Consider the following 72,089-nt stretch of genomic DNA (forward strand, 5'->3'; position numbering starts at 1 on the left):
CTAGCATTGCCTCTAACTCCCCTTGAACCACCTTTTTTTTATGTTCAGGTAATCTATACGGCCGGCTATATTTGATGTGCCCCACCCCTATCCGTTCGAGCTACCTCATAGTTAAGATCCCCAACCCGCCGTGTGACCTCAAAGGGTCCTTGCCACTTCGCGAGTAACTTTGAACTAGAGGTAGGGAGTAATACAAGCACTTTATCTCCCGGTGCAAATTGACGTAGCCTAGCCCCCCTGTTGTACAACCGACTCTGTTTGTCATGAGCCTGCAACAAATTCTCCATGGATAGCCGCCCCAACGTGTGGAGTTTTGTTCTCAAGTCCATGACATATTGATTTTCGTTTTTACTAGCAGAAGGTCCGTCCTCCCAAGTTTCTTTAAGGACGTCAAGGACCCCGCGGGGCTGGCGCCCATAAAGAAGCTCGAAGGGGGAAAACCCCGTGGAGGCTTGCGGGACCTCCCGTACAGCGAACAAAAGGGGTTCTAGCCACCTATCCCAATTTTTGGCGTCTTCCTGAACGAACTTACGAATCATGGATTTTAATGTGCGATTAAATCGCTCGACCAGCCCGTCTGTTTGTGGGTGATAGACGCTTGTTCGAATCGATCTAATGCCCAATAATTCATAAAGCTCACGAATAGTACTTGACATAAACGCCGTGCCCTGATCGGTGAGGATCTCCTTTGGGATCCCCACCCGGGAGATTAATTGAAACAGTGCACTCGCCACACTCTTCGCGGAAATAGAGCGGAGAGGCACTGCCTCAGGATATCGCGTTGCATAGTCCACCAGAACTAATGCAAAGCGGTGTCCTCGTGCTGACCGCTCTAATGGCCCGATGAGGTCCATGCCAATTCGTTCGAAGGGGACCTGCATTAATGGAAGGGGGCACAATGGTGCTTTTGGGGTGGCCGGTGGATTCACCAGCTGGCATTCACGACAAGCCGCGCACCACCTGCGCACATTCTCGTGAATGCCTGGCCAGAAGAAGCGGGCCATGAGACGGTTTAGTGTAGCCGCTTGCCCTAAATGCCCGGCCATTGGATTACAATGAGCTGCCTGGAAAAGCATTTCCCGACGGCTTCTAGGTATCAACAACTGGGTTGTATCTTGCTTTGTCTGGGCGTCTTGGGTCACCCGATACAACCTATCTTTTAAAATTGAAAAGTAAGGATAAGAGAGCGGTTGGTCAGGGAGGAGAAGCTGTCCGTCGATCGAGCGAACCTGGTCAAAAGCATTTTTCAGCGTCTCATCGCAGGACTGTTCCAGGGGAAAATCATCGCGCTCCGGGAGGATGTTCCGCTCGGGAGCACTCGGTTCCCCTGCAACAGGTTCCGGTGGTTCCGGTTCAGCCTCTCCCACCTGCGCAACCGCTACTCCATCCCTCCCTTGTTTCCCCCAAGAGCCATCCGAACATAAATACCCCAATAATTCATTAAACGCGGGCCAATTCGTACCCAAAATTATCGGATGCCTGAGGTGCGGATTAACGGCCACCTCTACTCTATGTTTTCCTCCCCTAAATTTAATATCCACAGGCAAAATAGGGTAATTCACCACTTCCCCGTGTACACACCGAACCCTAAACATGCGGCTACTATCCAATGCCTTCGGATGAATCAGGCTTTGATGGATGGAGGATTGGTTACATCCCGAATCCACCAAAGCCTGATATGTACCCCCCCTGATACTCACTGGTATTTGGTATAAGCCAGCCTGATCGAGGGCAGCCTTTGGCGCGTCGGGGACCCGGATCAACGTCCCCACTTCCATCAACGGACACCTATCGATAAAATGCCCTGGGTCCCCGCAACGCCAACAGGCCGGCCCAGACTTTACCGCCACCCTGGCGGCAGGAAGTAGGTCAAGCGATTGGCGAGGAGAGAGCGGAGAGGCCGGGGCCTGGGGAACGGATCCCATGGGCGAAGTCCCACCCCTGGGAGGAGCCCTGGGACCTGCTGGTGGTTCAGCCCCGTAACTCGTCCTCCACCTCGGGGCTAGCTTCGACGGAAGCCCCCCACGGGACCTGGGGAGAGGGACAGATTAAGGGAGAGAGAGGGGAGGGGAGGAGAGAGAAGGAGAGAGAGAAGCAGATGGTAAGGGGTCGCCGACCCCTGGACACGCCACCATTTGGTCTTCCGCCAGCTGGATGGCCTGGTTCAGCGACGTCGGGCGGTGGCACTGGACCCACTGCGCTGTCTTCCTTGGCAGCTTGGCCACGAACTGCTCCAGTACCACACGATCGATCACGTCCTCGACGTCGCTACTGTCGGCCATCAACCACTTGCGGCAGGAATCCCGGACCTGCTGTGCCATCACGAAGGGCCGGCCGGACTCTTCCAGGGTTAGAGTCCTGAACCTCTGGCGATGTTGCTCCGGAGTCCGACCGACCCGCTGGAGGATGGCACGCTTGAGGTCCTGGTAGGCCAGGAGGTTTTGGACTGGCAATTGGTGAGCGGCCACCTGCGCTTCCCCGGACAGCAGGGGAATGAGCCGCAGGGGCCAGTCCGCAGGGGGCCACCCTCGAGCCTCTGCCGATTTTTCGAACAGGTCCAGGAAGGCCTCCGGATCATCCTGAGGCCCCATCTTGTTGAGCGGCAGAGGAGATGTCTGGTCTTTAAACGAAGGGGTGGCCCGGGCCTCCTGGTCTACCCAGCTCCGGAATAGCTCGCGGTCTTCATGCTGGGCCCGGAGGAGCGCCTCAAAGCGTTTGTCCTGCTCCTCCTTGATCGCCAGCATGTGTTGATGTTGTTCCTGGTGAAGACCGGCGAGCGACTGGATGATGTCCGCAAATGGCGTACCTGACGGAGATTGCATGGCGGCGATGCTCTTCTTCCTTCCCGGGTTTTCGGCACCACTGTAACACGGTTCAACACAGTCTCAATAGGAAGGAAGAAGGCAGGGGTCGGCTTGTTGCTGGGACACTCGTTTATTCAACAAAACAAAATAAAACACGATGCCCTCTGGGCGTAGACAGCAAACGATTGCTTAAACACGGTCAATAACTTCAATAACTTCAAAGCACTGTTGTAGCTTTCCCTAGTGCAGAACGAGGTCCCAGCGTGTCTCTCTCTCCTTCTCTCTGCGGTGACTCGGCTTATATCCGGTCTCTCCACGCCAATTACTGCAATCAAACACACGTGTTCGTTAATTGCATTTGACCTACTTATGCCTCGCTCTGCTCCCTCCGTCTCTCTCCCGTTGCGGATTCCGCTAAACCACGCCCCCCTCGCCACACTTTTCTATTTACAGCATAGTAAGTTAACCGACGATGCATAATATGATGGCATTATAATATAACAATGTAACTTGTAACAATAAAGTTGGCAGTGGCTTCATAAATTAATTTAAAACATTAAAAAACGAAATATACCTAATGCACATTTCTTTGTTCTTCATTCTTTGTACTCCGCCATCTTGCTCCAACGAAAGTGACTTGAACGCACATGCCGTCGTAACAACAACTTCCCACCTTGTGCGTTCGTACTTCCCAGGAGGACTTGAACGCACCATATGTCTAGTCCTCCCACCCCCCAAATACAAAAATCTTTACCAACTGTATTTAAGAGTTCTACAAACTATTTTAGGCATTAAACATACCACTACATATATATATTTTTTTCAATCATAGAACAATAGACAGAAACTTAGACATCATATAAGTGATTTATTTGAGCACTACAAAGATACAACAAGAATAATTTGAGTAAGAAAAATAAATAAGAAAAATAAAAAAGATTTAACTTGGCATACCAATTACAGAACATCCTGAGATTGCTAGAAATACAGCATTTACAATGAATTACAATTAAAATATATATTGATGGCCAGTTTTAGAGATGGTAACCATATAAATGTGCCATAGAGTCAATAAATCACACTCATATAGATAGCATTCACATTGATAGCCGTGATTACACATTAATAGCGAGCTGATTTGAACTCAAACAGATGGTAATCATGCAGATACAGGCACATTCATCATTAAACACACTCACACATATATAAAATCTGTTGAAAAATAAAAAAAAAATTAATAATAAAGAAAAAGGCGATCACTAAGTTTTGCCTCCATCAGATGAAAGGTGCATCACGAGCCATCACGAGAGAGAGCCAGAATTCAAATAAACAATCTTCCACCTATCTTTCACTTTTTGGTGGATCATCTTATTCTGTTTGTGACACTGTATGCTACAAAACAACCCTGCCTGGCAGAAAATTATAATTTTTTTATGTTTGCTTGTCTCTACCCTTATTTTTTATTTATTTATTTATTTTGAAGAGATATGAGTGCTTTATATGATGAACAGCTTGAATTAAGGATTTTATTGACATATGAAAACACATTTCACATGGATTCATTTTATGACACATTTATTGCTTTCTTGGATCCTCTTTTTGGTTTTGGTTTCATGGACTGTCACTGAGGGGAAGAAAGTTACCAGTTTCAGTACACATATTTTAATTTGTGTATCAAAGATAAAGTATGATGGATTTGAACTAAAACACAGTGATCAAATTATGAGTATGATGATGATTTTTCTGAGAAAATAAATTAAGCTACAGATTATATATTTTCAATAGATTGATGTTTTAAAAAAGCTATAAATATCAGGAGAATTGTTGTAAAATATATTGAAGGAGTTGACCTTGACAATGTTGACCTTGCATTATTATGTATTTTTAAAATTTGTCCACATGTGAAGGACTGCCATTTTTCTTTTCTTTTTTCTTTTCTTTTCTTTTCTTTCTTTTCTTTTTTTTCTTTTTTTAAGTTAATGCATGTTTATCTGAACTGTTTTTTCAATGGAACATGGACATTAAATTCCTTGGAATTAGAATATTATGATTGTATTAAGTGATGCAGTTTTAAAGCAGTTCCTCTTCAGGAACTCGAGCTGTGTTGAGCACTTTGGGGAAACGCCTTTGGCAAGATCAACTTTGAATATAGTGTGCAATCTGTCCAATGGAAGAGCTGTGTGAGGATGTAGCGACCAGGAAGCTATAAAGGCACGTGCCACGCAGCTGGCTTCAGCTTCACGTTTTTCAGCAAGCGCTCTGTGTGTGCATGTCAAAAAGTCTGTCTTGTGAATCTTATTTATTGTTCTTTGTCCCAATAAAGCAACATAATGCCTAAGAGCAAAGCTAAGACCAGACATATGAAGGGCAAATCCAGATCGCGCTATAGATTGTGTGTCCTCCTTGCCTACGCTACATCACGGGTGGGGATACAAACAATTCATGCATGGTTTGCCAGGTCTCTCTTCGAGGAGGGAGCCTTCGCCAGCGTTCCCCGCGGTGCTGGCCCCGCTTCTGCCGAGGCAGAGCAGCTGCTGCACTCGTGGGGTTCCTAGGATCTGGCGGAGGTTATGGAGACGGGCCAGTCCTTATCTTCTTCCTCATCTGCCAGATCCGGCGCCCAAACCCTGGGTTTGGAAGCACGCTCGTAGTTTTCTTCACCCCACGGCGAGGGGTCGACACTCCACCCCTCTTCATTTGATGAGGTGGATGTGGAGACTATTAGTAGGGATTCACCACCCCTATTGCCCCAGTATGAGGAGCTGTTGGAGATGGTTACTCGTGCAGTTGATAAATTAAAAATCGGGTGGCCTGCAGAGAAAAAAAACTGAACTGCAGAAAAGTAAATTAGATGAGCGGTTTCTGCGGCCGAGACAGCCAACTCCATCCCGGAGTCTTCCCTTTTTTCCCGATCTCCATGAAGAAATAGTGAGATCATGGAACCACCTTTATTCGGGCCGTCTCTTCGGCCCCGACTCTCAATATTACGGCAATGTCGCGGGGCTCGATGAGCGAGGGTACAGAGCGATGCCCCGTGTTGAGCAGACACTTGCGAGCTATCTGTCACCCTGTTCGGCGTTGTCTCTGAAGGCTCTGGCCTTGCCCACAAAACCGTTAAAAATGACATCTATGTTAATGGGCAAGGGCTATGTGGCAGGGAGAGAAGATCAAGTCTGATGATATTGCAGAGCTTAGACGGACCGCTGATCTCTCCCTCAGCACCACCAAAGAGACCGCGCGCGCGATTGGGTGGTCTATGGCTGGTCTATGGCAGCCTTGTTGGCCGCGGAGAGGCATTTATGGCTGACTTTATGGCTGACCCTGTCACAGATAAGAGAGGGTGACAGGGCACGCAAACAGGCGGCAGCGTTCCAGAGTTTTCTCCCTTGTCTATCTGGGCGGGAGATACCCATGCCACAGGCAAGCTCCTCATACCGTGAGATTCAAAAGCAGAGCGACGACACTTGTGCTCTCCCACGTTCTGAGTTGGGGACTTCCAAAATGAAATCAGATCTTCGTGCAATTATCGAAGCTAGGAAGTCCTCGACAAAGAGGTCTTGATGCCAGAGGCGCAGTGACCCTGAGGGTAGCCCCTACTGGATACTGGAGTGGTGTCCACCTCATTATACGGTGCCCGTCTCACCCCAGTGCCCTCTGGAGGCCGGTCTGCCAACCCTGCCAGTGTTTCAGGGTGCAGCAGTCTCCCGCAAAAGTCCCTCCCAGTTATGTCTACCCGCGAGCGTAGCGTCGCTGGGAAGCTTGCCACCCCTTCGGGGGCCTCTTACACCAGAGATCAGTCTCGAGAGACTGATTTCCTTAGTACATTATTTAGCCGGATGTAAACTACTTCCAAATGTATCTCAATGGGTCCTGCACACAATAGAAAGAGCCTATTGTATTCAGTTCGGCCGTCCACCGCCGATGTTCAAATGGGGTTACACCGACTGTCGTCGGCCCCCAGCAGGCTCTGGTGATGGAACAAGAAGTGAATAGCCTATTAAGGAAGGCGGCTATTGAGTTGGTCCCTCCTCTAGACAGGGAGTCCGGGTTTTACAGCCTGTATTTCATAGTTACAAAGAAGGAAGGGCTAGCGTCCGATCTTAGACTTACGTCAATTAAACCTCTCAGTAATGTCACTGGAGTTCAAAATGCTCACTGTCAAACAGGTTGTAGCTCAAATCAGATCCGAGGACTGGTTTGTCACAATAGATCTCAAAGATGCATACTTCCACATATCCATCCTTCCACAACACAGGAAGTTTCTGAGGTTCACTTTCGGGGGCAAAGCCTACCAATATCGAGTACTTCCCTTCGGCCTTGCACTCTCACCCCGCACATTCACAAAATGTTTAAATGCGGCTTTGGTACCCCTCCGTATGCAGGGCATCCGCATTCTGAACTATATCAATGATTGGTTGATTTTAGCTCAATCAGAGCAGATGGCGGTTCGACATTGAGGTGTCGTACTCGCCCATATGGGGGAGCTGGGTTTGAACACCAAGAAGAGTGTACTTTCTCCAGTTCAGAGGACCACCTATCTAGGCATAGTGTGGGATTCGACCACGATGCAGGCACGTATGTCTCCTGCTCAGATCGAGTCAATCCTTTCCTTAGTCACGAGAGTCAGAGAAGGCCAGTCACTCACTGTCAAGCAGTTTCAGAGACTGTTAGGGCTCATGGCAGCTGCGTCCAATGTGATACCTTTTGGTCTCCTGCACATGAGGCCTCTGCAGTGGTGGCTCAAGACCAAGGGGTTTTCCCCGGGGGGAAATCCATTACGAACTATCAAGGTTACGCTGCGATGCCTTCGTGCCTTAGACATTTGGAAGAAACCTTGGTTCTTGAATCAGGTCCCGGTGTTGGGAGCTCTTGATTGCCGTGTAACGCTAGCAACAGACGCGTCCCTCACCTACCTACAAAACATCGGTGGTCTCTTATATCAATCACCAGGGAGGTCTGCGTTCATGCCCCTTATACAAGCTGGTATACCAGATCCTCCTTTGGTCCCAGGACAAACTCCTCTCATTAAGAGCAGAATATATTCCTGGGAGATTGAATGTGGGAGCAGACATGCTGTCGAGACAGGGGCCGAGACCCTGGGAATGGATGCTTCACCCCGAGATGGTGGAGCAGATATGGCATCTATTTGGCAAAGCTCAGGTGGACCTATTCGCGACTCAAGAGACATCGCAATGTCCACTCTGGTTCTCTCTAGTTCACCCAGCTCCACTGGGACTAGGTGTCATGACACAGACCTAGCCGAGGCTTCGTCTGTATGCCTTTCCCCCCATCGCTCTGCTCCCGGGAGTTCTGGTGAGAGTATGCCAGGACGGGGTCCTTCTGTTGCTAGTAGCTCCGTTCTCGCCGGGCCGAGTATGGTTCGTAGATCTGGTCTCTCTCCTCGACGGCTCTCCAAGGGAGAATCCAATCAGGACAGAACTACTCTCTCAAGCGCAGGGCAAAATAATCCACCCTCGCCCAGAGCTGTGGAAGTTGTGGGTGTGGCCCCTGAGGGGGCACAGTTCATAGCTTCCGGTCTCTCGACTGAGGTTGTTGAGACCCTCCTCCAATCCAGAGTTCCCTCTACGAGGAAACTGTATGCCCTAAGGTGGAAACAAGGTGGAAGCTTGTTGAGTAACATGGCACAGACATTCATGTGCTTGTTGTTTCCTAATTAGGGCCTGCAGTAGAAAAAACTGCAGTCAAGAGAAAACTTGAGACAGTGTCACAGCTGTTGCTTTTGATTCACAGTTCAAGGGTGTGTTCCCAAAAACCACTGTTAGCTTATTATGGTGACAAGTTTCTTCATTATTCTCATAGATCAGCAAAACCATAGTAAAAATTTGCAAATATTGTCAGAAAATCATGTGTTTGTAAAACAACTCTCTATCTGTGGTTGGAAGCACAGTTGCTTGTTAGAATGCAAGATAAGAAAATAAGCAAGATAACATGCTGCATAATCTGTTTCTTTAATTTCGTTTATACAGATTTCATTCTACAACTTTTATTGTGTAAAGGGAATTAAATGTTAATCTTCTGTGAAGTGTCAGGCCTTTGCCATCAAAAGGCCAGTTCTGGAGTTGAGGTATCTCCTTGGCTGCAGTTTAAGAATGCTGACAGACCATAGTCTACTACAGTGGATGGCCTGAGCCAAGGAGCCCACTGCCCAGGTCACCTCATGATATCTCTCAGTTTGGGACTTCCACTCTGCCATGAAACATTAAGCCAGGCATGTGGTGGCGTACAGGAGTCTTACAGTAAGCACTCATCCTTTACATTAATATGTGTATGAGTGCTCTTGATTGGCTTCATCACTCCATCTCCTCTCCACCAATAAGCCAGTGTGTTGGGTGTTTTGGTGCAATATGGCTGCCGTAGCATCATCCAGATGGATGTTGCTCACTGGTGGTGGTTGAGGAGATTCCCCCTTCTGTGTAAAGCATGTGGGGTGCCCAGAAAAGCACTATATAAATGTAAGTAATTATTAGACTGCGATCAAGATTAAGGTGTTTGTGGTGGCGTACAGGAGTCAGTAAGCACGCGCGAGTCCATTGTATTAATATGTGCTCTTGCGCACTGATCACACATTGTATTTATGCATGCACACAGACATTTCCATATATACCATGCTTTTTTTGGAAAGACATCTACATTTATCTCTACATTTATCTTGAAAAAAGCTTGCAAAAAATACAGATTTTTGAGAATCACCATTCAATCTATTAGTTTACTTTGCTGAATATAGCAAATGATGACAAAATAAACATTTGAAACAATATGGTCTATGATTAATTTCATGAAGTGTGCAATTAATCACAATTAATCACAGAAAAATGGTTTGATTAATCTGATTAAAATTTTTATCCATTGATCTATCTGACCTAATGACATCATCACATAGCACCGCTGAGTGGTTCTCTCCTGTATTGGTAGCCGATGAGCTCAACATTCAAATATATGACTAGAGCTTTCCGTAGCAGTGCAGCTTGCTTCAGAATGCCTCCACCTTCCCCAGCTTCACCTGTATAGATCTGTTACAAAGTGATTTGTGTATGCTTATTTCATGTATGTTATATTTGCAGCAGCAATATTTCTTACATGCTCATAGTAGGGTCTTGTGAATGTAATGGCAGTAGCAAGTCTATGTACTTGCTCTGCCACAGCAGCAGCAGCATAGCAGTTCTATTCCGCCAAGACCAAATACATTAACATTGGCATGTACATTACCATGACAATCTCTCAGAGTTGTCAGGACAGAAATATATATATATATATGTCAATTAGCACTGCATTGTACTTTATTTATCACATGCTGGAGATTTTTTTGGACTTGAAAAAAAAAAAATGTTTTCATACAGCAATAGCTGAACGCTGTTGTCCATATTAGGAGTTTCCAGGTATGACTTTCTGCGCGAGAGCGCCCTCCGGCTTCGAGTATTAATGAAACACACACACACACACACACACACACACACACACACACACACACTGCAGGAGAGTTTAGCGCTCCGTGATGTTCATTTCGCCTTCTGAGTCCGAAAAAAAAAATCAGGTCATCCGCAGACTATCCTGTCTCTTTGAGTTTAAATCTTTATTTATTCACACCAGTTCTTGAAAATCTCTATACGAACATACCTGTCCGAAAAAGTGTGGGGGACGAATTTCCGTGATGATAAAAGTGTGGAGGGGGGGGGGGATCCCCCCACGTAATCTACGCCCCTGGGGGATTCCCCCACGTAATCTACGCCCCTGGATGTCATAGAGAAGTAGTTAGGTTAAAGGTAAGGGTGGGGTAATTGCTCAAAAACATAAATAGAATATACTTTTCTCCTAAGAATTTTATATGCAATTATTATTAATATATTATGGATCTTTCTTTATAAATAAACAGATGTGTGGAAACATTTTAGCTAGCAGGATAAACTTCTGGGTATTTTATCTTTACTAAGCAACTATTAAGCAACTATTCAAGATGTCCATAATCAACTACACAAACAAATTATCTCTTGGTGAATTTAAACATAAATAATTTGGGGTAACATGAGTCAGGATCCGGATCGTTGATCAGGTTTCAGTGTGTTCAAGACCAAGAGCCCCACTTATGCATAGTGACTAATAATACAATTGTATTTAGATTAATTCCTCTATATTTATATTGACATACAGATTTTAAACACTTTTTTAAATTAGTCTCTTTAGGTAAAGAAAAATTACTTTTAGTGAACTACTGAATATCAGTTGAGAGTTACATCTCAAAAGAGCTGACATTTCAGTGAAAGATCAGGGCTTTTCAGTGAAACTTGAAGGGGATATTTCCACCAGTCACATGTAAAATATGTTCATCATTTAAAAACATGTAAAGGTTTCAGTAACACTTTATTTCGATTGTCAACTTTACACATTTTACTTTACACATTTTTAGGTAACTTTGCAAATACATGTCAACTAGCAGTTGGTAGAGTATTAGCAGACTGTCTACTTTATATCTTCTAACACTTTCTTTGTCAACTTACTGTCAACTTATACTAACCCTAAACCTACCCCTAACACTAACACTAACCCTAAACCTACCCTAACAGTCTACTCTGAGAGTTAGTAGACATGTAGTTGCAAATGAATGATAATTTGTTGATATGTAGTTGACATGTAGTTACAAAGTTACTCATAGTTAGTAGAATGTCTAAAGTGGACTATCAAAATAAAGTGTAACCAAGGTTTCACTTCTGTCTCTTCAAATTCACAGTTCAGGGTTGCATTTCCTATGAGCATTAGCTGACATAGTTTCTATGTTACCCAGATACATTTCAGCAATTTTATGTTTCCTAAAATCATCACAAAGTTACTGTAACTACTACTGCAAGTTTGGGTTTGGTGGATGACAGGAAACTATTACCTGCCTGACTGTACTGTACTGTGCCAACTGTAAAGTTTAGTGGAGAAGGGATAATGATATGGGGCTTTTTTCAGGGGTTGTGCTAGATTAGAAGGGGAATCTTTCACACCAAAAAAGGCAAAAAAATTAACTGGGTTCTAAAAGAGACTTAATATTCAAGTTTATTTGTATAGCGCTTTTTACAAAAAAGCGCTATACAAAATATTCACTTATAGCGTTTTGTCAGCACTGACATCATCTGTTGAGAACAAACTTGACTTTAATAATGACACAATTAAAATTCATTTGCTCAAAGCTGATGAATTGTGCAACATTAACACTATTACTGAACTGTCTCCTCTCATTCCAACTGGAACCTCTCATTCCATCCTGATGATCCGACGGTAGCTATTCGCATCTCAGCTTGTCTAACTGACATTTCTTCCTGGATGATGGACCATCACCTTCAACTCAACCTTGCCAAGACAGAACTGCCTGTGATTCCAGCAAACCCATCGTTCCATCACAATTTCACCATCAAGTTAGGCACATCAACCATAACTCCTTCAAAAACAGCTAGAAACCTTGGAGTTATGATTGATGATCAGCTGACTTTCTCAGACCACATTGCTAAAACTGTCCGATCCTGCAGATTTGCTTTATTCAACATCAAGAAGATCAAGCCCTTTCTTTCGGATCATGCTGCACAACTCCTTGTTCAAGCTCTTGTTCTGTCCAGGCTGGACTATTGCAATGCCCTCTTGGCAGGTCTTCCAGCCAATTCTATCAAAACTTTACAATTAATTCAGAATGCGGCAGCAAGATTAATTTTCAATGAGCCGAAAAGAATACACGTCACACCTCTGTTTATCAATTTGCACTGGCTTCCAATAGCTGCTCGCATCAAATTCAAGGCATTGATGTTTGCCTACAAAACTACCACTGGCTCTGCACCCATTTACCTAAATTCGTTACTTCAGACTTATGTGCCCTCTAGAAGCTTGCGTTCTGCAAGTGAACGTCGCTTGATTGTGCCATCCCAAAGAAGCACAAAGTCACTTTTACGGACTATTAAATTAAATGTTCCCTTCTGGTGGAATGAACTCCCCAACTCAATCCGAGCTTCAAGAATCGGCTTAAAACACATCTCTTCCATCTTTATTTGACCCTCTAACTTTAACACTCACTATTCTAATTCTATTCTTTAAAAAATCTAACTACCTTTCTAATTTTTTTGTATTCTGTTTTCTTTTCATTTATTATGCAATTGTATATGTATGTGTGTGTGTATGTGTAAAGACCTCTAACTAGCTTGCTCTATTCTTTTATTTTTTTATTCTATCTGTTTTCTTTTTATTTATTATATTAGTTAAAATACCATGCTACGTGTACTGTATTAACCTAACTGAGACTTGTTATAGCACTTCTATATCACTGCTCTTTTTGTTGTTTTTGATTGCTTCCACTGTCTTCATCTGTGAGTCGCTTTGGATAAAAGCGTCTGCTAAATGAATAAATGTAAATGTAATGTAAATGTCTCCAGCAGAATAATGGCAGTACTGTCTTCTGTAGAGCTGCTTATCATCACTGAATATACAGAGGACTCCTGTGGTCTTGTTCAGTTGTCCTGGTCTCCGCTGTCTTTCTGGGCTGTAGAGGTAATTTCTAGGCGCTGAGGTCCAGTTCTAGGTCCAGTCCAATATAAAAGTTGGTAAAATTCTCACTATTTACTTGTTGCTTATTATCGTTCATATTACTAGCATATTAGCTCTTTATTAGTTATTAAAAAGCATGAATTAATGTATTATTCTGCATGATCATATATATATATATATATATATATATATATATATATATATATATATATATATATATATATATATATATATATATTTAGTCATTTAGCAGACGTCTTACAAATGCGACTTACAAATGATGACAATAGGAACAATCAAAAACAACAAAAGACCAATGCTATATAACATTATATATATTTCACCCAAAAATAGCAATTCTGTAATTATTTACTCGCCTTTATTTATAAAACGTATAGTTCTGGTCCTTGATTCTGATTGGCTGAGCTACGTTCAAAGCTGTTGTAAATTAGTCTACAAACACACACCTTATATTCAAGTTCTGTTCATTTGACCACATACCTAAACTTAACAGCTACCTTACTAATTATTAGTAAACATCAAATTAGAAGTTCATTGTTTGTTTTCTTTTTTTGTTTGACCAAACGTCTCATAACCACTAATCAAAATAAATAAATAAATAAAATTCTGGTTTAAATTTGATTCCAACTGTAATGTGTGATTTAATGCTTTTCTAATCTGTTTGGTAAGACATGTAAACACTGTAGTACTGTAGGACAATACTATTCCAACAGTACTTGCTTCTGACTCTTATCCACCAGTGCAGGAAGAGGCATTTGTACTGCTCGTTAAGTAGCATGGCACCCATGTGCTTGTTGTTTCCTAATTAGAGCCAGCAATAGAAAAAAAAATCACTGTAGCATTTCAGCATGTAAAACCTGTTTGGTATTAACAGTTTGAATAAGCTGTCCAAGTAAACATAGCTACTGTCAATAGGTGAATCTCAGAGCACATTTAAAAACACACAATAAAGCAACTATATTCCATAATTCATTGGAACAAGATCACTTTCTCAAGAAAAAACTTGAGACAGTGTCACAGCTGTTTCTTTTGGTTCACAGGTCAGGGGGGTGTTCTCAAAAACCACTGTTAGCTGACAATGGTGATAAATTTCTTCATTATTCTCACAGATCAGCAAAACCATAGTAAATATTTGTAAATATTTTCAAAAAATCATGTGGTTACAAAACAGCTCTCTATCTGTTGTTAGAAGCGTAGTTGGTTGTTAGAATGCAAGATAATAAAAAAATAAGATGACATGCTGTATAATCTGTTTCATTTTGTATATACAGATTTCATTCTACAATTTTTCTTGTGTAATGGGAATTAAATGTTATGCTTCTGTGAAGTGTGAGGCCTTTGCCATCAAGAGGGCAGTTCTAGAGTTGAGGTATCTCCTTGGCTGAAGTTTAAAACTGTTGACAGGTCTACTACAGTGGATGGTCTGAGCCAAGGAGCCAATTTCCCAGGTCACCTATGTGATATCTCTTAGTGTAGGACTTCCACTCTGCCATGAAACATTGAGCAAGGGCAGCCATGGGAATATGCCGAGCTTGGAGCGCTCACTCAAGACAGCATGCCAAATATGCTTATGCAGGGTGCGATTTCTGAAAAAAAAACAGAGGGGTGGGGGGGTGTTTTTGTAATGATGAGACAGAGAGGTTCGGATCCATGTGCAGAACTTTTAATGAGAATGGTCAGACAGGCAATGATCAGCAACAGCGTCAGGTATATATGGATAACCAGAATCGAAAACAGGAACAAGCAGATGTCGGGGGCAGGCAGCAGAGAATCAGAGTCGGTATAAACAATCCAAAGGTCAGGTACAGAGAGATCAAACACAAGGAAAACGCTCGGAAATGACAGACACAGCAAATCAAGACTTCGCAGAGAGTGGGAGTCAGTGTGCTGCTTTTATGTGTTTGTAAATGAGGTGCAGGTGTAGCAAGGAAATTGGCTGATGAATGAGGTGCAGGTGTGGCAGGGTGATTGTGATGCAGTGACTCATGGGGAATGTAGTAGGGTGTGGTGCAACAGATAAGAGGTGCTAGAGTCCGAGTGACATCTGGTGGTGAGTGTGGAATTGTCCTGATTGGAGTGCCCTCTACAAAAGTTCCTGGGCACTCCATGTAATGATCGTGACAGTTTTGAGCTGTCGGATAAAGCAGTTCTGCCATGGATGCTGGGACAATGGGTTAATTTCCAGCTTACAGCTAGAGAAGAAAAAGATCTACCCACCTTTTATTTCCTATTAGTGCAAATTCGCACAGAAGAAGACCGGCAAGCCTCAAAAGAAGACAGACTGAGATATAATTTTGGATTGAACAAATGCTCCCAAAATGAGAACTGCTATTCATCAAATGTCAACATACTCCCATGAGGCTGTTGGTAGAGCAGATGAAGAACTGGATACTATGAGGGCTCAAATATCTGAAATTAATGCTCAGGTTGCTGCTATGCAAACTTCAACTTACAAGAAGTGCCAGACTGATTCTAACAAAAATTCTGATTTGATCCAGCTAAAGAAAGAGCTGATAGATCTACAAATAGAAGTAGAGGCCATGAGAAAATCCGTTTCTGGTAAAATGGCAAAAGGAAACACAGTAGATAAGGAAATAACTGGACTGAAGAAGCAAGTGGCAGAGTTAAAGGCTCAATTGTCAGCCCCAGAAATACCACAACATCGGTCAAGCAAGATGGCAAAATTTCAGCTTAGGCAAACTGAGAAGGATGAGATCAATCATCTCAGAAGTGGTTCAGTGACGTTCACTCGTCCTCATTCTGGATACTATTTTAGATGTGGTTAGGATGGACACCTTGCCATCAACTGCGAAAATGAACCAAACCTTTCGAAGGTGGATGAGAAGACACATCAGTTGAGAGAAAAACAAGCTCAGTGGGACCTAAAGAACCAAGCCACTACTACTTAGTCAACTGTAAGGTTATTGATGCCGTTTTGACTGGATCAGATAAAAGATCACAGCAAGGAACTTTTATGAGAACCAACACCTAGATCCTGTCTCGCAAGTATAAAGCAACACACCCAACTGAGAGGGACAGACAAATGGCCCACACCATATGCATAAACATTTCACTCCTTTTGCTCTCTCCCTCCTAACAGGAAACACTGAAACTACCTTTCTTATTCAGAGTTTATAACAATGCAATAATTCTTGTCTCATGTTTTACAAAAGGTCTCTGTGTGTCTGGTAAAAGGGGTCTCATTCTCTTAACAATAGAACAGGTAACCACAAACATTATAAACAGACTACTCCCAGGTTTTTCACACAAATTACCTCCAGTATGTAAATACAGCCTCCCATAGAAACCAAAGAAACTAATCTTCAAAGGGTAATATGTTAAACCCCTGCAATAAATGCCATTTGGCAATTCTGGGGTCCTGCTGGATATATAAGGGAAGGTGACAGAGCTCAGGGAATCTGTAAACAGATATCCCGCATAATTGCTGTGCGTAGCTCTGAATTATCAGGTAACTTTTACATTCTCTCATCTCAATATTATTGAATGTTTATTTGTGATTGATTAGTGTTTTTTATATTGTTTGAATTGGATTTTGAATTATTACTTTGATTACCTGATTAATAAATTGTTATGTTTGATTTTATTCTGGTTGTCCTGAAATTATTTTCTCAAGTAGATTAAGTGAAGGCTATGTTTCCGCAAATCTGCGTCCAGGGTTAAGTGCATACTAGAACTCAGGCTAGATGGAGCATAAGGCACATCAGGTGAGGTTTTAGATTTCTGGCTAGACCGCTTGGCTTTAGTTAAGTTGTACTCAGTTGCATTAACTATGGGGGGCTAGTAAAAGTACTGATCATAACCGCTGGTTATTGTCTCAGCTTTAATTAAGTTGTACGGAGTTATATAATTGTCGGGGGCCAGACAGGTAGTGCTAGCATAAACCGCTGATTATTGTTGGAGCTTTGATCAAGTTGTACGAGTTATATGACTGTCGGGGGGGACTAGACAGACAGTGCTAGCAGAACCGCTGATTATTGTTTTGAGCTTTAACTAAGTTGTACATGGGTAGCTGAGGGGGACTAAACGGAAATACTATTTAAAGTATGGTAAGTATGGGTAACCTATTAAATAGTATTAGTCATAACCTCTGACTACTGTTGAGACTGGCGAGTTTGTGATTGTGGGGCACACGCAAGAACGGCCGTCGTGGGGCACCCTGAGCGACATAGATTCCTAATGAATGAGTAAAATAAATGTGAAAGTAAAACAGGATTATCAAACATACACCTAAATTTAATATATATCAAACATCTCTTCTAACCCTTTTCATTTTTGGAGTCAGATGAATAAAAGAGGTAAACATGTAAGAAAAGTTTATTTAATCTGATATCATTGCGTTATATGAAAGGAAAGACAGCAACGCGCAAGAATCCTTCTACCGGATCATTGGCTACCGTCATTGGACCAGTGGGCGGACCTTACACAACCCTCTGGAGTCGATTAATGCATATACGCGTTATGAGTCATTTTCTCCTGATAACCCTGAAAAGAACTTAAATTACACTATCAGTTTTAATCGTACAGATAAGATCAATCCATCAATCGAATCTGTAAAGGTCTACTTTTTTTTTGGATACAGCCAAAATAACAACAAAACTTTGTGAACTTATAAAATACATGTAAAGAACAAGGTGTGCTGTCTGAAGCCTTTGTCTGCGTTGATCTTCATTTACAAACACGTCATTAAAATTAACTGTAACTCCGTGAATACTCAATGAAATGAGTATGAAAGAGATATCTATAGAAAGCTTGACATGTCTACTTTTAAACTAAACAAGCCGCCGAAAACAAATATTCTGTGATAAAGTAATCCATATGATAACAACGTGATGTCCGTTTTTCACGTCTCCCTTCATTATATCTAATGTGACAATGCCACCACACTGAACGCGCTATTCAGATTCAAACTGAAGAGCGCGGCTTGAATATGCCCACAAAGAAGAAAAAGCAGCAAGACTGTTCTTCAGGTTTTTTTATTTTACTGTTTGCTTCGCGACGAGAGGAATAAGACATAATTCACCCCAAAAAGATGGGATGTGGTTGAGGATTTGAGAAATGGATTTCCTCAGAAAAAAAGAATGAAGCACTTTATTCAGCAGAGATTGTAAACATGATTAAGGGGCCGTTCACATATCGCATCTTTTGTGCGCTCAAGTTTGTAATTTCCAATGTAGGTGCCCGGTATGCACGCTCATAATGGAAGCAACGTGCATGTGGTGCGACGCGCCCATTTTTTCCAGGCGCGTCCGCACCGCATCGAGTTAAAAACATTGCAACTTTTCAGAATGCCGCAAGCGCACCGCGGGTCATGTGACAAGAACTAACCAATCAGCTTCATCCAAAAACGTTGAATGCTCAGCCAAGATGAAGGAACAGCTGTATATGGATTGCCATTTTGAAATACATTTAGTAGCAGAGCTACTGCGAGCGATTTTTAGTGCTGCAAATCCATTTATCCTTTGCTGGAATTTCAGCGTCTTCATGGACACAGCGCATCATTGTTGCTTAGGAATGGCAGACGCCTCAGGAGCGCTTCTGCCAGAGCGCTTTGGAAAGAAGGAGAAAGCAGCGCGCCTAGCGTTTTCCACGCGTTTTTAGCCGCGATATGTGAATGACCCCTAAGTCTCTTTTTATTTATTTAGATACTTGAACTAGTTTTCACATAACCTGTACACATTTTACTAGTTGGACTTTTTCCAAAGACTTTTTCCAAACTATAATTCCTGACTAAATGTATAATCAAGTGAAATATTATGAAGTTTCAATAACAATAAACAATACTATACCATTCAAAAGCTTGATGTAAATAATATAAATTTAACAAATAAGGATTACTAACAAATGTAAAAACAATCGTCTCAGGTTACGAATGTAACCATGGTTCCCTGAGAGGGAACGAGACACTGCGTCCTCTGAAGGGACACTATGGGGAACACCTCGTCGTGACCCGTGTCTGAAGCATACTTTGAAAAACGCCAACATGTTGGCCAGCGACAGCCTCTGCTCTGACGTCGCTACCGGCGCGACTATAAATACGCGCCCGTAGGACCCGTCACTTATCTTCTTCGTGAAGTTTGCGTCCGAAGCATGGCAGGGAGCTAGAGGACGCAGTGTCTCGTTCCCTCTCAGGGAACCATGGTTACATTCGTAACCTGAGACGTTCCCTGTCAAGGGAACTTCGAACTGCGTCCTCTGAACACTATGGGGAACAGTATACCCACGCCGCCATGCTGAGGGGAGTGCAGGCCAGAAACATGGCAAACACTAAGTACCAACTCTACCATTTCACCGGGAGTCGCCCCTGGGACGGTTCGACGGCTGTCCGTGACATTATCCCTTATGGCCAAAGGCCTAAGCTACATACCCAACTTACCGGTGGGGCCTCAGCCCGGGGTAGAGCTGAAGGCTTGGAATCACAAAAGATTCCTTTAAAGGGATACGGCTAAGAACCTAGCACTGTCTATTCCCAAGTCTTGCCTGTCACAAAGGAGGGGCTCTCGTGGCACTCTGATAGAGCAGCTCGTAAATGGAATGGCCCGGGAGCAGAGCAATTGGAGGACGGAATGTACAGATGAAGCCTCGGCCACACCTGTACCATGGCGTCCAGCCCTAATGGAGCTGGATGAGTCAGAGGAAGCCAGAGGGGATAGTGCGATGCTCTCGAGCCACAAAAAACGATCCACCCAAATCTGGCCAACCTTCCCAACTCTGCTTCAACACCTTGGTGCGAAGGCGCCATTCCCCTGCCTCAGCAGAATGTCTGCTCTCACAGTGCGTCTCAAAACAGTATGTAGTACTGGAGCGCTCTGAAGAAAAAAACGAAAATTCAGTCTCCCATGAGAGGAGGAGTCCGAGCTCCGAGCAGCATGCTCATACGCGACCCTTTCAGAAAAGGGGAGCGCTGCTAACTACCACGAGAATAGCCCACACATCCCCCCCATGTTGAGGGGCTGTGCTTGAGGTGTATACTTACAAATACACACTGGTTGAATGAAGCCCAAGGAACCTCGGGGCTAATCATCTTAAGAAAGGGAACGAAGCGGAGCGCGTAACCCTTACTGTACAGGATTTCAGAAAGTGCGCAGAGTCTTGCGTGCACACTTACCACTTACGTGGATTTCAGACAGTGCGCAAAGCGTAAACGTGCACACTGACCACCATGTGGTTTTGAGAAAGTACACAGGCTTAGCATGTGTACTGAAAGGTTACCTGACAACCACAGTATGTGGGAGCTCACCTTCAGAGAGACCTGTGAAGCCTACTATCTGATAACCACAAAATGTGGGAGTTCACCTACAGAGAGGCCTAGAGAGGTCTACTACCTGTTACCAGATAACCACCTCAGTAAAAACTGAAGTAATATGGAACTCGACTCCAGGGAGGCCTGGTGAGGCATACTACCTGACAACCACAAACCGTGGGAGCTCGTTTTCTTTTTTTTTGAGGAAACGCACAGTATGTGGGAGCTAAATCTCCAGGGAGGCCTGGTGAGGCCTACTACCTGACAACCACAGTATGTGGGAGCTCGCCTTCAGAGAGACCTGATGAAGCCTACTATCTGAAAACCACAATATGCTATTTAGTGGAAACGCACAGTATGTGGGAGCTAAATCTCCAGGGAGGCCTGGTGAGGCCTACTACCTGACAACCACAGTATGTGGGAGCTCACCATCAGAGAGGCCTGATGAAGCCTACTACCTGATAACCACAATATGTGGAAGTCCACACAGCCCCTCATGTTGAGGGAAGCGATGCTTGAGGTGTATAACAAATTCACACTGGTTGGATGAAGCCCAAGGAACCCCAGGTCTAATCATCTTAAGAAAGAGAACGAAGCGGAGCGCGTAACCCTTATCGTTCAGGATTTTAGAAAGTGCGCAGAGTCTTGCGTGCACACTTACCACTTACATGGATTTGAGACAGTACGCAAAGTGTTCACGTGCACACTGACCACCATGTGGTTTTGAAAAAGTACACAAGCTTAGCGTGTGTACAGAAAAGCATTGCAGAGGCGCTGGATCGTACGGGAGAGGCGAGCTCCAACCCTCAAGCGAGGGGAGCATCACCTGAGGCAGCACATACAGAAGGACTCCGTAACTACCTCCCTGGATGCGCCAAGCGGCCAGGCGGCCCCTCAGGGTGACCTGGCCGGACATCCATGAAATTTCCTGCAGTGCTGTGCCAATTCTGATGATCAGCCAGGCTCTGTAAAGGAAACTCACAGAGTTGTTAGTAGACATATAACCACCAGCAACATAACACCCATAAGCAGGTAAAGCAAGGGTTATGTACTCACCCACCCTCCTGTACTGGAGTCCCGCTTGCGGGGCGCCCCCTTCTGGTCCGGACCATCAGTAAGGCGGTTACTATGAGCATAGAACCAACCAAAACATCATAGGTCCAGGAAAGGAGACTGTTATGTGAGAAACTTTCCACCTAACTTCGATCAGGTGGAGAGCTGGTGGCTACAGGGGAATTAGGCAGGGGAGGATAAAAACAGAAGTTAAAAAAACATCCGGAGCTACTAGGTATTGCTCTGATCCGGGCGAGGACGCTGCCTCGTCTGAATCACATCCCTCAGACCCTGCTTACCTCTCCGTGAACCGCGGTTCCTCTTGCCCCTGCCCCTAGGCGGGGGAGAAGCACGAGCCGCGACACTAGCCTTCTGCACCTGTCTACGATCCTCAGATCGAGATGGGCCAGTACCCCTTTGTTGTTCAGGCTCAGACCTGGACCTTCGTGGAATGAAGGATTTAAAGGCAGCGGAGCGCGCCCTTGCCTCCCTGAACTTTTCGACCACTGTCTCGACGGAGGTACCGAAAAGCTCAGAAGGCGAGACCGGAGCATCGAGAAGAAACCCCCTTTTTTCCCCCCCGATATCTGCCAGGTTCACCCACAGATGTCTCTCCGTTACCACCATGGCTGCCATAGATCTGCCCATGGCAGAGGCGGCCTGCTTGGTAGCCCAGAGAGAGGTGAAAGGCCCTCGTCTGTATCCAGGTCCTTCAGCAGGTCAGCCTGGTAAGCCTGAAGCACTGCCATCATGTGCAATGAAGCCACAGCCTGGCCTGCTGCCGCGTATGATTTGCCATTTAAGCAGGATGTATCCTGGAGGGGCTTAGATGGCAAAGAGGGAGATTTAAGAGAGGACGTTTCACCCACAGAGAGATAGCTAGCCAGCGTCTCTTCTACAGGGGGCATCCTCTCATAGCCGTTTTCGTGCATGCCCTCGATATTAGCATAACTCGTACACTGAAACCGATGGATGCGAGAGGAAAATGGCCTCTTCCATTCCCTTTCGACTTCTGCATGCAAGTCAGGCAAGAATGGAAGGCTCACCTGGGCTGGAGGGCTATGGTCAGACAAATAACGCTCATCGAGGCGACCTCGTGATGTTACCTTTCTGGCACGCTTCCATGGCAAATCTAATTTTGCCGTGGCGCGATCCATAACCTCTAACAGCTCCTCATACACAGGGCAGGAGGATTGAGAAGGCTCAGCCTCAGCTTCTTCGCCACTCTCAGACATCTCCTGCTCTTTCTGGGTAGAACCCAGCAGAGCACTAACTTCAGTGTCAGAAGGGGTCAATGACAACACATCTTCCTCCCGAAGTCCGCTCTCGTTTGCCGCCAGAGAGTGTGAGAGGAAAAGTCCCTCTCTACACTCCTCAGCGAGATCCACCTGTGATCCCCACGAGCTCATTCTCCTCCGTGCCTCGGCAACGGCGGGTCCTGAGCCGCGAGATCCAGATGGCTGTCCCTCTTTCCTTGAAAAGAGAGACAAACAAGAATGGAGCTTTTTCATAGAAAAACGCTCGCAGTGCGCGCAGATTGCCCCCTCAAGGACATCGCACGCGTGCTCTTCGCCCAAACAAGAGACGCAAAGAGTGTGTGTGTCATCAGGTGTCAAATAACGCTGACACGGATGCACACACTATCTAAACGCCTTGCTAGTGGATGCCATTGTATAACAATAATAGATGGCTCTTACCGTTTTGGTCGTTTCTCAGATGCACGCTTCAAACAAACCAGTCAATGAAGATGAAGAAGATAAGTGACAGGTCCTACGGGCGCGTATTTATAGTCGCGCCGGTAGCGACGTCAGAGGCTGTCGCTGGCCAACATGTTGGCGTTTTTCAAAGTATGCTTCAGACACGGGTCACGACGAGGTGTTCCCCATAGTGTCCCTTCAGAGGACGCAGTTCGAAGTTCCCTTGACAGGGAAGCTGTTCTTTCAATTTATTCCCCCTAAAAAACCTGAAAAATATTCTCAGCTCTTTTCAACATTAATAATAATAATAATAACAATAAATGATTTTTTGTTGTTGTTGTAGAAAATAAGATTGTTAAAAGGATTTCTGAAGGATTGTGTGACTGGAGGAATGATGCAAAAAAAATTGTTTGAAAGTCAGCTTTGATTGTTTCTAATAAACTGTTTAACTGCTCCCCCAAGTAGATATTAAATTATACTAAATAAACTACAACCATAAAATTATATAGATTTATCCATATAAACACATTTGTGATAAAATGAGGTTTGTAACTTTCACTGCAAAGAACCAAACAATGAGTTGAGTGTTTAAGATGATTTTATTCACTGTTTTGTCCCACGCATGTGTCAAATGGAAGGTGCACATTCCACTGCGACTCATGCGTTGTCTGTCTTAGCCTTTTGTGCCTGGAAATAAGAAAAGGTGAATGTAAATTATATAAATAATGATTTGTTTGTTAATGGCGAATCTCTTGTCTTACCTTCTTCCTGGAACAGCCTAAGAGGAGGGGCTCGCGAACAGGAAGCCTGATTTATACCTTCCCAAAGAAGGAGGAGTTCAAGCATTGAGAATGTGAAATGCTATACATTGAATGCATGTCTTTTAAGATTCTCGTTGGTTTCATGATAAAAATTGAGCTTGATAAAGAAGATGCTAATATTAAGGTTTGAATGTTGATGTTAAATCGGGATTTATAAATAATCTTATGTATATTGTAATTGAGATAGCCTTGCAATTGGTATGTTTGAATTTGAGGGGAGGAGCCTCAACTATAAAGAGTCTAATTGTTTGGACCGAAGGGAGAGAGGGTGACTGTTGGGCTAGTAGCCAACGGGTTTGATGTTCTTTATGTAAATATTCTTTTGTTATTGTTTTTTCCCTTTTTTTTGTTTGTACTTTATTTTTTCCTGTGTTGAAATTTTGGTGGATGGAACCCTGTTACACTGTTGGAGCATGTCCTGACAAGGAAATTAAATCATCTTTAAGAGACTTCAGAGTTTTTATTTCTTTTTTCTGCCTGCCTAGCTACAACTAAGACCATCCTTACCACAAATGGTGTCAGAAGTGGGATTTGGGTGTCTCTCCGGGAGTTGGCAGTAGAAGAGGAAAACTGGAAGTAGTAAGATGACGACTAAAGGACATGTATGTTCTCAACGGATTACCAAAGCACATCCTGTTTTGCTCTCAGAGGGGGAAGAGGAAACATTGGAAGCTCAGGCTGGTGATTTAGAGCTCGGGGCTGGTGCACAGGAGGAAGTTATTTCAAGCATGTCTCACCAAGCAGGCGATATTCAAGAAGAGACTGATCTGGTGGTAAGACCCAAGACTGGGACAGCTAGTACTCCTCGTGGCGATAAAGACAATGTTGTTATGGGACATGAATTTTTGACAGAATGAGAGATTTCATGAGACAACAACAAAGAAATGAGAAAGTTCTGTTTGATGAACTGCATGATTTGAAATCTATCATTTGTCAGAAACCTAGAAATGAATGGGGCTTTGAAGAGCAAGTCAGCCAACATACTCACCATCCCTTACCTACACCCAGAACTTTCCATCCACCATCATCACAAGGTATGATGCAGTCACCTCAAGTTCACCCTGTGGTTGATAGCATACAAGCTATAAGTCGATCACAAGCAGTACCTTAGACGTTATCATGAACCAAGAATTCCTGTATTCATTGAGGGGGAAGATGTGGAGAGTTTTCTCATTCGTTTTTAACGTATTGCAAGAACGTGGGGATGGTTAACGGATGAATGGGCAGTTCGAGTTGTCACTCTGTTAACAGGCAAGGCCTTGGAAGCGTATGCTGGCATGGATGAACAACGATCCGGTTTCTACGAGGACATCAAGGCAGCAGTACTAGCTAAGTACAATGTAACGGAGGAGACTTATCGACAGCGCTTAAGGAGTCTCACAGTGCCATCTGGTGAGAGTGTAAGAGAGACCTATAATCGAATTAAAGGGTTGTATAAGAGGTGGATGCGACCTGAAGTCAAGGCTAAGGACCAGATAGGTGAGACCATCATTCTTGAACAGTACTTGAGGATTCTTCGTCCAGATGTGAGGACTTGGGTTCAGGAAAATCAACCCCATACGGGAGAGGAAGCTGCGAGATTGGCAGAGAGGTATATGGCCGCACATCGGGAACCGCAACGGACATACAGAGGTACTGTGGGTAAGGGTAAAGCTGAGGAGCCCAGGGATCAGACTGTGGGAGTAGTGGGGAAAACTTCTACTTTTGCTAAGGGGCCTCTGATCTGTTATTACTGCCAGCAGCCTGGGCATAAGGCATCTCTTTGCCCATTAAGAAAACCCAAGGTAACGAACATGTCTTATGTTCCCCGAGAGGAGTGGATTAATGAACTGGGGAAAACCATGAACAAACATAGACATATCCTATCAGTAATTGTCAATGGCCATCCTGCTGAAGCACTTGTAGATACTGGGAGTACACAAACCTTGGTAAAGTCACATTTACTGAACTGTGAAATGTTAAACTATGGGGATACAGTGCGTTTAGGATGTGTACATGGGGAAGAAAAGACCTATCCAACGGCTGATGTATCTATGGTTATTGATGAACAGCCATTTTTGCTGAGGGTGGGGGTAATTGACAATCTGGCATATGATGTGGTGTTAGGTGATGATTTTCCTTCTTTAACTGAACTGGTCAATGCAAATCTCAAAACTTGTGCAGTAGTAACCCGATCACAATCTAAAGGGCTACAACCCCTTCCCAATGCTCATGCAGATTTGTTTGGGTCTGGGGGGAAGATTAGGAAGAGTAAAAGACAACAAAAGCAAGAAAAACATAAGGGGAAAGTTAAGGCCCAGGATATTGTACCAGGTCTCCCTGGATCTGAGGCAGATTTTATTGATCCTCAATGGAGGGTGCCTGACAATTTTGGGGAATTGCAGAGGTCAGATGTTACCTTACAACCTCTTTATCAAAAAGTGTGTGAGGTAGATGGTAAGCCGGTAGGTGTACCACAGTTTGGTAGGGATCGGTATATATTAAAAGACAATCTTTTGTATATGGCAAACACCGAGAGTCCCAGATTGGTTGTGCCTTCTGAACTGTGTAAGATGATCTTACATTTGGGTCATACTATACCCTGGTCTGGACATTTAGGTCAGCAGAAAACGTATGGGCGAATTAGTCAAAGATTCTACTGGCCCAAAATGTATCAGGAAGTGCAAGATTACTGTAAGACCTGTTCTGAGTGCCAGCTTGTAGCTCCTGTCCGTAAGGCAGATCGAAGTTATTTGCAGCCCTTACCAATCATTGGTACCCCTTTTGACCGAATAGGTATGGACATAATTGGGCCGTTAGTGAAGTCGAGTTCAGGTAACCAATTTTCCTTGGTAATTTGCGACTATGCAACTCGATATCCGGAAGTGTACCCTTTGCGATCAATCCAAGTTAAACATATTGTGAAATGTTTAATTGACCTGATTTCTAGGGTTGGTTTTCATGATGAAAATTGAGCTTGATAAAGAAGATGCTAATATTAAGGTTTGAATGTTGATGTTAAATCGGGATTTATCTTATGTATATTGTAATTGAGATAGCCTTGCTATTGGTATGTTTGAATTTGAGGGGAGGAGCCTCAACTATAAAGAGTCTAATTGTTTGGACCGAAGGGAGAGAGGGTGACTGTTGGGCTAGAAGCCTATGCGTTTGATGTTCTTCATGTAAATATTCTTTTGTTATTTTTTTTCCCCTTTTTTTTGTTTGTACTTTATTTTTTCCTGTGTTGAAATTTTGGTGGATGGAACCCTGTTACACTGTTGGAGCATGTCCTGACAAGGAAATTAAATCATCTTTAAGAGACTTCAGAGTTTTTATTTCTTTTTTCTGCCTGCCTAACTATAACTAAGACCATCCTTACCACAACATTCTTTCACATTCTTTCTTGTAACACCTCCCTCTCAGTGACACACAGCTGACTTAAACACCAGTGCCCGGTTGCATGAAACTCCTTAAGTGAGGGTTTCCCTGAGGGATAAAAAATCCCTGATGTAAGGGATTTCATTAAGAGCGTTGCAAGAAACCTCGTAACTGTCACCCTTACCTAAGTGTTTATACTAAGTGTTTCACAGTAGTTTCTGACAACATACGGCAAAGATTGCCGCGGTTGCCATAGTTACTACCTCTAACAGTAAACAGAACATAATGAACCACAAAGCCAAACCCTTACTAAAACCACACATGTAGTAATATATTTTTGCAATGTAGAGTACAAACATAACAGAAAACAAAAAAACGTAAACCAAACTGGACAGAGGACGAAAAGGCAATTATTGTTTTCGTAAGTGGTTATAATAATAATAATAATAATACTTTTCAGCCTTTCATCAACCATTCATCGTCTCCAAGGGATTATTACGATCATTAAAAACATGCCTTGGTATTTCCTCCTCTTCAATTAACACTAAATCAGCCATCGTATTTTGAGTTTAAGTTGACTTAAGGGAGCTGTTTTGGTCCATTAAATTTATTAAGGTGAAATGGTCACAAGGACTTTGTAGCAACGCTTAAGGGAACACTTAGATAATTAAGGGGAAAAACTTAACAACAGCCTTAAGTTCCTTAAGGAAACCCTTAGGGTTTATTCTTGCAACCCAAGTTTCACTAAGGGTACCCTTAACCTTATATCTAAGGGATTTCTTAGCTTAAGGAGTTTCATGCAACCGGGGGCAGGGCCCGTATTCATAAAGAATCTTAATGCAAAAAGTAGCTCCTAGTGACAAAATTCTAAGAAAATTCTTAGAAATGTGGATGTTTACTCTTAAAACTAAAGAAAAAATCCTAGTAAAGAAAAAAGTAATCCAGAAAGCATCTTAACCCTTAAAAGAGATCTTAAGGTCAAACTTGTTAGGAGCACAGATGAGGACTTTTAAGAGGCTTAAGAGTTTCTTTAGCAGAGGAGAAAATGGCAGAAAGATGAAGAGGCAGAAGAAATGTGTTGCAGACAATGGATGTCAGTGAGTTAATAAGACACTATAGATTAGATTGTGCAGGGATCATGTTTGTGACTGATCTTATTAGAGACGTGCTAACATCTACGACACAGCGCAGAAATGCCATAGCGCCAGAAATTAAAGCAATCACTACATTACGATATTTGGCAACTGGGAAAATGCAACAATGCAATAGTGATGATTTGGGTCTGTCACAACCTTCTGTAAACAGAGTGATCACACAAACAATTACAGCACTTTCAGAACATCTTATTGTGTCGCCGTTCATTTAGTTTCCACTGGACATTCCCACCCTGCAGGCTCAAAAAACTGCATTTATGAATATAGAAGGCTTATAGGTGTGTACAAGCAGGGGGAATGAACCGTAAATATTTTGTGCTATACGCTCCCATGTCTGCTTCTTGTCCCTTGCTGTGACACCCGGCCAGAATTTTCCTTTAAGAATGGCCCTGTGTTCATCCACTAACTGGGCTAACAGTTAACACTGTTCCTCAGTCCAGTTTGGCTTTCTCGCCCTTCTTGGTTTTGATTCCATGTTTGAGACATTAAAACCAACGTTCAAACCACCACTTAAATAGGACAGCAATCACTGTAATTGGAAAGATTGGAACAATTTGTAACATTCTAAGCCAATCAATTACCTTATAGCAAATTAAAAGCATGGTAAATAAAAAAGGATTTACATACACACATATAATGTGTGTGTGTGTGTGTGTGTGTGTGTGTGTGTGTGTGTGTGTGTGAGAGAGAGAGAGAGAGAGAGAGAGAGAGAGAGAGAGAGAGAAGTCAAATAGGGAAAAATTATGCATGTAAATTCAAAGTGAGGATTAGAATTGACTTAAAGTCACTCTCTTTTCCTTCTTGGACAACCAACCAATCGCAGTCTTCAAAAGATTGTGTCATACATAGCAACGGTGTCAACCCCGCCTCCTCACTAAGATGAAAGTTTTTGTCTTTTCCTTACTCAGAGTTGCTCTCAGATCAGTCCCGAATCACTCTTAAGCTAAGGCTCCTACTTAAAAAGTTTTTAAGCTAAATTAAGAGTTTTCTGAGAGGATTCTTAGAATCTTTATGAATACGGGCCCAGACCGTCTTTGTAGCAGGGCATATGGAGACTGGGACAAAGCATCATTGCCCTAAAAGCAAACTACCAAAGGGACTAATTGGAATGAAATGTAGTGCCCAAATTTATGTTGAAAAAATCGAACTGTCTTATAGACACTGGTTCCCAAGTGACTACAATCCCCTTCTCATTTTACAAAAAATAACTTGTCTCATTACACCATGAAACCCCTGGAATCTTTGCTGGAAATGGAGGGAGCCATTGGACAATCCGTGACTTACCTTAACCTTACCTTGAGTTAACTTTAATGTTTCCCAAAGAGTTCCTTGGAAAAGATGCTGAGGTTACCACGCTAGCACTGGTGGTTCCAGATTTGGTAAATGAGATTGTGTCATTGTACTGCAAGTCCTCATCGGTACAAATACCTTGGATGTACTTTACTCCAGTTAGGTGCAAAAAGAGACTGTCAGCCCTAAAATAGCTTCTATAGGATATGCAGCTGTACTGAAGACACTTGATGTGAGGCATCTACAATCATGTGCCAAAACCCTTGGGTGTGTGACATTAAAAGGGGCAGTCCCTGAAACAGTGCCAGCAGGATGCACTGCTGTTCTTGATGGACCGTCTGTCTGAATTATCTTCCAGCAGAAACACTGACTGTTATAAGTCCTCCCGCAATATAATCTCTGCAAGGGGTCTTTTAGTTGCTAGTAGGTTGCACGCCTTACCTGTGAAACGTTTCTTCTCCTTGCATGTGGTAGTCAAGAATGAAACCCAGACTAACATAGTAATCTCTCCCAGATATGTGATTGCAGAAATGCATGCTGTCCTGCAGGTGATGAACAAGCCATTAACAAGTGTTGTTTCTGAAACACCAGAAAGTCCTGGAAGTCCTCAGATAATTTTCGATTTTGGAGACTCCCCACTGCCCTCTGAATGGAAAGAATGGATATCAGCCTTGTTAAACTCTATGCCTGAAGTTTTTGCTTTGAAGGAAATGGATAAGGTAAAGCACCAAATTAAACTGAGTGATGAAACTCTTTTCAAGCATAGAGCTCGTCCCATCCACCCACAAGATGTTGATGCCGTCAGGAAACATCTACAGGAGTTGTTAGCAGCCAGTATTATAGTCTGAGTCCCCATTCGCATCCCCCATTGTAGTAGTCCGAAAAAAAGACAACTCAGTGCAGCTATGTATTGACTTCAGGAAGCTAAACTCTCAAACCATGCGAGATGCGTACGCACTCCCAAACCTGGAGGAAGTGTTCTCAATGTTAACTGGTTCCAAGTGGTTTTCTGTTCTCGATCTGAAATCTGGGTGTTACAAGATTTAGATGGATGAAGCTAATAAGCAGAAGACGGCATTTGTATGCCCCCTTGGGTTTAACTGTATGTCGCAAGGGACCACCAATGCGCCAAGCACATTCAAGCGGCTCATGGAGCGCTGCATGGGTGACTTAAATAGAAGAGAAGTCTTAGTCTTAATCTTTTCTGCAACCCTTGAGGAGCATGAGCGTTGACTAATACACATCCTGAACCGCCTAAAAGAATATGGATTGAAGCTCTCACCTGAGAAATGAAATTATTCCACACATCTGTGCACTACTTGGGACACATTGTCTCCCAGAATGGTGTAGAAACTCACCTATCAAAAATTGAGGCCATTAAAACCTGGACAATGGCCCAGAACCTTCGGGAACTAAATCAATCTGATAATTCTCAGTCTTTTCCAATGACCTTGGTAGAGTATCTGAGCATGAATGCAAAGGCATTGCCTCCAGAAATCCAGAAAGAAGATGGCCATGGTCTCCCAGAGATACCTTGCCTGGCTGAAGGGAATGTGATTAGGTAGCAGTGAGCGGTCCCTGAACTTAAAGAGGTAATTGATTACTTGGAGTCTAACAATAAACCTTCAAACATGAAATTCCACCTACCTGCAGTAACCTTGTGGATGAGACAATAGAACAAACTCGAGCTGAAGAATGGGTTGTTATATCGGAAGAGTATGAATGGAGACAAAGTGTTGAGTCAGCTGGCTTTACCTGAAGATCTTCGAGGAATTGTACTTACCAGTCTTCATGATGACATGGGGCATCTGGGTCTAGAGTGAACTCTCGATCTTCTCCGTTCCAGATTTTACTGGACAAAGATGGCGGCTGATGTGGACATAAAAATCAAAAGGTGCAAGCACTGTGTTCGTAGGAAGACTCCTCCACAGAAAGTGGCTGCCTTGGTGAATATTCAGACTCATAGGCCATTAAAACTAGTTTGTATGGATTTTCTGTCACTGGAACCAGACAGCTGTAACACCAATGATATTTTGGTCATCAAAGACCATTTTACCAAGTACTCTGTTGCTATTCCTACCCAATACTAGAAAGCACAAACAGTTGCTAGATGCCTGTGGGATAACTTCTTTATCCATTACAGTTTTCCAGAAAAGCTACTCAGCGACCAGGGGTCATATTTTGAATCTCATACCATCCAAGAGTTGTGTAGAATTGCTGGCATCTGTAAAATGAGAACTATCCCCTACCATCCTAGAGGGAACCAGGGGAACGCTTAATGCAGATGCTAGGCACCCTGGAGAACAAAAGCAAAGCTCATTGGAAAGATCACATCAAACCATTGTTGCATGCTTATAACTGCACCAGGAGCGATGTAACTGGATACTCACCATATGAGCTAATGTTTGGGAGGCAGCCTCAACCGCAGATTGACCTTGCTTTTTGGACTTCATACCAACTTCGCGTTACAGTCCCATTCACAATATGTGAAATCCCTAAGTAGTTGATTAGAGGAAAGCTACAGAGTTGCTTCTCACAATGCATCAAAAGTAGCTGACCAGAACAAAAGGCATTTGACAAATATGTAGTTGCTTCCACACTTTAACTAGGTGATCGGGTCCTTGTGCGAAATGTCAAATTGAGAGGGAAACACAAGTTGTCAGAAAAATGGGCATTTGAGATCTATGTGGTAGTCCGAAAGCAGGTGACATGCCAGTATATACAGTTTCCCAGAAGGGAAAGATGTACCAGTCCGTACATTACACCGCGACCTGCTACTGCCTTGTGGATTTCTACTTCTGAGTGAAATTGAAGGAACACACCCTCTGAAAATTTGTCGTAAGCCTAGAACCAGATCCCACTTTTCAAATGAAGCTGTTCATCAAGAGTATCTGATAGTCAGTCTGAATCAGAGGATGACTCTGATTATATTGGAAATTCTGGACACCAATTGGAGATCATTTCACCTCCTCCAGAACATCCTATGATCGTAGAGAACTTACCTGAAATGGAGTCTCTAAATCCACCTTCTGCTGTGGTAGAACCTGTGAATGAACCCTTACTTGACACTGAAACCTTTCTGGCTCTCGTAAAAGAGACCTTATATGACATCAGAATAGAAGAAGACTTCACAGATAACCAATCAGAATTTGAAATAGTAAATTGCATACTTACAATGAATCCTGTTGACATTGACTCTTTTCGAGATGGAGACACATTTGAAGTGGAGAACTGCAGAAACAAATGCCCTGAAAAGACGGAGGCCCCAGAGTTGTTAGCCCCTATGAGTGAAAATGTGCGGGAGTTTTCAGGTCTGTCAGACACTTTGACGGAGGAAACACAGTCAAATGAGACAATCTCTCCTGCCCAAGATGTTACAATTAACCAACCAGTCACAGAAGATGACCTTGGAGCTATTGACTCTAGATGTTCCAAAAGGCAGTGCACGCCGCCTAACAAATTCCAGTATTATAAACTCAAAAATCCCCTAACACTAGTTATCCAGTCCTTACTGCAAGGTTTGAGTTCTGCACTTACCACTTCCTTGGAAGAATCCACATCCATCAGTGATCAGTCCTTGAATATGTCTGGGGCTTTTCCTACTGTGCTGACAAGTCAACCCCAAGCATGCCCGAGGACGTGCCTGAATTCAGAGGGAGAAAGTGTAATGTCTCGGTTACGTATGTAACCCTCGTTCCCTGATGGAGTGAATAGAGACGTTATTTCGAACGAAGGCCAATCATCTCTGAGTTTAAGAGAAAACGCCAAGAATACACATATGGGATTACCTGTAGGGAATCAAGCCATATGGACACCTAGCCCAGTACAGGGGCTGACCGGAGCTCCGGGCATGCTAACACCAGTACTGGGCCTGGCGACAGTCTGCTCCGCCAAGTCTGACTGCCGCGGGTGCTTGAGGATGCCCGACCAGGGTACGCCAACAGGGGAACTCTACTGGGAGAAGAAAGGCGCTCGCATCTCTGTGTTAGGGGTCATAAATATGTCCAATAGCATTATCTCCCTTTGCCAAGCCTCCAATGAGATCACATTTTGAGTGAAGTCATTAAAATGCCTTCTATCGCGGCACTTTTAGAGATTAGCGCTTTCTAGATCTTTCCTCTTCTCCGTGAACCTCTGATACAAGCGAGAATTGAGTTCAGAACTGACATAAGAGTTGTTTAAATGTCTTTAAATCATTTATATGACGATGATGTAGAAATAAGTTGAAGTTAAAAGGAGTTGAGGTAATGTGATTTTCCACATTATGTGTTGACCGCATGTTAATGATGCAATATTAGTGCTAGCCTAAAGCTAATATGATGTGTGTCGTGTGTGTATATCAGAACAAAGGGTTCAGAGAGAAGTGATGTATACCTGAGAATGACATTTTGAGAATGTGTATCATCTGGAACTTCCCTGGTTTTTCCATTGTGCATGTAAACAAGTTCCTTGGTGAATTAATATAGTTTCAATAATTCTAATTTCAGTATCGTTCAATGAGGTTCATTAACGATACTAAGTGTGTTACATAAAATTGTTTATTTGGTGCAGTATTAATGGAAATACAGCCTTAAAGGGTTAGTTCATCGAAAAATCATAATTATGTTACTAATAACTCACCCTCATGTCGTTCCAAACCCGTGAGACCTCCGTTTATCTTTGGAACTCAGTTTAAGATATTTTAGATTTAGTCAGAGAGCTCCCAGTCCCTCCATTGAAACTGTGTGTATGGTATACTGTCCATGTCCAGAAAGGTAAGAAAAACATCATCAAAGTAGTCCATGTTAGAGCTGTAATCGGGCCCGAGCACGACAAGTACATTTTGATTGACTGCTTTGTAAAAGCCTGAACCCGTTTACACCCTGACGTTATTCAAATGTGCGCGCACACACAGCTCTTTTGCCTTTTGTCAAGAATGAGTCATTTATACATGTTTTAACAATGTATTTGTGACTAATGTAGACTAGACCACTTGGAAGTTGGCATAAAGAAATAAAAGAAGTCCTCTGTAACATCTTGTTCCTGCGTTCACTGATGGTGTGTCATTATTCACTAATTATTCTCATTATAAACATGGTCAAAAATTTTCCACACCTCAGACTTTGCTTAAGTTGCTGGTGGAACCAAAACTTAATCGCCAGAGGCAAGCCTCCGTTACACATACACAGCATCCATTTTGGCATATTTCTCGTGATCACATGATTGCTCGTTCACCTCGCAAACCGGAGCGCAAGCCTGAGCCTGGCCCGAGCCCACGTAAGATGATATAAATTAAGCTCGAACATGATCTTCAGCTCTAGTTCATGTGACATCAGAGGGTCAGTTAAAATTTTCTGAAGCATCGAAAATACATTTTGGTCCAGAATAGCAAAAACTACGACTTTATTCATCATTGTCTTCTCTTCCGTGTCTGTTGTGAGAGAGTTCAAAACAAAGCAGTTTGTGATATCCGGTTCACGAACTAATCATTCGATGTAACCGGATCTTTTTGAAACAGTTCACCAAATCGAACTGAATCGTTTTAAACGGTTCGTGTCTCCAATACGCATTAATCCACAAATGACTTAAGCTGTTAACTTTTTTAATGTGGCTGACACTCCCTCTGAGTTAAAACAAACCAATATCCCAGAGTAATTAATTCACTCAAACAGTACACTGACTGAACTGCTGTGAAGAGAGAAATGAAGATGAACACCGAACCTTAAAGTTTCATAACCACAGTAATAATTACACAAAAAAATCTAAATGTGGTTAAAAACATTTCTGATTTTAAGGCATGATTTAAACCTTTTCAAAACTGTTTGATAAGACATCTAAACAGGCATTTGGAGGGGGCATTTGTACTGCTTGTTAAGTAGCATGGCACACACATTCATGTGTTTGTTCTTTACTAATTAGGGCCTGAAGTAGAAAGAAAATGCAGTGCAAACATCAGCCAAATCACTATAGCATTTCAACATGTAAAACCGGTTTGGTTTTATCAGTTTGAATAAGTTCATTCCAAATGAAAAAGCTGTTAAAGTAAACATAGCTACTGACAATAGGTGCATCTCAGAGCACATTTAAAGACACACGTTAAAGCAACTATGTTCCCTAGCTTCATTGGAACAAAATTGCTTTCTCAAGACAAATCTTGAGACGGTTTCACAGATGTTGATTCATAGTTCAAGGGTTTGTTCCCAAAAACCACTGTTAGCTGACTATGGTGACAAGTTTCTTCATTACTCTCATAAGATCAGCAAAACCATAGTAAAAATGGGCAAATATTGTCGGAAAATCATGTGATTGTAAAACAGCTCTCTGTCTGTGGTTTGAAGCATAATTGATTGTTAGAATGCCAGATAACATGCTGTATAATCAACATCGTTCATTTCATATATTCTGTACAGAGATAATTCTACAACTTTTCTTGTGTAATGGGTATTAAATGTCATGCTTCTGTGAAGTGTCAGGCCTTTGCCATCTATACTGCAGTTCCGGAGTTGTTAGAAGCATAATTGCTTGTTAGAATGCAAGATAACATGCTGTATAATCAACATCTTTCATTTCATACTGTACAGCATTAATTCTACAACTTTTCTTGTGTAAAGGGAATAAAAGTCATGCTTCTGTGAAGTGTGAGGCCTTTGCCATCAAGACTGCAGTTCCGGAGTTGAGGTGCAGCTCCTTGGCTGCAGTTTAAGAATGTTGACAGGCCAGTCTACTACTAGAACCAGAAAATCTGAACAAATCACACCAGTCCTCAGGTCCTTACATTGGCTTCCAGTTATATTTATGATTGATTTTAAAGTACTTTTACTCGTATACAATTCACTAAATGACCTACGAACGAAATAAATTGCAGATATGTTCACTGAATATAAACCTAAGAGAGCACTCAGATCATTAGGATCGAGTCAGTTAGAAATACCAATGGTTCACACAAAACAAGGGGAGCATGCCTTTAGTTACTATGCTGCCCGCAGTTGGAATCAGCTTCCAGAAGAGATCAGATGTGCTAAAACACTAGTCACATTTAAATCTAGACGCAAAACCCATCTGTTTAGCTGTGCATTTATTGAATGAGCACTGTCCGAACTGATTGCACTATATTTTCACTGTTTTTTTTTTTAAATGTAAAATAATTTTCTAACTGTTTTTTTAATTCATTTTAAGTAAATGTTTTAATCATTTTGAAAGTTTTAAAATTGCTTGTTTTATTTTTGTTATTATTTTTCTTCATGATTATTTTAATTTTTTTTATTTAAAGCAATTTGAATTACCAAATGTGCTATATAAATAATCTTGCCTTGCCTTACATTGGATGACCCGAGCCAAGGAGCCCTTTGCCTAGGTCACCTTGTGATATCTCTCAGAGTAGGACTCTCACTCTGCTGTGAAACATTGAGCCGGGGCAGCCAGTGAAATCTTGGATGACCTCTCTCACATTTAAACCTCTGTCAGGTCTGGAGACCAAAGTTCCTGCCTCCCCTCACTCCACCAAAATTATGTTTTATTCACAAGGTTTGGGGGGAGCAAGATCAGAAAATCCGTAAATTTGGCACAGATTGAACTTGTTCAGTTAATCAGCTTAACTAGCACAATACATCTATATATACAGGTGCTGGTCATATAATTTGAATATCATCAAAAAGTTGATTTATTTCACTAATTCCATTCAAAAAGGGAAACTTGTATATTATATTCATTCATTACACACAGACTGATATATTTCAAATATTTATTACTTTTAATTTTGATGATTATAACTGACAACTAAGGAAAATCCCAAATTCAAAATCTCAGAAAATTTGAATATTGAGAAAAGGTTTGATATTGAAGACACTTGGTGCCACACTCTAATCAGCTAATTAACTCAAAACACCTGCAAAGGCCTTTAAATGGTCTCTCAGTCTAGTTCTGTAGGTTACATAATCATGGGTAAGAACGCTGACAGTTGTCCAAAAGACGACCATTGACACCTTGCACAAGGAGGGCAAGTCACAAAAGGTAATTGCAAAAGAAGCTGGCTGTTCAAAGAACTCCGTGTCCAAGGACATTAATAGGCGAAAGGGAATGGAAAGATGTGGTAGAAAAAGTGTACAAGCAATAGGGATAACCGCACCCTGGAAAGGATTGTGAAACAAAACCCCATTAAAAAATGTGGGGGAGAACTGCAGCTGGAGTCAGTGCTTCAAGAACCGCTACACACAGACGTATGCAAGACATGGGTTTCAGCTGTCGAATTCGTTGTGTCAAGCCACTCTAGATCAACAGACAGCATCAGAAGGGTCTCGCCTGTGCTAAAGACAAAAAGGACTGGACTGTGGCTGAGTGGTCCAAAGTTATGTTCTCTGATGAAAGTAAATGTTGCATTTCCTTTGGAAATCAGGGTCCCAGAGTCTGGAGGAAGAGAGGAGAGGCACACAATCCATGTTGATTGAGGTCCAGTGTAAAGTTTCCACAGTCGGTGATGGTTTGGGGTGCCATTTCATCTTCTGGTGTTGGTCCGCTGTGTTTTCTGAGGTTCAAGGTCAACGCAGCCGTATTCCAGGAAGTTTTAGAGCACATCATGCTTCCTTCTGCTGACCAATTTATGGAGATGCAGATTTCATTTTCCAACAGAACTTGGCCCCTGCACACAGTTACAAAGCTACCAGTACCTGGTTTAAGGACCATGGTATCCCTGTTCTTAATTGGCCAGCAAACTCGCCTGACCTTAACCCCATAGAAAAGCTATGGGCTATTGTGAAGAGGAAGATGTGATATGCCAGACTCAAGAATGCAGAAGAGCTGAAGGCCACTATTAGAGCAACCTGGGCTCTCACAACACCTGAGGAGTGCCACAAACTGATCTATTCCATGCAACGCCACATTGCTGCAGTAATTCAGGCAAAAGGAGCCCCAACTAAGTATTAAATGCTGTGCATGTGTCACAGGTCGGAGCCGACCACAGATGTCGTGAGTCTCGCCCCTCTCTAGTTCCCACCTCGAGGAGGTCCCAAGAACACCCCAATGACCAGACACACGAGAGAGAGTGAGTATAATTAAAACAAACTTTATTTAAATTTAAAAAGGTGTGAAGGGAAGGGAAAAGGGAATCTAAAATCCACTCTCGGGGCCAGGGAGTATAGGTCCGAGTCGCTTCTGACTCTGTCACGGGGACTCTCAGATAAACCTGTCAGTAATTTGTGTCCTTTCCTTCACGTGACTCAACAGGGTTTTTCTCAGTAGTGCCTTTGTGTTTCTCCTGCAGGAGAACCGTCGGTGGGGCCCTTCCAGTCCCTGCACGCAGAGCAAAGAAGGTCAGTAATTCTGATGAATTGGGTGGGGTGCGTACGTGACGCCGTTCGCCACGAGATTCTGTGTCCGCGATTGGAAATGCCTAAAAGGTCCACAGGTAAGTATGCAGGTGAATATATTGGGGTCTTGGCCTTCGGTGTATAGGTAAGTATGCAAGAAAGATACACAATCCTTAACTCTGATTTTCATCCAGGTAAACCCTACGGATGGAGTTTGCAGGTGAGTATGCAAGGGCGATGCACTGGTATTTCACTCGGGGCGTACAGGTAACTATGCAGAAGGACAACTGGGTCTTTACTTTGGACGTACAGGTGAGTATACAAGGGCATACAAGTAAGTATACAAGGACAATATGCTGGCTCTTAGCTTTAGACGTACAGAGGGGTATACAGGGGCAACTGGAGCTTTGCTCTGGGCATGGAGGTGGGTATACTGCGGGTATACTAATGGTTAGAGGGTTGGACTCCCAATCGAAGGATTGTGGGTTCTATTCTCGGGCCGGACGGAATTGTGGGTGGGGGGAGTGCATGAACAGCTCTCTCTCCACCTTCAATACCACGACTTAGATGCCCTTGAGCAAGGCATCGAACCCCCAACTGCTCCCCGGGCGCCGCAGCATAAATGGCTGCCCACTGCTCCGGGTGTGTGCTCACAGTGTGTGTGTGTTCACTGCTCTGTGTGTGTGCGCATTTCGGATGGGTTAAATGCAGAGCACAAATTCTGAGTATGGGTCACCATACTTGGCTGAATGTCACTTTCACACAGTGACAATACTGAATGGATACAACTCACAGACCCTCGAAGAGGTGGACGTCAGGCTTAAGCCCTTTTCAGCTCGGGAGTCTAGAGAAGGTGTAGGTCACGACAACTGTGGTCTTCTTCACCGGGGCAGACTTCCCAGACCAACACTCAACACGGTCACCTCCAACCGTGGAAACACTCCCACGACGACTCAGAGCCTCAAGCTCAGACCTGTAGGACTGGTAACAGACAGACAGAGTTCCTTCACAAATTTACTTAGCTTCCGTGAATATATGGAGAAAGACACCACCTCTCGAATTTGACCAAGAGTGGATAGAAGTACAGATTTGAAGTTGCTGCACGTTGGGCCTTCCACGGCCTCAGCTGGTGTCACCACGCTGGGTGACTTCAAGTAGGTTTGTGCCCCCGGGTATGTACCTCAGGAATGACTCGAACGCTTCCCTCTCCTCTCTTCCAGACAACGGACCAGAGATCTGGACAGGGGTGAACCTCTGAAAGCACTCCACAAACAGGTATACATACACAAGGGTCGTCGTCCCCCACAATATGCATACTGTTCCTTACTTGCTATTGTTGACACGTCACCACTCGGCGGAGTAGGAGTCCAAAGCCACGAGCGTGCATGTATATAAGAGACGGTCGTCTCACAACACCGGTGCACGTTCTTCTCCACAGGGTTTTCTCTCCCAGCCCAGAGGGTGATTACTGACGACATGACACAGCACGACACTGCAGACTTCAAGTGTACACCCAGCAAAGAAAAGGACTCCACACACTGCACTCCACACACTCACAGTGAATTAGGGTTTCATACTAATCTATATATTTAATTCTGAATGTTATTAGTTGAATGGTCCTAATATTTTTTTAGGACTTGCCCTCTTCTGATTGCCTTTTTTAGGACTTACGCCCTCTCTAAATCTGTACACATTTTGCGTATACATAGTAGTACATAGTAATACATACTCCAAACTGGCAGACACGGTCACTTGTATCAAGTTCTGTGTCATGGAGTGCGCCTTTACTTCTTTGACAAGTATTTGATTAGTCACAGATGTTTAATAGTTTTTAAGTCATGTTTTGCACTACTATACATTCTCATTCCCTGTCACTAAGTGTTTAATGCACTTCTAATGCACTTCTAGTAGTGTATCAGAATTAGTAGTAATTCTGATACATTAAATGAGTTAAGGTATAGTAAAGAACTAACCTTAACTATGACATGAGTCATATGAATTCAAGTGTGAATGACAACCATCTTGACTACATGTGTCAGACTCATTAGGGGTTTCTTGCTCTGCTTTGCTCGCGGCAAATATTCTTCAATGTATGCGGCCCCGCCCCGCCCCCTGTCTGCTACGAGCGTATCTGAGAGAATGCACGCAGCACTTTTGATCGGCCAGAGAGTTTACAGATAAAGATCATCAGTACTCCTCTTCTAATGATCGGTTTGATCTTAGACGCATGTCTCATTCAAATCTTCTATTTCAAATATGAAGAAGATACCATGAGCCCTGCCTGCCTCCAATTCAGGCCCCATGACTCCAAGATCATCCAATACCTAGTCCTTGTCTCCGTTCAGATAACAGGTGATAGCGCTTTTAGTGTTTCCTCTACTTTGCCCCATCAGGGCATTGAGAAAATACATTAAAAGTCCACTCAATAAGAGGCATTGCCTCTTTCTTGGCTTTTTTTAGAGATGTTTCAATTTCAGAAATTTGTGCGGTGGCCGGCTGGGCCTCAGAGTCCACATTTACTCGATTTTATAATCTGGATGTCCTGGCTTTACGGGGCTCAGGTCCTTTCTGCTTAAATGGACTTACTCTAGCAAAACCAGGTCTAAATCAGGTGTTTTGCCTTTTCTGTATGCTCTTGGCCCCCACTTGCTTCAGAGGTGCTATGTCTGAAATCGCTCACTTTTTCACTTGTTCACTAATCCCTATATAGTGTATGGCAGTTGAGTTCACTGTATCAGGAAGGACTGAACAAAAAAGTGCATGGATTCGGACAGTGACATATACACTGCGTGTGACACTTGGAGCTGTTGAATAAGCATTGCCATATATACTTTTATATTATATGTACTTAATTTAAGAAAATAATACTAATAGCAATGATATACTCGGTAAATAAAAAACTCACTAAAATAAAATACTTAAAATGACTTTATATTGCAATTATGCATTGCCTCCGCATTAGCTGTGGTTTCATCGATGGTATATAATTTTTAAAAAATTGCAGCGCTTTTATGTTCATAATCATTAAATGCTATTAAAATACTGAGATCAAAAATAAACACAAACACATTTTCATAATTATGTATTCATTATTTTTAGCATCTTGACACTCGCTCAAGCAGTATTTTGAGCTCAGATACGATGGTTGTAACGCGCCCTCAGGCGACTGTTAATTTACATCAGAATTAATACACTACTGTGATTAATGAACATTTTTAAATTATCCACCAAATTATCATCATTTGTGTAAGTTAACAACGATGCCACCTCAGTAAATTAGTAAAATATAAAACTGAGTTATTGCCTACATAACATATTTTAATATAATGTATGAAAAAAACTTTAAAGCAGAAATAATAAAGATGTAAACGTCATTTCTCATTCAAACTCACTCGCTCCCACTCTCGCTTCCAGCTCGATGCTGATCCGCATTGGATTGTGGGAAATAGTGCTTCAGCAAGTGTACATCAGTTTCACACTCGAAATCAGAATGAATTGTGGGCAAAAAGTAGTGGATGAATGTAGGGAATGATGTCGTTTACTCAGAATTCGGACAGCACTACAAAATGGTGGACACCCGATATAGTGCACTATATAGTGTCACCATAGGCTCGTGCAGCTCCAACTACACTGAACTGAGGTTATGTTAGTAATCGAGCACGTTTTCCCAAAGTGTCTTAGCAGACGCAGTACTTGTAACTTGTAATTTCAGTATTAGTACATTATTATCAATGTACTGTTATTGTAAAGTGTTACAGATATTTCGTAATGTTATAAAGTACTGTGATTTAACTGTCTTTGTTGTTTTAGTAGACTGTTGTGTGCTAGGGCTCAAACTAAATGGACACAATGAAAATGGTCTGTGGTTTAAATTGTGAACAGGTAGCATTATGTACTTAATTAACCACAAAACTCTAAAATCATTTTCACTTCTTAAAAAAAAAAAAAAAATTCATAATGAAATTTAACTTGGTGCCAATTACTTATCCACAAATTATTTTTTCATGAACTGGAATGTGTGCAGAGGACTGTGGGTGATAGAATAATGTGAAAGATAATCCTGATGCATCCCTTAAAATAGGTCAAATGAAGGACACAAAATGAAGACTGCCTAATAGGGATCCTTCACATTGAGACATCCTTCAGTGGAGCTTGATGACATTGCAGCTGAGATATGTAGCCCTACTAGGATGCATGCTTCTGATTGAAAAGCACACACATAAATTTCATATCTCTCCTTTAATGCAAAAAAAATTAAAATAAAAAATTAATTTTGTACTAGACACAGTTGCCTTGTACCGAGCCCACTTTCTAAAAGCAGTGCAGTGTGAGTAGCCTAAAACACTAAAGTGTTTTAGAAACCCAGAGTATGACCCAAGATTAATGAAATATATATATAAGCCAAATAATGGAGGGCATAAATGGCAGAGTAGTCCTGCTATGATTGATATTGTGTAAAAATAACATAGTGGGGAAAGCTGCTTTTTGATCAAACCATTGTAAAGTAAAGTGTACACCAGTCACATATAGCATCTATATACATGATAAAAATAAACAGTGAATAGCTTTGTTTTCCATGCAAATTACCGATAATAACATGACTGTAACCAAAAAAATCTGTCCCCTTGTGGACATATGAGACATGACGAGCTGACATAGTAGTTTCTGAGTAGGAGGGGAGTGGCTTTACACACACAAAAAAATGGTTTGGGGTAGGATAATTTGTAAAACTATAAAAACTGAAGCATTGATTCATTTCAACATTCAGCGTTAACAGACCTTGAGAGTTGACAAAATCTCTCTCACTTTTGAACAGGGTAAGACAATTGCATTTGGATCATTTGATCAATAGTCTTTTGAAAAGTATGATTAGAAAAGTAAAATCTAGGACCCTCAAAAATATTTATTGACACTTCCTTTTGTGTTTGTGTGTGACAAGGAAAAATGAGAAGGAGCAGGTACTACAGATACAAGTAAGATACATATGTGATATATAATATATTTATAGTGTATATAAATAGCATTTTTTATATGTATGTAATTGCAAGATGACAGCAATTGTGCTGCATATATGCCATTAAAATGTATTTTTACTTAACTTCAATATTTTTGTCTCCCCTTAAGACCTGTGAAAGATGTGCAGTCTGTGGAGGCAGTTTCTACATCTCTCAATGAGGGAATTAACTCTATCATTAACATTTGCAAGTCCCTCAAGGAAGCACATATCAGTCCCATCACTGACACATGCTCCAATTACAACCAAATTAGGAAACATATCACGCATGCTGAGCAGTGCTTGAATACATCTGAGAAAATGATTCAAGGAAAACTGAGAGATCTGGATGAAAGCATGTGCCAACTTATAAGAGAGAAACAAAATGTTGAGCAACAGAAAAAAGAGAAAAATCTGGCTTTGGATAATTTATACATAAAGAAGTCTTCTGCTGTGGAATTATTGAGGAATTCCAAAGGGGCTTTGGAACAGGCTGAAAGACGTGTAGAATCAGCAAATCATGCCATAAGAGTACATCAAGACAGGATGAACACATCCGATGATCTTGCAACTACAGGAACGATACTGTGTGCAATACCAGTTTTGGGATGGATTGCTGGTAAAAAAAAATCACAACTGGAAATTTGTGAATTGTAAATTTTTGTGTTTTATAACTGATGTCCATTCAAGAGGTTTCTGTTTGTCTCTACGTCCGATCATGATAAGTGAGGGACAGCAGGGATTTGAAGAAGCTTTAAATTCCTTGAGGGCTGCTGAATGGGAAAAACAAAACTTTGAGTCTCAAGTAAGAAACTGCAATGCAAAAGTCTCTCATTATGATGGAATAATATCTAGAACACGCAATGAAATTGAGCAGACCAATGAGGCTCTAACAGGAATTGAGTGGAAGGTTGAAGAGGTTCAAAAGAATCTAAATGACACAGAAAATGCTCGAGACATGGTCAGGGGAGCTGTGCACCTTCTGGGTGTTCTTAGTGGAAATGTCGCTGTACTGGAGAAGCAAACACAACGTTTTGTAAACTGGCAGCCTGTGGTGGAGGTCATGCAAGATGTGATAAAGGCAGTATTAAATATTGCTGAGAATCGGCTCCTCTATAGAGATGTTGCACTAAGCCTTATTGATACTTTGAGAGAGAATTTTACAGGAATACTGTCTTTACGCTACTCATCCAGTTATTCTGAATATGACAGATATTGCTGATCATCTCCATGTAACATGCCTAACCTGATTTTACCAAGTGAGACATGTTCCTGGGACAACATCGTTGTTGACCATGGAACAACATTGTGATTAACCAATCAGATTTGAAGAACCAGTTTATAGATTTTGTGAAGTTTACGCTTAAAATCAGTGTTTGGTGCTTGTACATCAGTGTCATTCATCTATCATTTCCTCTGATTTTAGGGATTACTCATGGTTAAGGTTAGGTTTAGGTGTAGGGATATGGTTAAGAATATATTTTTGGAGTAAAATGTTGTTCCAGGGTCAACAAAATATGTTGACCTAGGAACACATCGGACTTGGCAAAATCAGGACGTGCATGTAACATAGCAAAGACTTATAGAAGAAAAAGATTTATTGTTGTTTTAGAACCAAGTGATTCGGGACATTGTCTCCACAATGATGTATGACAGTGACTCTGTCACTCTGAGTTGTTTATTTCAGCTTCTCTGACAGAAAAAGAAGAGAAGTAGAAGTAGAACATTTGGCATGTTCTATACAATCATACAGTACTTGTAAATTATGCTTTAAATGCACAAGATGCCTTAATCACAATAAAAACGATTACCTAAAATAAATCTTAATAACATAATGCCTAAACAGTTGTAGACAAATGTTAATTTTACAGCTCAAACAACACAGATTATTAGAAAATTTGATTAACTAGAAAATTGCATGAGATGAATAGATAGTAATTTTGTGATAATATGCCACAAATGCTGTTTATTGAGCCTAATGTTTTGTAATATGTACTCCTTTGTCTGTCTTCCTCATCACTCTTTTATTGCACTGAGAATTTTCATTAAAGGGGTCATATGATGCTATTTTCAAATCTCATTATTTTGTGTACGGTCGGTGTGTAATGGAAAATGTTAGCATGCTTTAATATTCAAAACAAAAATTCAGGTACTGTCCATTATTGCAGATCCTCTATATACAGTCTTTCTATAATGCGTTGATATCTACAAAGCCCTTCCTTTGAAATGTGCATTGTGCTCTGATTGGCCAGCTGACCCAGTGCATTGTGATTGGCCGAACATCTCAAACATGTGTTGGAAATCTACAACCCTTACCATAATGTGAGCTTTAGCTTCCAAAGCAATTATAAGAACAGTTTATGATATCATAAGTTTTATTATATCACAACATGCGTGTTCTGCTTCCGCTCTACTTGAGCATCCAGTGTGACGCAGAACATGTGGTGAATCATGTTTGTCATCTTTTTTGCCGCCATTTATTAGTAGAGAAGAGAGGATACTACATGTGTAAACATGAATCCATCTCTGTCTGCACTTGTGTTTGTAAGAATGACAAACAATATGTGTTACTCTACACTTTACCAAACTCTCACCACATTCAGAATGCTATTTCATTTGTTTTAAAAGTGGCAGTTACCTTTTTGAAATGGATTTGCTTTGTATTAAAACACTAACAGGCATTAACACTAACATTTCACATATCCAACAGCAACAACAACAGTTTCTTTCACCAGTGACTCTTGGTTCCTTCCACCTTCCCCTGAAACAATAGGCCATCATCAACTAGTAGCCTCTTCATTCAAACTGGTAGTTTAAAAACAACAACAATGAAATATTTAGTAATTACACAAATACTGTTACTATTCCAAGCTGGGATGGCAAAGACACAACAAAGGCAACACTGTAATGTTTACCTAAAAAGGAAGCTATATTGTTATTGTTTTTTGTCAGTAGGCTGTAATTAATTATGTGTGATTATTTATTTTATTTTTTTATTGACTGACAGACAGCACTAATATTTTTATAGATGTTGGTGTTGGTAGTATAAGTTGACTTTACTGCTGAATATGCATTTGAATGACAACGCCCCCACCTCAGCTACTCAGACCACATCTCTGTTATGCTGATCCAGTGTACAGACAGCTCGTCAGATGCGACAGACTGGTTCTGAAGCAGATTAGAACCTTGCCGGCAGGAGCCATTTCCGCTCTCCAGGACTGCTTTGAGCAGACTGAGTGGCGAATATTCAGAGAGGCTGCAGCAACTTGCAACTCCATTAGCTTGGAGGAATATATGGCATCGGTTACCAGCTACATCAGTAAATGTGTTTTATGACATCACAGACACATGCCAACCAGAAGGCATGGGTGACTCCGGATGTGCATGCACTGCTGAAGTCCCGTAGCTCTGCCTTCAGAATGGACGATAAGGCAGCACAAAGAGAAGCAAGGGCCAAACTGTCTCGGGAAATCAGAGAAGCAAAGTGTGCACACTCCCAGAGAATCCACAACCATTCCACTACAGTTTGTGTACTGCCCAAAACGCTCAATAGATGATGTCATCACCACCTCTCTACATCTAGCTCTCACTCATCTGGATAAAAAAGACACCTATGTCAGAATGCTGTTTATAGACTTCAGCTCAGCATTCAATACAATCATTCCTCAAACCCTGATTAAAAAAGCTGAGTCTGCTAGGACTGAACCACTCCCTCTGTAACTGGATCCTGGACTTCCTGTCAGAAAGCACCTCAGACAGTCTGGATCGGAAACAGTTTCTCCAGCACCATCACACTGTGCACTGGAGCTCCCCAAGGCTGTGTGCTTAGTCCATTGCTGTTCACTTTGCTGACCCACTACGGTGCATCAATGCACAGCTCAAACCACATCATCAAGTTTTCTGATGACCCGACCATGGTGGGTCTTATGAGCAAAGGCCATGAATCAGCTCATAAAGAGGAGGTGCATCAGCTAACAGATGGGTGTAAAGTCAACAACCTGATAAAATACATTTTATCAACACACAAAGATCATATAAAATATAGTAAATCAAAAGCCAGAATAATGTAATTTAATAAACTTTATTGGTTCTAATATGTCGCAATAATTTAAGGTGCAATCTTTATGAAAATGTAGTGTCGTATGTCTGTACGTATACTACATCACTAGGTTTGAAACACAGCTTACAAAGAAGTCATATGTAAAGCAAGCATCTCATTTGATCCATGTGAACGGCAATTTATAAGATTGATTTATTACTCAGGGCTGTAACCACAATGAGGGGGACCAGCAGGGACGTACATTTTTTCTAACAGTGGGGGAGCAGTTTTTGAAGGCGACACAATGATAACACATAATAAATTGTACTACACAGATGAAATCCTTGATACTATTGATTTTGAGATGATGATTTTAATGAGTGCACACACTTAAAACATGTCTCTCCTCTCACTTAAAGTGTGCATGTGTGTAAGCAAACTGTGTCCTGTGCAGTCGCAAATAGACCATAAACACTTTATCTGATGTTTAAGTGAATAAAATAGCCAACTGACAGCCTGGAGTTCCTTAATTATTGAATTTGTTCTTTCTCACTGGACTTGTGTGTGTGATATAAAAGAAGAAAGCATTTGGACAAAAGCACTGTTATGTAAGGGAGGGGGAGACTCAAAATGTTTCTTAACTTAAAATGCATTTTTGCACCATTTGTGTTTGTGTTTTAATACTTACACAAGTATGTAAATATATAACATAGTATAAAACAGTATAAAACATTATTTACGATACACAGTTAGGTTTTTAAATCATATTTTTAGGAGGGACAGCCTCCAAATCAAATAAAAAATAAAATGAGTATGAGCTGAATATAAAATTTTACTTTTTCTGCAAATTCTGAAGATTAAATTAAAGATATTTTCTCTATAATGTAACTTTTGTACGTGTTATAAGTTAATTTATGTACATGTGCAGTCATTCAGTTCCATTTAATTGCGTCTGGAAGTGTTTGGGGTTTCTTTATTGACATCAGAATGTTTTAACATGTTCTAAACTCTTCTTAAAGTCATTAGTTTTGTTTGTTTGTTTTTGTTTTGTATTTATTTATTTTATTTATTTATTTTTTGGAATATCTGGCGCAATCCACTGCGCCAGATGTTTTTGGCTTTTCAAACTCTCAGTGAATAGCTGAATTAGGATTGTGCATGGACATTTTCATAGAAATCTGATTACTCTTAGACAACACAGGTTCTCATGGAGGACATATGGGAATGTAAATCAGCAGCTAAATGGACCATCTCATTATTCATTTGCATGCTGCCATTGTCCCCTTGGTTTGTTCTTTTGGCTGATTCCCCTTGACCCCTAAGGACAAACCCCACAAGCAAGTCAACCTGACCTTAGCACAGCTGACCTCACCTTCACTCCTCCCTGAAAGAAAACAGCCTGGACTTGCATTGGTACCTCAGACCACAGTCATCTCTGCCTGGAACAGCACAATCAATCCTACCATTACATATTAATTCCCCTATTAAATTTCAATTTGAAATCAATCATATTAGAAAATGAATTGTTGCCTTGAGCAAGAGTATTTAAATAGGCCACTGTTTCTGTTTTAAATATTTTGGATTATTTATTTTTTTAACTACTGTTTTAAAGCACTTTGCAAATCACTGTTCAGTTTTTAAATATTCTTTCTTCTCTTTTTCACTTTATTAACATTTTGCTAAATATTATATATTGTTAAACATTGATATTATAATTTGAAGTTGATAGATAGATAGATAGATAGATAGATAGATAGATAGATAGATAGATAGATAGATAGATAGATAGATAGATAGATAGATAGATAGATAGATAGATAGATAGATAGATCTAGGCATGTCAACTAAAGACTGCTCCATGGGTTTTGCTCAAACCCTCATTAATATCCTTTATTATTGCTCAGTTCAATGTTAATGTCTTGCTGAAGCCCCTGTGCCAGCAGCTGCAGTCCCACCGCCCCCTGCTCCTTTCTCACCCTCCTCTCCTCTTGTGTGCTGTCCAGCTGCTGGTGCTCCCTGACCTCCCGACCCTCACTCCTGACCTCAGTGAGTCTTTCCCACGCCACACCCTTTTGTGTGAAGTTTGCCATGGCATCACAGTGGTCAGTGGTGATATATGTGCTATACTGCTAAAGGGACATTTCATAAAGGAAATGATTTGACTTAGAGTCACTAAGCCCAAAGAGTCAACACACTAGAGGGGCTTAGGAATATACTTTATAAATCACACCGCATCCTCCCAGTATTTGATGAGGCGTAACTTGGGTAACTTGGGTACTGGGGCATTTACTGGCCCAAAAGTGCTTGTAGACAAGTAACTATGATATTTTGTACTATAGATATGGCCTAGGTTCTTTCTTCAATTAATGATTTTTTTTTAATTCAAATGATATTCCTAAAAGCTCAGAAAAGTAAAATGACACATTTTCTCAATAAGCTACATGATTTAAGGCATCATTTAAAGCAAACTGTGCACAAACGTTTAATACTTACAATTAATGATCTGTTTAAATGCCTAGTTGTGATAGTGACATATCAAATCGTTTAAATCAAATCATCTCCAATCAATCTAAACAGGTACCAAGTTAAAACAAATGTATTTTATTAATATTCATTTCTAATGTCGTGTGCTGCCATCAAGCATGAAGTAATACAATTTCCCTTATCAGGTTAACAAGAGGAAATATTTGTCATTTCATCCTTCCAGTATTTGGTACAACACTATTATGCTGGCAAAGGCAAGCAGATCAGTAATGTGCCAGTTTTTTTTTTTTTTTTTTTTTTTTTTTTTTTTTTTTTTTTTTTGTTACATATTTTATATATAATATATTAACTGTCCAGAACTAGAGTAAAAGTGAAATTCACACACAGATTGTCTTAAATATACCTACATGCTGTATATATTTTATGTATCATGTATTTTAGTGTTCTATTTGTTAACCTGTAATATGTCAGAGATCAATGTTATTTGACAGTAATGGCAAATTTTAGTGGCAATTTTAAGATAAGGTCTTGGAAAAAGTTCAGTTTGCTAAGCATATCATCAAGCCATATTTTTGAAGCCAGACTTAAGGGCTTGAGACACTCTCTCCAACAAATAGACTATCTGCAGCATAGTCACACAAGCCAATGTAGTTATTCTTCCATCCATCCACCTGTCATCTACTTCTCCCTCTCTCTTTCTCCCTCTCTCTCAACCCCCCAATCCTGTGTCACTTTCTCCATGTATTGTAGTACAAGAGATGTTCTCTTTTCAGGCCTGGTCTCTTAGGCAACCCCACTGCTGCATGTAATGAGATGGATAGAAGGAAAGGGAGAGAAAGATGTGGACACACACAGATACCGACAGAGACAGAACAGGACGCTGACCAAGACGGTCACTGACCACAGAACTCCTGTATGGATTTATCAACGACATTTGAAGCTCATGAGTGATGCAATTGGACAATGGAACTAAAGGTAAAGGAAAGGGAAAAGGATCACAGTGTCATGGGATTTCCATTTAATTAAATAATGGACATAATTTAACTGGATTGTACTTTATTTGACTGGTTTGGCATAAAATAACTGGTTATAAAATAACTCAAAGTCAGAGTCAAGATTATGATTTTCTATTATTATTTTATATATATATATATATATATATATATATATATATATATATATATATATATATATATATATATATATATATATATATATATATATATATATATATATATAATATATAATATAAATCAGTCTTCTCTGGTAATGTCAGTGAAACATCTTCCATAGAGTCTATGGAGAGTGGTGATACTTTTTTTAACAAAAGTTTATGATTTATATGTATGCTTTATTCTTTGTTTCAGAAGACTTTTTATGTCATCCTGTTATCTGTGTAGCAGTTGGAGTGAAATGGATTTCTGTGGCCCTCTGGCTCCAGTTTCTCCTGTCCTCTGGCAGTCCGAGTCTGATTGTCCAAACGCAATTCTTGAGTCTTCCTGATCATTGTGCAGGAGTTGTGGATGGACATCATGCCTCTGGCTAGCCGCACTCATCAGTCTGGAATACGGTTCTTGAAGGATAATTCACCCATAAATGAAAATTCTGTCATCATTTGCTTACCCTCATGTCAAAACTATATGAGTCTCTTTCTTTTTGTCATCCTTGTATTGTTTTGCAAATGCATTTCCATAAGGAATCCCGATGATAATTTATGAGAGAATTTAAAAAAGAATCACATTCCTTTTGGAATAATGCATTCCTTTATATATATATATATATATATATATATATATATATATATATATATATATATATATATATATATCATTTGTTTTACTGAACACAGAAATTGTATGAAAGATCTGTTATTTAACAATGAGGAACAGTTAAGTTAATTCTGTGGAGTGAGTTTCTCTAGAAAGGGGGAAGAACAGCTTGTGTAGAAAATTTGAAATAGAAGATCAAGAGAATAGTATTATTGAAGAAATGCAAATGACCAGGTCAAAGCACAACAGGCTCACTGACCAGGCTAATCTCCATTACACACACACACACACACGGAGAGAGAGAAAGAGAGAGAGAGAGGGAGAAAGGGGTTGTGGGGGGGGGGGGGTGCGTGAAGTGACACAAACTAATACACAAATAGATGTTGAAACATTTTCACTCAAATATAATGAAATATAAAGACAATTTTTGTTTTCTTGTAAAACATACTACAATTATAATAAGTTATAATAAATTATTTGTACAGTGTATGCTTATATTTCTGTTGTTTCCTATAAACAGCATAGCCTTTTTTATATTTGATGTGCTGTGTAAGGCAACCAGGACTTGGTTGTAAAAAAAAAAAAAAATGAAGGACAGGCACTAATTTATGCAAGTTATTTGTCTTCTATAATAACACTGAAAAGTGTAGGATTATATACAAATCTTTTTAATAATATTTATGTTTTTTTGTGTACACTTTATACAATGCTAAAGATGAACCTTTTTTTAACATTGTACTGCATGGGATCCACATGCAAGACCTGATGATATTTTATCAAGTATAATTTGAAATAAATTGGCGGAGCATCTTGTGTTTCAAAGGAGCAAGAACATCTTACCTTTTGTTCAAAGAAGTTGCAAAATCAATGCTCAGATCCAATCAGTTCTATATATTTTTTTTTCATTTGAAAGAAAAAAGTAAAATCATAAAACTTTCTATGGAAATTAACTGAATTTAATTTATTTTAAATCACATTTTCAGAGAATGTTTCAACTAAATCCAGTAAAAGACCATGGACCTAGATAATATCGACTGACTTTGTATTACATTTTCAAAATGTACCACTAATCCAAACAGAATTGAGCCAAATGGCATCAAATCATTGATTTGTTGCCCTATTTTTTTAAATTTCTTTCAAACTTTGGAGAAGACATTTTATGTATCTAATGAGAGAGCACAAACCCCAGTTGTGTGATGACAGAACTTTGATAACCCCCATTAATCTCCATAATAACATTCATTCAGTTGCTCTTTTGCAACATTTGCATAGCAGAGTTATGCTCAGGAATAACACCCTAATCATGGTGCAGTGCATGTGCTGTGCTATTCAGGGAGAGAACATAAAGAAGCAAGTATTATACTATTATTATTATTATTATTATTATTATTATTATTATTACTTGTAGTAGTTAGTTTAAGAGTAGTGATGGGACCTAGACTGCACACCTTATTATTATTATTAATAATGTTAACCAATAGCCAAGTAGGTATTTAGGTATTGTTTTAGGCTAGGTGATACATGCTTATTAAAATCTTGCTAATAGTTAATGCAATTTAATGGCAGTTTAATTTAATAAAAGTTTCAGCCATAATAATGAATAACACTAGTTTTGAAGAAGCTTTACCACACTGTGCCTCAAGATGAGGTTAAGCTTGGTGTTTAGCTTAAAAATCCTGGTGGTTGTTAGTGGATTTTCAGGACATGTAGTCTTCCACCAGCCACTGCAGACTCAATGGGCCCTATCACACACCCGGTGCAATGTGGTGCCAGGCATGATTCAAGTGTATGCTAGTTTTAGCCCAACGCAGTTATAATTTTTATATCTTGCGGCAAGTAGTTTGAATAGCAAATCCATCCATTTGTTCGCTCATGGGCATTCTGGTCTGAAACGTGGCGTGCTCAGGCGCATTGCTAGTACATTGCAATTTTGAGGCTAATGAAATAGACTGCGCCATTGATCAACTGAAACCTGGTCATATTTATAAATAATTTTTTAGTTCAGTGAAATTGTCTTGGTTTATGTGTGTGTGTGTGTGTCAGTTTGAAGCAGTGACTCTTGAGCTAAAGAAAATAAATGTCTAAATGAATAGAAACATTCTCATGTAATTTAATCCCAAATCAGAAGTTTATTTTAGCAGGACACATAATACTTAGTTTTGTAGCTGTTGAAACAATTTTCAAATTATATTACAAAAATGACAAAAAGCATTTTAAAATTATAGAATAAAAAATGATATAAGCATCTTGTTACGGCTACTGGTGTCTTAAGGAAGGCGCACGAGGAAGAATGTATGCAAAAGGGGTTCTTTTAATGATCGCGGGAGAATAAGAGCACATCCAACATAACGATAAAATATTACATTAATCACGGACAAGTTGGAACTAAAAAGACAGGGTATTTAAGCATGAGGAAAGTAATCGGGAATGGAGACAGGTGGGGATTAATCAAATCAACCAAACAGGAAAAGGAACATGACCAAATAAGGAAACTAAAAGTCCATGAATGTAACAATCCGCCCCCTCCCAGAACGAGGAATACCAGTGGAAGGAGGGAGGGTGGGGGTTCTGGACGCGGGTGTGGGGCAGGCAAGGGGCAGGCAAAGAGGGAGCAAGGAGCTTGGAACCCGGGTGGAGTGGAAGGAGGGAGGAGCCAGGGAGGAGCCCAGAGCAGGAAGAGCCAGATGGTGCTCCAGAGACCAGCCAGGATGATGATCCACGGTGGAGTCGATGGCGGGAGGAGCCATGGTCGAGGAGGAGCCTTCGACACCAGGGGGCCAACTGACGGAGACTGCGCCGGTGGGTGAGGAGCCCAAGATGGATCAGAGCAGCTGCAGTGCCAGGGTGATGCAGAGGGTCCGGAGGTGCAAGGCAGTGCTGAAGGCACCGGCGACCGGAGCCGGAGGGAAGGAGGAGCCTGACAGAGCCAGAGGGATGGAATGACGAGGCGAAGCCATAGGAGTGGAGTCCCGAGGCGACGGATGGTCAACGACTGACAAAGGTGGAACTGGAGGGATGAGGGAGCCCGGTGGAGATAGTGGGATGACGGGCGACTGTGAAGATGAGGGACTGAGGTGGAGTCCAGGGCTCGGAGGCTAGAGGCAGAAACAGGGAATCCACACACCAAGATGGAGCTGGAGACTGGAAGTCCAGTTTTCTGATGACCCGACCATGGTGGGTCTTATGAGCAAAGGCCATGAATCAGCTCATAAAGAGGAGGTGCATCAGCTAACAGATGGGTGTAAAGTCAACAACCTGATAAAATACATTTTATCAACACACAAAGATCATATAAAATATAGTAAATCAAAAGCCAGAATAATGTAATTTAATAAACTTTATTGGTTCTAATATGTCGCAATAATTTAAGGTGCAATCTTTATGAAAATGTAGTGTCGTATGTCTGTACGTATACTACATCACTAGGTTTGAAACACAGCTTACAAAGAAGTCATATGTAAAGCAAGCATCTCATTTGATCCATGTGAACGGCAATTTATAAGATTGATTTATTACTCAGGGCTGTAACCACAATGAGGGGGACCAGCAGGGACGTACATTTTTTCTAACAGTGGGGGAGCAGTTTTTGAAGGCGACACAATGATAACACATAATAAATTGTACTACACAGATGAAATCCTTGATACTATTGATTTTGAGATGATGATTTTAATGAGTGCACACACTTAAAACATGTCTCTCCTCTCACTTAAAGTGTGCATGTGTGTAAGCAAACTGTGTCCTGTGCAGTCGCAAATAGACCATAAACACTTTATCTGATGTTTAAGTGAATAAAATAGCCAACTGACAGCCTGGAGTTCCTTAATTATTGAATTTGTTCTTTCTCACTGGACTTGTGTGTGTGATATAAAAGAAGAAAGCATTTGGACAAAAGCACTGTTATGTAAGGGAGGGGGAGACTCAAAATGTTTCTTAACTTAAAATGCATTTTTGCACCATTTGTGTTTGTGTTTTAATACTTACACAAGTATGTAAATATATAACATAGTATAAAACAGTATAAAACATTATTTACGATACACAGTTAGGTTTTTAAATCATATTTTTAGGAGGGACAGCCTCCAAATCAAATAAAAAATAAAATGAGTATGAGCTGAATATAAAATTTTACTTTTTCTGCAAATTCTGAAGATTAAATTAAAGATATTTTCTCTATAATGTAACTTTTGTACGTGTTATAAGTTAATTTATGTACATGTGCAGTCATTCAGTTCCATTTAATTGCGTCTGGAAGTGTTTGGGGTTTCTTTATTGACATCAGAATGTTTTAACATGTTCTAAACTCTTCTTAAAGTCATTAGTTTTGTTTGTTTGTTTTTGTTTTGTATTTATTTATTTTATTTATTTATTTTTTGGAATATCTGGCGCAATCCACTGCGCCAGATGTTTTTGGCTTTTCAAACTCTCAGTGAATAGCTGAATTAGGATTGTGCATGGACATTTTCATAGAAATCTGATTACTCTTAGACAACACAGGTTCTCATGGAGGACATATGGGAATGTAAATCAGCAGCTAAATGGACCATCTCATTATTCATTTGCATGCTGCCATTGTCCCCTTGGTTTGTTCTTTTGGCTGATTCCCCTTGACCCCTAAGGACAAACCCCACAAGCAAGTCAACCTGACCTTAGCACAGCTGACCTCACCTTCACTCCTCCCTGAAAGAAAACAGCCTGGACTTGCATTGGTACCTCAGACCACAGTCATCTCTGCCTGGAACAGCACAATCAATCCTACCATTACATATTAATTCCCCTATTAAATTTCAATTTGAAATCAATCATATTAGAAAATGAATTGTTGCCTTGAGCAAGAGTATTTAAATAGGCCACTGTTTCTGTTTTAAATATTTTGGATTATTTATTTTTTTAACTACTGTTTTAAAGCACTTTGCAAATCACTGTTCAGTTTTTAAATATTCTTTCTTCTCTTTTTCACTTTATTAACATTTTGCTAAATATTATATATTGTTAAACATTGATATTATAATTTGAAGTTGATAGATAGATAGATAGATAGATAGATAGATAGATAGATAGATAGATAGATAGATAGATAGATAGATAGATAGATAGATAGATAGATAGATAGATAGATAGATCTAGGCATGTCAACTAAAGACTGCTCCATGGGTTTTGCTCAAACCCTCATTAATATCCTTTATTATTGCTCAGTTCAATGTTAATGTCTTGCTGAAGCCCCTGTGCCAGCAGCTGCAGTCCCACCGCCCCCTGCTCCTTTCTCACCCTCCTCTCCTCTTGTGTGCTGTCCAGCTGCTGGTGCTCCCTGACCTCCCGACCCTCACTCCTGACCTCAGTGAGTCTTTCCCACGCCACACCCTTTTGTGTGAAGTTTGCCATGGCATCACAGTGGTCAGTGGTGATATATGTGCTATACTGCTAAAGGGACATTTCATAAAGGAAATGATTTGACTTAGAGTCACTAAGCCCAAAGAGTCAACACACTAGAGGGGCTTAGGAATATACTTTATAAATCACACCGCATCCTCCCAGTATTTGATGAGGCGTAACTTGGGTAACTTGGGTACTGGGGCATTTACTGGCCCAAAAGTGCTTGTAGACAAGTAACTATGATATTTTGTACTATAGATATGGCCTAGGTTCTTTCTTCAATTAATGATTTTTTTTTAATTCAAATGATATTCCTAAAAGCTCAGAAAAGTAAAATGACACATTTTCTCAATAAGCTACATGATTTAAGGCATCATTTAAAGCAAACTGTGCACAAACGTTTAATACTTACAATTAATGATCTGTTTAAATGCCTAGTTGTGATAGTGACATATCAAATCGTTTAAATCAAATCATCTCCAATCAATCTAAACAGGTACCAAGTTAAAACAAATGTATTTTATTAATATTCATTTCTAATGTCGTGTGCTGCCATCAAGCATGAAGTAATACAATTTCCCTTATCAGGTTAACAAGAGGAAATATTTGTCATTTCATCCTTCCAGTATTTGGTACAACACTATTATGCTGGCAAAGGCAAGCAGATCAGTAATGTGCCAGTTTTTTTTTTTTTTTTTTTTTTTTTTTTTTTTTTTTTTTTTGTTACATATTTTATATATAATATATTAACTGTCCAGAACTAGAGTAAAAGTGAAATTCACACACAGATTGTCTTAAATATACCTACATGCTGTATATATTTTATGTATCATGTATTTTAGTGTTCTATTTGTTAACCTGTAATATGTCAGAGATCAATGTTATTTGACAGTAATGGCAAATTTTAGTGGCAATTTTAAGATAAGGTCTTGGAAAAAGTTCAGTTTGCTAAGCATATCATCAAGCCATATTTTTGAAGCCAGACTTAAGGGCTTGAGACACTCTCTCCAACAAATAGACTATCTGCAGCATAGTCACACAAGCCAATGTAGTTATTCTTCCATCCATCCACCTGTCATCTACTTCTCCCTCTCTCTTTCTCCCTCTCTCTCAACCCCCCAATCCTGTGTCACTTTCTCCATGTATTGTAGTACAAGAGATGTTCTCTTTTCAGGCCTGGTCTCTTAGGCAACCCCACTGCTGCATGTAATGAGATGGATAGAAGGAAAGGGAGAGAAAGATGTGGACACACACAGATACCGACAGAGACAGAACAGGACGCTGACCAAGACGGTCACTGACCACAGAACTCCTGTATGGATTTATCAACGACATTTGAAGCTCATGAGTGATGCAATTGGACAATGGAACTAAAGGTAAAGGAAAGGGAAAAGGATCACAGTGTCATGGGATTTCCATTTAATTAAATAATGGACATAATTTAACTGGATTGTACTTTATTTGACTGGTTTGGCATAAAATAACTGGTTATAAAATAACTCAAAGTCAGAGTCAAGATTATGATTTTCTATTATTATTTTATATATATATATATATATATATATATATATATATATATATATATATATATATATATATATATATATATATATATATATATATATATATATATATATATATATAATATATAATATAAATCAGTCTTCTCTGGTAATGTCAGTGAAACATCTTCCATAGAGTCTATGGAGAGTGGTGATACTTTTTTTAACAAAAGTTTATGATTTATATGTATGCTTTATTCTTTGTTTCAGAAGACTTTTTATGTCATCCTGTTATCTGTGTAGCAGTTGGAGTGAAATGGATTTCTGTGGCCCTCTGGCTCCAGTTTCTCCTGTCCTCTGGCAGTCCGAGTCTGATTGTCCAAACGCAATTCTTGAGTCTTCCTGATCATTGTGCAGGAGTTGTGGATGGACATCATGCCTCTGGCTAGCCGCACTCATCAGTCTGGAATACGGTTCTTGAAGGATAATTCACCCATAAATGAAAATTCTGTCATCATTTGCTTACCCTCATGTCAAAACTATATGAGTCTCTTTCTTTTTGTCATCCTTGTATTGTTTTGCAAATGCATTTCCATAAGGAATCCCGATGATAATTTATGAGAGAATTTAAAAAAGAATCACATTCCTTTTGGAATAATGCATTCCTTTATATATATATATATATATATATATATATATATATATATATATATATATATATATATATATATATCATTTGTTTTACTGAACACAGAAATTGTATGAAAGATCTGTTATTTAACAATGAGGAACAGTTAAGTTAATTCTGTGGAGTGAGTTTCTCTAGAAAGGGGGAAGAACAGCTTGTGTAGAAAATTTGAAATAGAAGATCAAGAGAATAGTATTATTGAAGAAATGCAAATGACCAGGTCAAAGCACAACAGGCTCACTGACCAGGCTAATCTCCATTACACACACACACACACACGGAGAGAGAGAAAGAGAGAGAGAGAGGGAGAAAGGGGTTGTGGGGGGGGGGGGGTGCGTGAAGTGACACAAACTAATACACAAATAGATGTTGAAACATTTTCACTCAAATATAATGAAATATAAAGACAATTTTTGTTTTCTTGTAAAACATACTACAATTATAATAAGTTATAATAAATTATTTGTACAGTGTATGCTTATATTTCTGTTGTTTCCTATAAACAGCATAGCCTTTTTTTATATTTGATGTGCTGTGTAAGGCAACCAGGACTTGGTTGTAAAAAAAAAAAAAAATGAAGGACAGGCACTAATTTATGCAAGTTATTTGTCTTCTATAATAACACTGAAAAGTGTAGGATTATATACAAATCTTTTTAATAATATTTATGTTTTTTTGTGTACACTTTATACAATGCTAAAGATGAACCTTTTTTTAACATTGTACTGCATGGGATCCACATGCAAGACCTGATGATATTTTATCAAGTATAATTTGAAATAAATTGGCGGAGCATCTTGTGTTTCAAAGGAGCAAGAACATCTTACCTTTTGTTCAAAGAAGTTGCAAAATCAATGCTCAGATCCAATCAGTTCTATATATTTTTTTTTCATTTGAAAGAAAAAAGTAAAATCATAAAACTTTCTATGGAAATTAACTGAATTTAATTTATTTTAAATCACATTTTCAGAGAATGTTTCAACTAAATCCAGTAAAAGACCATGGACCTAGATAATATCGACTGACTTTGTATTACATTTTCAAAATGTACCACTAATCCAAACAGAATTGAGCCAAATGGCATCAAATCATTGATTTGTTGCCCTATTTTTTTAAATTTCTTTCAAACTTTGGAGAAGACATTTTATGTATCTAATGAGAGAGCACAAACCCCAGTTGTGTGATGACAGAACTTTGATAACCCCCATTAATCTCCATAATAACATTCATTCAGTTGCTCTTTTGCAACATTTGCATAGCAGAGTTATGCTCAGGAATAACACCCTAATCATGGTGCAGTGCATGTGCTGTGCTATTCAGGGAGAGAACATAAAGAAGCAAGTATTATACTATTATTATTATTATTATTATTATTATTATTATTATTACTTGTAGTAGTTAGTTTAAGAGTAGTGATGGGACCTAGACTGCACACCTTATTATTATTATTAATAATGTTAACCAATAGCCAAGTAGGTATTTAGGTATTGTTTTAGGCTAGGTGATACATGCTTATTAAAATCTTGCTAATAGTTAATGCAATTTAATGGCAGTTTAATTTAATAAAAGTTTCAGCCATAATAATGAATAACACTAGTTTTGAAGAAGCTTTACCACACTGTGCCTCAAGATGAGGTTAAGCTTGGTGTTTAGCTTAAAAATCCTGGTGGTTGTTAGTGGATTTTCAGGACATGTAGTCTTCCACCAGCCACTGCAGACTCAATGGGCCCTATCACACACCCGGTGCAATGTGGTGCCAGGCATGATTCAAGTGTATGCTAGTTTTAGCCCAACGCAGTTATAATTTTTATATCTTGCGGCAAGTAGTTTGAATAGCAAATCCATCCATTTGTTCGCTCATGGGCATTCTGGTCTGAAACGTGGCGTGCTCAGGCGCATTGCTAGTACATTGCAATTTTGAGGCTAATGAAATAGACTGCGCCATTGATCAACTGAAACCTGGTCATATTTATAAATAATTTTTTAGTTCAGTGAAATTGTCTTGGTTTATGTGTGTGTGTGTGTGTCAGTTTGAAGCAGTGACTCTTGAGCTAAAGAAAATAAATGTCTAAATGAATAGAAACATTCTCATGTAATTTAATCCCAAATCAGAAGTTTATTTTAGCAGGACACATAATACTTAGTTTTGTAGCTGTTGAAACAATTTTCAAATTATATTACAAAAATGACAAAAAGCATTTTAAAATTATAGAATAAAAAATGATATAAGCATCTTGTTACGGCTACTGGTGTCTTAAGGAAGGCGCACGAGGAAGAATGTATGCAAAAGGGGTTCTTTTAATGATCGCGGGAGAATAAGAGCACATCCAACATAACGATAAAATATTACATTAATCACGGACAAGTTGGAACTAAAAAGACAGGGTATTTAAGCATGAGGAAAGTAATCGGGAATGGAGACAGGTGGGGATTAATCAAATCAACCAAACAGGAAAAGGAACATGACCAAATAAGGAAACTAAAAGTCCATGAATGTAACAATCCGCCCCCTCCCAGAACGAGGAATACCAGTGGAAGGAGGGAGGGTGGGGGTTCTGGACGCGGGTGTGGGGCAGGCAAGGGGCAGGCAAAGAGGGAGCAAGGAGCTTGGAACCCGGGTGGAGTGGAAGGAGGGAGGAGCCAGGGAGGAGCCCAGAGCAGGAAGAGCCAGATGGTGCTCCAGAGACCAGCCAGGATGATGATCCACGGTGGAGTCGATGGCGGGAGGAGCCATGGTCGAGGAGGAGCCTTCGACACCAGGGGGCCAACTGACGGAGACTGCGCCGGTGGGTGAGGAGCCCAAGATGGATCAGAGCAGCTGCAGTGCCAGGGTGATGCAGAGGGTCCGGAGGTGCAAGGCAGTGCTGAAGGCACCGGCGACCGGAGCCGGAGGGAAGGAGGAGCCTGACAGAGCCAGAGGGATGGAATGACGAGGCGAAGCCATAGGAGTGGAGTCCCGAGGCGACGGATGGTCAACGACTGACAAAGGTGGAACTGGAGGGATGAGGGAGCCCGGTGGAGATAGTGGGATGACGGGCGACTGTGAAGATGAGGGACTGAGGTGGAGTCCAGGGCTCGGAGGCTAGAGGCAGAAACAGGGAATCCACACACCAAGATGGAGCTGGAGACTGGAAGTCCCGCGCTGAACCATCGTGCCCAGATGGCACTGACTGAGGGTGAGCTGCGGGAATGACTGGCATCAGCGGAGATGAGGTCAAGGAACTGGCTGGTCTAGGAGGAGAAGAGGGAGGGAGGCTGGGAGGAAACATAGGAGAATCAGGGCTGGACAAAACCAGCCAAAAAAACAGGAGATTCAGGGCTGGGCCGAACCAGCAGAGAAACAGGAGATTCAGGGCTGGGCGGAACCAGCAGAGAAACAGGAGATTCAGAGCTGGACTGAACCAGTTGAAATGGAGCAGAGGAACTGAAAGGTCTAGGAGGAGGCAGGAGAGGGAGGCTGGGAGGGAACACAGGAGGATCAGGGCTGGACGGCACCAGCTGAGAAACAGGAGATTCAGAGCTGGGCAGAACCAGCAGAGAGACAGTAGATTCAGGGCTGGGCGGAAACAGTGGAGAAACAGGAGATTCAGGGCTGGACTGAACCAGTGGAAATGGAGCAGAGGAACTGAAAGGTCTAGGAGGAGGCGGGAGAGGGAGGCTGGGAGGGAACACAGGAGGATCAGGGCTGGACGGAACCAGTGGAGAAACAGGAGATTCAGGGCTGGGTAGAACAAGCGGAGAAATAAGAGATTAAGGATTTACCTCCAAAAAAACAGTCTATAAGGTCCATTAATTCCTTCATATAATTTACAGAAACCAGATGCAGCTCACCCTCAGTTGCAGGAGTGTGGGCAGGGCTTTCCTCAATAGCATCGATCTCCACCAGTAATCCCACGACGCACGGTGGTGTGCTTACACACCTGGTCAGTCGAGCTCTCGAGTCCTTGCTCCCCGACAATGATAGGCTCGGGCTCTGCGGCTGCGGTGGGCTCTGGCTTTATCTCCGTGTAGCAGAATGACAGCTGGCTGGTCTCTGGTTCGGGAGTGGGGCTAAAGATATCCTCTTCGGCGGTGCAGCACCCACTCCACGAAAGCAGCGAAATCCTCTCTGGGATCGTTCGCTGGCAGGCGTGCCTTAGACCGCTCGCTCAGGCCGGTGTAATAAAAGTTACAGAGCGAGCAGTCGGGGAAGTGGGTAAGGCACGCCAGATCGAGAAAGTCCCTGGTGTGGTTTTCCAGCGAACGGTCCAGTTGCTCCAGGTACAGGAGTTGGACTGCTGGTGAGGCCATTCTGGGAGAGGGGAAAAACAAAATAAAAAAGAAAGAAAAAAACACTAAATACACTTTCGGGTCCGTGATTCTGTTACGGCTACTGGTGTCTTAAGGAAGGCACATGAGGAAGAAGGTATACAAAAGGGTTATTTTAATGATCGCGGGAGAATAAGGGCACATCCAACATAACAATACAATATCACATTAATCACGGACAAGGAGGAACACAGGGTATTTAACAGTGTTGTAGTCGAGACCGGCTCATTCGAGTCCGAGTCCAGATCGAGTCCAGAGATGGTCGAGTCCGAGTCAAGACCGAGTTCAGAAAGGGTCGAGTCCGAGTCAAGACCGAGACCAGAGAGATTGGGTCTGAGACAAGACCTAAAGAAATCTTCAAGAGTATGTAAAATGTATGATGGAAACAATAAAGGGTAAAAGGGCCACATAGTATGTGGTGTAAAGGTAATTTTATTAGAATTATGAATTGTTACTTGTCAATATTAAGTGCTCATTTTCACATAACATCGTTGTACCACTATACACATCCATATAACCTTTCTAGTACACATAACATTACTGTACGACTCTATATTGTAATTCCACATAACACTTCTAGTACAAGTAACATTACTGTACCACTATACATGTAAATGTTCAACTCTAACAGCTTTTACAAACCTTTTAACCCTGAAGCTTAACTAATGACTGCTAATATCCTGAAAATGTCTTGGATTATGTGCACTTTAGATGTTGTGAAGATTAAAGATGGGCATAATTACTTTTCAAAAAAATAAGTGAGGAGACCATCCTGCTACCCAACCAAGCACGATGTGGTCTCATGATCAATCCACCCCGACTAAAAACTCACTCTACTGGTGTAGAGGAAGCGGGGACTGACAACAGTTACCATTTTATCACTTTCTGTAACAGCAACGGATAATCTAATGCTAATTTCACTAGATGGTGGGTTTTAATGCAGGGTAAAATACACACTAGTCGAAGTTTTTTTTAGTTACGGAGGGCATACACACAAGAGCCGACTGACTGTCCAGGAAAATTTCATGCAAAAGTGTGTATGTGCCAGGGGAAGAAAGCTGGTTGAAATGCCATATAAGTTCAATGCCTTCTGTCAGAAATTTTTTTGGGGGGAGATGTTTAGTGTTGAGACAGTCAGTCTGTGTCTGTATTCATTATATAATTTAATTAAACAATATTTGTTTTTTTCTGTGACCATTTTGTCCTACTTTGTAAAAATAACACAGTTGAGAGAAATAATGTAGCAATGTGGCTTTCTGGAAAGCGGGATCACTAAAGGCGGATGGCAGGAGGGTAACTTAGGCCGGTGACACACTGGCTGCGTGGCGTCTCTGCTGCGTGCTAGAAGCGTGGTGGCTGCTTCGCGTTTTCTGTGTCTTTACACACCAGAAGCGTGTCTGACGCAGCGCTGGCGCGCTGCTTCTGCTATTGGTGACATAGAGAGAGGCCGCCGAAAAACCAGGCTCTTGCAAAACAAAGTATGTTTGACATGTGCAATATTTGAAAATCGATAATTATTTATTTATTTTTTTAATTACATTTATATCTGAATTTATGCCAACCTATAGACTTTCAAATATCAAAATGTCATGAATTAATATGTATTTGTGTACATAATGACACAAGTGGCATATAAACATATTTTCCTAGTTTATTTTGCCTGGAAACGCTTCCAACACGCGCGTGTTCGCGTGAAAATAGGCGTCGGTTCTATTTCTAGCATGCACGCATTTTCCGCACGGCTTGAGCTGTGCCTGAGATGCGCGTCTCACGCAGGCAGTCTGCAAGCTCTAACCTGTTACAGGCTAAAAACAGACACGCCACGCAGCTGAGACGCTTGCGCCATGCATCCAGTGTGTCGCTGGCCTAACGTCTCACTTCACAAGAAAATCACCAGTCATTGGATGTATCAATCATACATCAATTTAAAGAAACATTAACATACAGTAATAATCATGAAATATTTTGATTGGGACTCGAGTGGACTCGGGCATAAGTCCGATTCCTAATATGTTCGAGTCCGAGTCAATACCGAGTCAAAATGCACACGAGTCCATGACAAGACCGAGACCATTAAAATACGGTCTCGAGACCGAGTCCAAGACCGAGTCCGAGTCTCGAGTACTCAACTGGTATTTAAGCACAAGGGAAAAGGAACATGACCAAATAAGTAAACTGAAATGCATGAAAGTAACACATCTATACTGCCCTACATAGGCAAAGTGCAGTAACTGAAACACTGAAACTGAGAAAAATGCCTTTAAAGTTTTTACATAAGCCAGTCAAACGTGTTATGGGTAGATTAGTGGCAATGTCAAGTCAAGTCACCTTTATTTATATAGCGCTTTAAACAAAATACATTGCATCAAAGCAACTGAACAACATTTATTAGTAAAACAGTGTGTCAATAATGCAAAATGACAGTTAAAGGCAGTTCATCACTGAATTCAGTGATGTCATCTCAGTTCAGTTTAAATCAGGGGTGCCTAACCCTGCTCCTGGCGATCGACTGTCCTGCAAAGTTTGGCTCCAACCTTCAGAGTACCTATTATATGTATATGTACAAAGATTATTTGGAAAATAAATTACATAATGATAACACTATACTATTCAAACTCACTTTGGGACACTATCATACCTTTGGAAACCTTGTCGGTGTATGCACCAGTATACCAGAAGCCCCCATCTCTACAATAAATACACAGCACCGTTCAAGGGAGGTCTGAGATGGAAAAGCTGCTTTTTGGAAAAAAATGGAAATAAAATGGAAAAAGAATTATAAAATATAATGTCACAAATGTTTGAATAACAGTACTGAAATTATACTTTTCATTAGCTATAACACATTCACATTAATGGGAAACCATGTAAAAAAAAAAAAAAAAAAACTAAAGTTTTAATTATTATTCCTTTTAAATAAAAAAAAATAATGTAGCTTCAAAATGTTGGATAAATATCTGGGAAAGTAAAACGAAACACTGACAGAAAACCAACAAAATGGCTAAAGAGAATGAGGATTGAAGTGGTGGATTGAATCCTGTCCTACATCTAAAATACTGCGCCACGACACTCACTTGCTTGCTTGCGGTTGTCCATCGAATCCAATGATGACGTCCACTTCTGTCGTTTAACGGTGAGTTTTCTGATGGCTGAATAATCCGATCCTGGATTCACAGGTTCTATTGCATGTGGGGCATATATACATGCTATCGGTGTTACTGGTATTTATGGGTGTGTTTCTCCTGAGCCAACCTGAGGGTGATTGTGGCCTCAATACTCTTGCAGCCTGCTCTCCTCAGGATCTCAGTGTGAGGCACTCTGTCACACCAAGTGATTCCCAGGATGCACTGGAGACAGCAGATGTGGAAGTGTTCCAGGGACTTGAAAAATATGAAATAATGAAAATATTAATCATATATATATTCCTTTACTGTTTATTATCATTTGAAAAACTTGTAATCATGTGATAGTCATGTGATGTTACCAACATGCAGAGAAAAAAAAAAAACATAGACAGCACTTTTCTTCGAGAAGACCCCTGCAGACTTTTATGAGTGTGTCATTGTCAGCAATTCTCTTAAAATATCAGATCATTTTTTGAATGATTGAATTAATATTTAATATAATTTTTAATATAATATACATTAAATATAAATATGTTTTAGGGGGAAAAAATGTTCTACATACAATATATTTTCACATGATTTTCACAAACAGGAGATGTTCAGTGCTGCACAGCGCCTCCAAGAGGAATAAGGCGGTATCTGTCCTAATTCATTTAGCATTCAAACAAACATATCCTAATCAAATGATTGTATATTTTAGAATTACCTGGAGATTTATGTCATTATTAAATGTAATAATGTCTGTTTCAGGGGAGTTGTTTCAAAGAGAAAAAAACAACTGACATGAAAATCACCAAAAAGGACTGATATAATTATGCTTGTTCTGACACCAACATTGATAATTATTTGTGATTTCACATTATATTAGAAAAAGACACTTACAAACCCACAATAAAACTATTGAAGTATTTTCAATTAAATATTATAAAATTGTGGCTGAGGCATATCTGATCTTTAATTATTCATATTCCTTTACTGACAGCACTTGAAGTCAATGTGGATTTGGTAACTGAAGAGAACTATTTTATACTGTAATCAACATCCGTGACCGTGGTCCTTTTTCCTGAGCATTATAAATATAGTGTCATATGCACTGTAGTAATTTTGAGCAAAACAGATCAAGACATGAGCATTTAAAAAATAAATTTTGGATAAAAAGTACACTGCTCAGCCTGTTAATCAACTAGATATGCTCAGATAAATAAAGAGTTTTACCTCTGACGCTCAGCGGGAGACATTGACGTGAGTGCAGACAGCGCACGGGTGTTTGCCAACAGAAAGCACAGCAGGGGTGAACTGAAAGAGTGCAAGACGTACCTCATCAAGGGCAACGATGGCCCCACCAAAGACTCGAATGGAAAGTAAGTACATTTACAAGCATTAATTTAGCAGTCAGTGTCCTATTGAAATGGGATGGTTGAGACATATTTTTAGGAACTGTGATTTGCTACTTGCTAGTTGTTGAAGTGGTAACAAGGAGAGGGAAGGTCTCGAAACATATTGTAATGCAGAATGAGTCTTATTTCTGGTCCTGGAAAAAGTTAACATAGCTATGAATTAATGTTATAATAATAATAATAACGTTTCATAGTATTACTACTGTTTTACTGAGCTTTCTATTAAGTCAAAAATAAAATGAATACATTATTTTGGAAACACTTTAGTATAGAGACCATTTCTTACTATTGACTATAATATAGTTGCATATAAGCATGCATATTACTAGCATATGAGTACTTATAAAGCACATATTCTGCATGACCATACAGGATTATATATCCATTATCCTAGCCAATACATAAACTTAACAAAAAATACAGTAAAGACATTTATGTAAAAAAAATATTTATATTTTAAATAAATGCTCTTTAGGGGAAAAGGGGAATGCAAAATTGAGTAGCACATCTGTTTTCAACACCTGCGAACCAGGTCAGTATATTAGGGTTATTTAGAATGATAGGATCATATGACTGAAGAATGTAGTAATGGCTGCTGAACAGTCAGATTTCCCGCGACAGAAATACATTACATTATAAAATATATTTTAAATCTTTCTCTCTCAGCATGCAGCACCTGTTATTCAAAAACATGGGTTGAGGAAAAACTGCCGGCCCCAACATACAGAGCATAAGTCAACAAGGGGAAGTCGTGGCCTAGTGGTTAGAGAATCGGACTCACAATTTAGAGTTTGAGTCTCGGGCCGGCAGGAATTGTAGGTGGGGGGAGTGCATGTACAGTGCTCTCTCCACAACTTCAATACCATGACTTAGGTGCCCTTGAGCAAGGCACCAAACCCCCAACTGCTCCCCGGGTGCCGCAGCATAAATGGCTGCCCACTGCTCCGGGTGTGTGTGCTCACAGTGTGTGTGTGTGTGTGTTCACTGCTCTGTGTGTGTGCACTTCGGATGGGTTAAATACAGAGCACAAATTCTGAGTATGGGTCACAATACTTGGCTGAATGTCACTTCACTTCACTTCACAAGATTTACTGCAAGGAACCGAAAGATTTTGTGCAGTGAAGCTACTAGTTTAACTACATTTCTCAGTAGCTTGGTCGTAGCATCGCTGCTTTCTGAATCAAATAGCTTTTCAGTAGCGAAGCTGTTTTTTTTACCAAGTAGTGCGGTAGCTTCCACACAAGCTACATTTTCGCAAGCATTTCTGAAGCTCAAACTCAAATCGGGAAATCGCTGATCCTGGATCTGTAGTAACGCGACGGCGCTACTTCATCTTGTTCCACCGATGGACGTTACTGGACAAGAAATTATGGAACATGATCTTCCTGCTACCTCACCAGTATATTATTGTAAATAAAATCAAAGAAGTTTTATTCAAAATTGTTCACAGATATTACCCTTCAAAAGCAAACATCTGTACTTTTTTTCCAACTGTGTGTAACTTTTGTACATTCTGTGGCTGTGAAGGAGAAACCATTGAGCATGTTTTTGTTGATTGTCCCATTGTAGCTTCCTTTTGGTCCCAATTACAAAGATTTATTTCCCAAAAGATAAAAAAGAATATTTCTCTAAGTAAATTTGAAATACTTCTTATAGTCACTGAGCCAAATTTATTAGCCAATGAAAAATACGTAATTAACTTAATTATTATTTTAGCTAAATATTATCTGCACAAAATGATTTGGCAAAGAAGCAAACCCTCCTTTTACAATTTCAGAATTACAGACCTTAAAAAATATTGGAACAGCATTGAAAATTTAAAAAAAAAGAACAACAAATTAAACAAAACAATCAAATTATTTCATTATTTTAACTTTAATGCAGACCCCTAAGTGTTTTTCAATTATGTATCTATGTGTTTTTTATTTATTTATTTTTTTTCTATTTTATTTCAGATCTTTTCCTGTCTCTTATTTTGTTCTTGTTAAGATCAGATTTATGAAGCTGTATATTGATTCAACTTGGTTTACGTTGTAAAATTGTATTTTGACAAAATGTTAATTAAAAAAAAAAAAAAAAAAAAAAAAAAAAAAATACTTCATCTTGTTCGTGTTTACGGTGGATAGCAACCAACCATCTTTATGATGCATTACCGCCACCTTCTGCTCCGGATGGTACCACTCCTTGGCCAGTCACGCAAAAAATTATTTGATGAAATGATGGCATAGGATGAGGTCGGAGAACAGTTAATCCCGAGGAGTGAGTCGCCGTGGCCGTACCTCGACAAGTACATGACACTGACCGAGATAACAGAGAGAAAATATGTTTTCAGATGCTGCTTGTAAAAATTATCAGGGTCCCCCTTACGAAAGGAAAATATATTTACCAATATATTTCTTAAAATATATTGTGATATATTGTAATATATTATTTTCCCTTTTTATTTCTAATATTTTATATATTTGAATACATTTAATAATATATTGATGACACATATAGTATATAATATATTGCAAAATATACAAATTATTGCCGCTTTCAATATATTGCAATATATTGGAAAAATAAATATATATAAGAATATATGCCTAATTTATTACATGATATTTTCCAATATACTGCAATATATTTTTGTTTCATAAGGGCCAGCCTGGCCATTTTTTTTTTTTTTTTTTTGTACTGTTTGGAGGTCTTGCATTTTGTTCTGCAAAGTCCTACAGTATATTAAGCATCCCCATGCAACAGGTGCATACACTTACTTGTGCGCACATTGTTAATTACATGTATTTTGATTGTTTTTGTTGCCAAATTGATAAGGAATACAAAAAACTGTTAAACTAAACAATTACACCTGCCTATCTGTTTGACTGACAGTTTTAAGCACCGAGATAGCATTGATTTGTAATAAAACGTGTTCAACATAAAAATGTAATTTTAAAAGTAGCTTAGATGTAGCAAGCTACTGTTGATGTAGCTTAGCTTGCTACATTTCCCAGGGGGGTAGCTTCAGTGTAGTGAAGCTTCATTTACTGTAGAGTAACTGGTAGCTTAGCTCACTACATTTTCCAAGTAGCTTACCCAACACTGAAGAGTACCAAGTTGATGGATGCAACAAGTAGTCTGCACTGCAGTTTGAGGGAATTTA

The 72,089-nt window shown here is 40.6% G+C and overlaps 1 long non-coding RNA gene across 1 annotated transcript; it reads left to right on the top strand.

The window, feature by feature from the left end:
* Positions 1-44,017: 44,017 nt before the first annotated feature.
* LOC113059647 (uncharacterized) lies at positions 44,018-44,745 on the top strand. The gene is made up of 3 exons (XR_003278118.1): positions 44,018-44,083; positions 44,206-44,239; positions 44,391-44,745. It is a non-coding gene; the product is annotated as an uncharacterized LOC113059647 (long non-coding RNA).
* The last annotated feature ends 27,344 nt before the right edge of the window (positions 44,746-72,089 follow it).

This window comes from Carassius auratus, chromosome 41 (assembly GCF_003368295.1).
Source record: "Carassius auratus strain Wakin chromosome 41, ASM336829v1, whole genome shotgun sequence".
NCBI lineage: Eukaryota > Metazoa > Chordata > Actinopteri > Cypriniformes > Cyprinidae > Carassius > Carassius auratus.